The sequence below is a fragment of the Symsagittifera roscoffensis genome, chromosome 9, assembly GCF_963678635.1.
Source record: "Symsagittifera roscoffensis chromosome 9, txSymRosc1.1, whole genome shotgun sequence".
In the NCBI taxonomy this organism is placed as follows: Eukaryota; Metazoa; Xenacoelomorpha; order Acoela; family Convolutidae; genus Symsagittifera; species Symsagittifera roscoffensis.
This window is the reverse complement of record NC_087070.1, coordinates 44,253,606-44,325,694: the sequence shown is the minus strand read 5'-3', so window position 1 is coordinate 44,325,694 and position 72,089 is coordinate 44,253,606. Positions and strand designations below refer to the sequence as shown.

The window sequence follows — 72,089 nt, the reverse complement described above, 5'->3', positions numbered from 1 at the left end:
GAGACTATCAGCTATAGCAAAGGCCTTCTTGGATGTTCTTCCAAAGCGATCTTTTGTTGGAGCTAAATTGGACACTAAAAGTTGGATAAAAATTGCATCGAGAAGCTTTTATTCGACTCCAATTATGCGACATGGAGACTACGAATGGCATGACGCAGAATCGGAAAACCAAGTAGTTAACATCACTTATGTAAACAGAGATGGAACTGAAACAAAAATACGGGGAAAAATTGGAGACAACGTGATGTATCTAGCGCATCGACATGAAATTGACATCGAAGGTTAAATTATTTGTTCAGTTGGAAAGTAGTACTCATATTTTTGGAAATATTAGTACTTTTTTCGCGCATCAAGAAAGAAATGTTCAATTCTCAGAACACTTCGCTCAACTTCTTGTTCTTCTAACTTGACTTTTTTAAGTAGGAGACAAAGATGTGGAAAATTTGTTCAAAGGCAGTTCAGCCCGTCAAACCTGAAACAGCGAGGACAATCGTTGTCTTACATTCCACAACATAGCCTTTTTTCTTGTCCCTTCGTCTCATCACTTTTTTAAGCGGAAGTCACTGTCTAATAGTTCAAACATCTGGTCGGAATTCACAATCTGTTATAATCTACACCTACAAAACACGAGTCATTTTAAGCTATATTGGGATAAATATTTAAATTTTTTAGTCAGTGGAACCCTTTGCTCAATAACTTCACAGTTTTCATGTTAACCTAATTTATAAGTTGATGAATGTAGTGAAAACTCTTAGAAAAGTCTTGATGTTTTTTGTTTTTTTTTTTCTAAGGAAAGGGTCTTAGAATGCTCTAATAACTACCGATGTGCTTTTCTACATTTTATTATGTACACTTTTTGAGTTCAAATCAAATGCATTTTTCTACCAGGCGCGCAAAATTTGCTCTCCAAAATCAAAATAGGAAAAGGCAAAAAAAATGTGATCGGTTTCTAGCTTTGAAAAACTTTTTAGATTTCCTAGCAGAATAAAAACTTTACATTACGCTCAAGTTTTCTCATATTGAGTAAATTTTATCAAAAAAGTGCCATTCGTAATTTGTTCTTGAAATCTTTGAATCCTAGCGGATTTATAAGAGAGGCCGCCCCCCCCCCCCCCCCCCCCCACTTTCATCCGCTTAAAATATGCCCTATCTAACTTGAAATATGCCCTATCCAACTTGAATATGCCCTATCCAACCTATGCATGGACCGTCGCATGATGCAAGGGCCCATTTTATTTGACCTTTTTTTCAAGAATCAACCCCCTGACTACCCAAAGGGGGGTAAACGCCTTTTTGGCATATTGTTCCACACAATTTTGCCAAAACACTTCTTCTTTGTGATTTGGCAGAGCGTGGAAAATCTATTTGGTCCCCCTCTTCCCTCGACAAAAATCCTAGATCCGCCCCTGCTCAAGTTTTTTGAGGCAATTTGTTTTTTTATTTTGGATTCGAAAGTTTGTTTTATTTTTCTATGGCTATGTTTTTAGTTTATCATAATCGCTGTATCAGATTTAAACAAAATTAGGTTTTGAAGTTCATCGAGCTAAGAGGACATATAACCAGGGTGACCGCTTGGTCACTATTTTAGCGACCAGTCACTATTGGTAACTAATTGGTCACTATTTTTTCACTGGTCACTAAAAGTCACTATTTACAACGGTTTTTGGTGACGGACACTAAAATTTTTTCAAAAAGTGCCCAAAACTGACTTTTTCAGCCTGTTTATTCAAAATTATTCATAATGCAGAAATTTTTTGGCCAAAACAGGGACAATTTAGTGCTTTGGCAGAGCTTGAAAAATTAATTTGGCCGACCTACTAAAAAAAGGTCGACAAAAAATTCGAAAATTGTCATAGTCACTATTTTTCTCTCGAAAAAGTGGTCACCCTGCATATAACAAAGGAATAGATAGCAAAGGTGCACTTAGAACAATCTCATTTTGTATTTATTTAGACTTTCGAAGCAAGTGACGGTATAAGTTTTTTTGTTGTGGTATTTTGCAGCGTTTTGCCGTCTTTTTTCCGTACAATTTGAATACTACTGTTTGATAGAGTTTCAAACTGACTATCTTTATGTATTTCTTCCATTTTTAACCTCGATGCTGTTTTCTGAAAGAAGAACTCGTGTGCAGTTTGTCGTGGTTTCAGTTTGGCATTTTTCTAATTTTTTTCCTTTATTATAAGGAAGGGAAACGATAACCTCGAATAGCTAAAATGTAAACGGCAAGAAAAACGTGAGTAATTTCTAGTTTCATGAATTGACTTTAATTTTCTGAATTCCAAGCGAAACAAAAAATGCCTTTTGATCCAGTTTTCTGTAAAAAGGATATTTTTTAAAAATTCCAATCATAAACAAATTTAGAAATTCCAAAATTTATATATTTTTTGGAAATTTGAAAATTGAAAAACGTTCAAAAATTGTCGGTATCTTTTTAAATTTTTCCAACCATCATTTTGGCGGTTTTTTCGTTTTTTTCTATTAATCAGTGTTTTGTTTAATCTTGTTTTTTTAAATTCCAATCATGAACAAATCTTGAAATTCCAAAATTTATATTTTTTCTTGGAAATTTGAAAATTGAAAAACGTTCAAAAATTTTCGGTATCTTTTTCGATTTCCTTGTTCTTTACATTTTCCAACCATCAGTTTGGCGATTTTGGCTTCTTCGATTAATCAGTGTTTTGTTTAATCATGTTTTGTTTAAATTCCAATCATGAACAAATCTTGAAATTCCAAAATTTATATTTTTTCTTGGAAATTTGAAAATTAAAAAACGTTCAAAAATTTTCGGTATCTTTTTTCGATTTCCTTGTTTTTTTTACATTTTTCCAACCATCATTTTAGCGATTTTTGGTTTTTTCCATTAATCAGTGTTTTTTTTAATCATGTTTTGTTTAAATTCCAATCATGAACAAATCTTGAAATTCCAAAATTTATATTTTTTCTTGGAAATTTGAAAATTGAAAAACGTTCAAAAATGTTCGGTATCTTTTTCGATTTCCTTGTTCTTTACATTTTCCAACCATCAGTTTGACGATTTTGGTTTCTTCGATTAATCAGTGTTTTGTTTAATCATGTTTTGTTTAAATTCCAATCATGAACAAATCTTGAAATTCCAAATTTTATAATTTTTCTTGGAAATTTGAAAATTAAAAAACGTTCAAAAATTTTCGGTATCTTTTTTCGAGTTCCTTGTTTTTTTTACATTTTTCCAACCATCAGTTTGGCGATTTTTGTTTCTTCCATTAATTGGTGTTTTGTTTACAAATTTGCATCATTTTATTACGAAAAATCAATTGCTGCGCTCAGTGAATAAAAAGTAATTATAAAAAATATTTTTGGGTTTTTTGGTTATCGTTTTAATGATCGTCAGTTCAGAATTCGTTTTTGTTAATAATCGCTTCTGTAAGAAATTCAACTTGCTTTGTTATAGAACCTAAAATAGCAGTCTCCTTCCCATTTAGTCTAGAGGTAACGCGGTTGCCTTTGCATGCACTCTAAGGTTTGGGGTTCGGACCTGTTTTACTAACTCGGATTCTGAATAAGTTTTGGTTCCACAAAAAAAAAGGAAATTTTTTATATTTGAATTTTTTACGATGGTTTGTTTGGGCTCAAGTTTTATTGGCTTAGTCAATTTATTTCGTGTCCTTTGGAATGCTAAAATTAATTTTTGTTTCAAATAGAATTCAGGACTGGTTGATGAGTTTCAAGTTTAATCGCTAAGAAAAAAATTTTTGGCGATATGATACAATAGGTGGTAATTTTGAGTAATGTGCATGTATTAAATTTCAGAACTATAATGCATAATATAGTCATTTCATTTTCAATCAATTAATTTTTGTACTTCTACTAAGATAGTTTTTGTAATTACATTACTCTGCCAAAATGAAATGCTATTCAAAAATTCAAATCTTTGGCTGTTGAAATAATTTATAAATGATGTGCGAATTATAACAAAAAGCGATCCAGCTATTGAAATCGAACCTAACACTTTTTGTAATATATCACCCAATTTGGAAACTAGAAGGATGTTGCTTGTGTTTCTCGATTTTTTTCTGAAATTAAATATTTCATTTTGCCAAACAAAATTTTTTACGAATGTATTTTTTTCAACTGATTTCTGTCTTATTTTTGTTTACCATCTGGCAATTCTACGCTTGTTTTGTATCGCAAGTGGTGCGAAGCTCCGTTTCCCGTCTTTGTTTAGAACAATCTTTTAATGTGTAATGCTATTAATATCATTGAATATGAAATTACAATGTTTAAAGCCGATTTTGTGTGATGCTTTTAGGAGCTTGCGAAGCTTCACTTGCTTGTTCAACTTGTCACGTGATTGTTGAGCCAGCACAGTTCGACAAATTGCCTGAGCCCGTGGAAGAAGAGGAAGATATGTTGGACCTGGCGCCCGCTTTGACCCCAACTTCTCGTCTAGGCTGCCAAATTATATTAGACAAACATTTGGATGGAATTAGAGTGACTTTACCTCCCATAACTAGAAATTTTTACGTTGATGGACACAAGCCTCAACCGCACTAACAGTTGCTGTTTTTTTGAAGAACTCATTAATCATGATTGTATTGTTGTTTTTGCAAAGAGTGAAGTCAATCAAATTTGTCATAATTCACTAGATAAAACAGCTTGTTTTTCAAACAGAAGAAAAAAAGAGTAATTCAAGTTTTAATTGTTATCATTAATACACGCAAGCTCACATTGGTATCATATTTTCTTTAATGTCGGATGCCATGAGATTAAGTAAGTTAGTATATTCCTGTATCTTAGGCATATGTAATGCTATTCTACCCAAAATATTAACAACTAGATTTCCAGCCTAGAATTTTTATGGACAGCGAAATATGCTGCTCTACTGCTAAATGTTTTTCCACGAAAATAGTTTACCTGAAACATTCGAAAAAAGCCACGGAAAGCCGATGTTATGCGAATACTGGTTATGTAAGATTACGTCTCAAATAGCATAATTCCCAAATGGCATAAAAACGAAAAATTTCCCAAATGGCATAAGTTTCATGCAACAGTTGCATTGAAAAAATCGAGATCAATTTTGTTAGTGAACAAGGTGAGAAAAAAAGTCAAAATGTCATTTCAAATGCTGATTGACATTTTATCTTAAAAAAGTTGTAGAATTTTTTTTATCTAAAGCAAGAAGCATAAGCTTGCGGTTGGGGCCTAGGAAATTAGACGATAAGCAAATAAGACGGATGCTACAAAAGCGAAATTAGACGGAATTTATTTTTTACAGATCTGGCATTTTAGACGAAAAAGCTATGAAAAGGAAAGGGCCAACAAAATTTTTTCTTAAAAGTCAAGTTTCACAAATACAAAAAGAACATAAAATGTCAGTATCTATCAAAACAATAAGTTAATAAGTTTAAATGAACAAAAAATGTCAAATCCGAATATTTCAAGAGTTTTGAATTGAATAAATTATGCATGATTGACTTGTAAAATTTTTGGCTACCGAAATTTAACTGTTCTCTACAAACAATTATATTTTTCTCGCGCAATTTGTCTGCAAACAACTTTTATCTCTCACACTTTCGTCTATTTTATCACAATTGCAGTTTTGCAAAATCGTCTATATTCCTTTTAAGTACCTCCGTCTAATTTGCTTATCGTCTAATTTCTCAACCCCCCTTGCGGTTATTAATAAGCTTCTTGTAGCCATTTTTTTCGACAAATTTGTTGCGTAAATTAGTTTGAAGCAATTAATTCCAAATCTTGTTCACATACTTTCGTTACTGACAAAATGTTAGAATTAGAAATTGATAGAAAACGTTTAAATTACAATGAAAACTTGAAATTTATGCCATTTGGGAAAAGTTTCCATTTTTATGCCATTTGGGAAGTTACCGTTATGTAAAACTCAATTTTTATTGTTTCTGTTTTTTTATCACACTTCAATTTGTTCCCGTTTGTTGTCAAGTAGTAAGAGTGAAATGATTTTTTTTGTATATTGGCTTCCTTCGTCTCAATACGTTTCTGTGAATCCTGCCTGCTCAAAGTTTTGTGTATTCCGAGTAATGGATAAACTTAATGTAAACCTTTGATGGCTATGAGTGGGCGATATAATTGTAAAAACATTTGTCGAAAGTTTCAAGCCCTAAAACAGGTCAAGAGACAATGTTTTATGGCCTTTTACATTGTATTGGTTATCGATTATACACTGGGCATAGTTAGTTGCAGGAAAAACTAAAATTAAATGTTTATATGCGAGTTGAAGTTTTCGAAATTTTAGCTGAATAAGATTTCCAATGCTTGGGATTTCGGTTATAAATGATTATATTTTGCTAATCAGCACTTCGAATTGTCATGTGAAGTAAGAGTAACCGATTGCTGTGTAAGTGGTACAGAATGTTCTATGGGAAATTGTTAACACTTGCGATAGCACGTGAGCTGTAACCGGGTGCTATACCTTTTTTCCCGTAAATAACTTTGTTCACCGGGACTCATCTCTTGGTCCCTTCTGAAAATTTTGCAAAAGACATATTTTGAGCATGTTAGCATTTTAAATATCCATCCTATTGGAAATAAGCATTTTAAGTTGGTTCTAATTTTCAAACTTGCGATTTGCAAGGGTAATGCAACCAAGTACTAGACTTTTTCCGTAAATAACTTTGTTCTCAGAATTGGCCTTGTTTTTCTTGCTTTATTATAAATTCCAGTTCAGTCAAACATCCAGCGCATCTGGCAAATAAAAGTGTTCGCTTATTTGATGGCACTTTTGCTGTAATCACGATCTGTAGCATTGGAAATCACGATCTTTATAAAGGATCCATAGCTGAGTGGTTAATGCATGAGACTTAAAATCTCTAGGTTGCAGATCGAATCCGAGACTTAGCGGAATTTTTACTAAGTCGAAGCTTATTTCTACTTTTTCTTGTTGCACATTATAGAGCTGCTTTTTTGTCGTGTTCTCGCCAGTGTTTGCGAAGTGCAGCTCGCGTCTGCGTAAAAAGAAGGCAAACTCAACTATCGAACAGTGAAAGTGTAAAGGTCATGAAAAACGTGATCAACTTCTACTTTTGAAAACGGAATTTAATTACCAGATTTCCCAGCCAAATAAAATTTTTACCTATTGGTCCAGTTTTCTCAAATTGGCTTATTTTCATCAAAAATAAATTATTCTAAAATTTCAAAGAGCTTCAAGGTCATCTATTTTTTTCTGATTACTTTTGTATCCTTGTGATAAGCAACGGTATTACAATCGGGTATTACATTTTTTTCCCGTAAACAATTTTTCCAACAGTACCTATTGGACTTCTGATTTACCTTGCTTCATAGTGAATTCAAATTTTGTAGTGTTTCTTGCACACTTGGCCTGGTGGTAGGGAATACCCCTGGGACGGCAAAGGTCCTGAGTTCAAATCTTACCAGGACCGGTTTTTTCAAACGGTAAGTATTCCGGACCAAAAAAATTTCGGCCTAATATTTGTCTGCTTGTTTTATCGGCTTAGTTGCCACAACTAAGGATTGTTTATTTTAGCTGTAAACAATTTTCACTGCAGTTGCTTATCGCTTTTTAAAAACCCTGCCGACTTGAAGTTTGTTTTCCACATTGGTTATAATTTTACCAGCTCGATTTGTTGAATTTTATTTTTTTGTTTTTTTTTATCGGCGTAATAATTATTGGCTTAATTAATATCGACCTAGTGTTCATTTGTTGCGTCATTACCACTGAAAAAAGTTTTTATGCGCATGTGTGTGCTCTGAGGGGAAAAGGGACTTAACATTTGTATAAGTTAAGAATTTTTTTTGATTTTTTTCAGGCATGAAGGGTTTCTGCTCAGGTATTTTCGGCTTTGTTACCGTTTGGTAGTTTAAATTTAAATCCAATCCACCATATGGCGCATCTGCTGTAGAGGTCAAACTGCATTTTTAGATGGCAAAGCCTTGCGGTTTGAATCCAGCCTGGCCCTTTTTTGAGTTTTTGTTTTTTTCTGACTATCGTCCGTCTGTTTATTTTTGTCGGCTTGATTCCCGTAGCTCGTTGGTTCAGCTTTATGAAATGTGCTGTAACCCCATGCTTTAGACGACGAACCTTGGGAGTTTGGTTGCAGTTGAGACCTGTTTTTTTAATTAGAAAGTTTTGGCTAATTTAAATTATTGTCTGCCTGCTTTTTTTGCCTAGTTCCGCAGAAAGGATTTTTTTGAAAGCTTTCTTACTTTATAGCATTCCCAAAGCTTTTTCTTAGAGTTTCCTATAGTACAAGTAATTTTTTCCCGGATATTTTGGTCTTTTGTTGGAATTTTTTTTTGATAAAAACGACTTTTTGATGTTTTCTCTTTTTTTTCCGTTTGATTTTTATCGTAGTTATTCATATTTGTATCGCAAGTGCTGCGAAGCTCCGCTTCACCTCTGTGTGAGATATGGGTTTGATTCCAAGTTAAACAGTTTTTACTATATCTGCAAATCTTCATGACTTCATGATCTCTTACTCTTTTCTTCAATATTAAATGGAAAATACGATTATGACTGGTCTTTACATGTACGCTTCTCTGCTCCATCGACTGCCAGGAGTACTACTGCTGTTGCCTTTCATGTCAAGAATTACCGGTATACCAAATGCGAAAACAACTTCTGGAACAGGTGTTCACGATTAGCGAACTTTATTGACCCGATCGTCAACTTCCATCAGCCCGCTGGTCTGAAACAGCGCCTCACTCGACTGTACAAGAACTTCGCGACTGACGTCTATGACACAGACAACTTGTGCACTTGGAAGATGCTCTGTCGATGCTCAAATTGCCGAAACTCTCCCTCGCTTAGATTCCGACTGTTATCGGGTTGAAACATACCCTTGAGACTTTAGTCTCTAAATCCCATTATTATTATTATTATTATTATTATTATTATTATTATGTGTTAATTTACGAAGTCTGATTTAGAGTTTTTTTCATTTTCGTTTTTTATTTTTAAATATTTAAATAGTTTCAGTTTATATTATATTGACTTAGTCAACTTATATTGCGTAATTTCCAGAGCAAAATATATGCGTACGCGGTTATGTATTTCAGTTTAGATGGTTTGTAAAAATTTGAAACTTTAATTTTTAATGACAACAATTTTTTTTCGGCGTATCAGTTTTCGACCCAAAATTTTTCAGGATTTTTTAACTTCTGTCTTTTTTCCATTTACTATCTTGTATCGCAATGTGCTTTTGCATAGCAAGTTTTGCGAAGCTCCGCTTTGCCACTGTATGTATTTATGGACGCACTTAGGTATGTGTTCACTTTTTGAGTTCAGTTCAAGTCAATTTCCTAAAAGGCAGCTAAATGCGCTTTTTTTAGCTCGAAAGTTTAAATGGCGCGAAAAAGAGTAAAATACTTCTAGCTTCGAAACTGGAATTTAATTTAGATTTCCCAGCTGAATGAAAAAATATTCGTTTGATCCAGTTTTCTCAAATTGGGTTAATTTTATCAAAAGCGTGTCAAGTGTCAATCATAAGTTGATGCTGAACTTCAAAGAGCTTCGAGGCCTTGTATTTTTTTTTGAAATTTGAAAGTTGATGTTTTTTTTTGCGTTCCTTGACTCTTTTACAACTGACTGTTGGCCATCTTTGATTTTTTTCTGCATAAAAGGGCTCTCTGAGGTATTGCTTGATAATTTTTCTTGCGATGCTAATTTCTCATTCTATTGTCTTGGCATGTTTTTTTTAAATCACTGGTTTTATTCATTTTCCTTAATATAGCTTTTTCGTCCTTTTCGAAGTTTCAATTTTTTCGACTAATTGGATTTTTTTTCGTTTGTATTGCAAGTGGTGCAACGCTCCGCTTCGCTTCTGTCAATTAACGAAGTGAAAACTATTATTTAGGTCGTGCGTTTTTTCTCGTTTTTTAAAATAAAGATTTACAAATTGCCATTTATCAAGCTGAATTAGAGACTTTTTCAGGCTAACAATTTCGTCTAACATAATCACTGCATTGTTTGATAGCTTGATTTATAGTAATGTCAAATTCAGCGCCCGATTGTGAACGCTTGGCTTGGAGCTAACTTGGTTCATTCCTGCTCCAAAGGTCTAGGCTTGGTCCATTCCTGCAAGGTCTAGGATTCGAGTTCAGTCAGGACTGTTCTTATTGCCAATTGAAAATGTTCGTCTTCTAATTCCCTTCTCAGTCACAAGAGAACAATGACTGGAGCCTTTTCCTTAATTTGTGAACTTGCAATCATCAAATCGTTTGAAATCATGATTTATCTGATTGCAAAAGTTTGGGAAAATCTCAATTTTATTTTCTCTATTTAAATGTTTCCTTTGCATGGTTTGAGCTCATCAATTTTTTAATTTGATTCCTTGCAAAGATAGTAATGGGCTGGATTGTGCTGTGCCTATTTTTGAAATAATTTGAAAAAAAAATGACAACGTCGCAGTTTTTCTACTTTTTTTACGCCAGAACATTAGGAATATTTGCCCGCTGGCACATTTTGTATCGCAACTAAACTGAAGATCGGCTAAATAATTGTATATTTAGGTTAAACGAAAGCAAATTTTGTTCTCATTAATTCACGGAAAAAGTAAATAATGCAAAAAAAATTGATTGTCTTTTAATTTCAAAAATGGGATTGAATTATATTCTCAATTTGGGTTAGTACGAATAGGGCGTTTGTGGTCATTTATTGCTTTGTATTGCGTTTGAATTCGATGTTAGAAATATTAACTTCTATTACTCGTTTTATAGGCATAATGAGATAGAGGGTAGAAATGAATAATTTATTTTTTTGAAATTATTCTCCTAAATTTTAAGTTCTCCTAAATACTCTTTTAGGCTATTTTGAAAAGAATTATTTTTTTTTTAAACAAATTCGACCAGAAATTACTTTGTTTGCTATTTTTGAAGTTTTATGTTAGGGTTTGAACTTTTTTATATATATTTATGCGTTGTTAAAGTTTAAGAAATTTGAAAAAATGTTTCTGGAAACTTTCTGCTTTTCTGATAATTGCTCATCTTTAATAACAGTTATTGCCATCGATGCTTAATTTGTTCTTATTTTCTGGATGTTTTTCTATGCAACTTACGAGCTATATTATAAAATGTAAAAAAAACAAGATATATTGCAAAACTAAATTTATCGAATTAACTAACAAAATTCAAAATATACTAAACTAGGTCGAGATAAATTAACATAATGATAAATGGCTTATTTTTCATTGCAGATTTGATTGTCAGTGGCTCTCAACATTTTCGTGTTGAATTACAGTTGAATTACATCGGCAGATTTCCGTTTTCTCTTAGCTTTTCCAGCGGGTGCTTCTTGAGCGAAACTATTGAAGTAGAATGTTTCCAATGATATTTGTTGTCGGAAGTTTCTGCTCTTTCTTCTATCAAATTGACATGAAATGGTGTCCACTTTGACAACTTTAGTCCGTAGATTTCTCTGTCGTCTATCGTGGTTATGATGAAGTTTTTTGTTCCTACCAAATATTGAAAAAGTCTCAATCGTTGTCTTCAAACCGAATAGCTGAAATCGAATTCGCATGTTAAATTGATCGCAAGGTTTCGAAGAATTTTTTTTCTGTGCTAGATGCTCATAGTCTTCCTGGATACCCTTTGCAAGGATTCCCGGAAGCTCTTCGAGTTGGTACATTTCCAAGAAAGTGTTCATGCAGTGTATCCGCCCCCGATCGATGCCTGTTCCAGAAGAAGTCGCATGTAATCATCATCCATTTCTAGGAGCAGTTGGTAGCTTAATATAACAACCTAATTCAGTTCAAAATTGATGAACGTAATGTAATTGGAAACTGCTGGATTTTTTTTTGTGAGACTGTCTTAGAGAGAGTAATCTATAACTTGATGAAGTTAGATACTATTGTTAAATAATGACCAATAGTACTCTTTTAATAATAGTTAAGATCCGGATGTGTGAGAACTGTATTGTGCAAGAGTTGTCAATAACTTTTTTGTAAATTTGTAACCACAAAACAACCTTCTGAAAATCAAGAAGAATTATGAATGAATAACTTGACTGGTTGTTAGAGTTGTAACCAATCCCAGGCGGTGGTATCATCAAAAGCAAGTTGATCTTTTCGAAAGACATTTGGTGTCGTTTCATGTGGTTTGGCGTCTTGATCAGTCCCATTTTCGGAAAATGAGTACTAGAATTTGAAGATATAATAACTTTTAATAGACCGAAAAACGTCAGAACCTACGCAATACTTGAGAAACATTCTCTACTGTTGAATGTCACGGAAAGGTCACTTGGTTGGAATTCATTCAGTCACGCTTCCTAATCGATAAGATCTTGATATGGTTTCAGTCTACCAGGAATTAGGACATAATTGAGATCAAAAACTGGCTGGTAGAAGTTAGCGCTACTCTGACCGTAAATCCACTACAACTATACTGTTTCATTTCAGATCGGTTTACTTCAAAGTTCCCAGTAAATTAGGTGTAACAACAACACTGGTAATTATTATTAGGCCCACACCCATCGATGGATAAATAATTCTTGGATAAATAAGTCGCTGTCTAGGAGCCGACAACTTAACTTTCATATTGGGTTCGGTTAATCGGACTGGTTGAGACAGAACAGCTGCTTCTGTTTCTGACCACCAAATGTGAAAACGAACTGCGTATACAGGATACATGTGTCTTTTCCACGAAAAATCGACTACCCTGGTAAGACTGGTATGGTCGCGCGAGATCGAGTCATTTATCATATCGCAGAACTTTCCTACAAAGTTTTCTTTGCGTTGACAGGCCAAATAGGAGTCCGAGTTTTTAAACTGTTTTGAAGGGAGAGAGAACTGGTTCATCTCGGTCGGTAACGCGACAACTCGCAACAAAAGACGAAGCTTGAGAACATCGGCTCTAACGTTTGTATTAAGTCCTACCCTATTTTGGCAATCTCGGAACAGGTTGACGCGACTGCAGCTACGAGTAAATTCCAAGTTGTTCTTTAATGCGAGTTTTCATTAATTGCGAAATACATTTTGTTGCGAATTGTCATATTACGATATAGATTTTTTCTAAAATAAATTAAGTCTTCAAATTTTTTCACGCTCTTTTTTTGATTTCGAGATTGTTTCTGATTTTCGACTGAATTTCAAATTCATTTACGAAATAAGAGGCAAAATAGTGCGAAGAAAGTAATTGACTAGTAATTGCCCTATGCTAAACTGCCCTACACGACACATTGCCTTATGTCAATTTGTCTCACTTGCACTTTGCCGTTTTGGCCGATATTTACCGCTTCTGTTAATTTTTTGATGTTCGAATCCAGTACTTGTAACGACCAGCACAAGCTTGTGGTAGATTCAACTCGTTTTAAGATGACAAAAAGAACTGATCACTTTAGCGATCAGCGTAGTTTATTAGTGCGAACGTTCTTTTTTCTAACCTACTCGCAAATTAAAGAGTTCATTAAAAGTGTTCACTTATTTGGTGGCGCTTTTGCTATAATCACGATCTGTAGCAGTAGAAATTTCCTAGCATCTGTTCTCTGCTTTATTTCTGGCTAGTGTTTATGTTTTATTAAGCGTCCATGGCTGAGTGGTTAGTACGGGAGACTCATTATCACTAGGTCGCAGTAGGTCCCAGATCGAATTCGAGGTGTAGCTTGAATTTTACTAATTCGAAGCTTTTTTCTACTTTTTCTTATTGCTTTTTATAGAGCTGCTTTTTGTGTTCTCGCTAGTGTTTGCGAAGCACAGCTTCGCATTCTGTGATAACAATGTTTCAAATTGAGCTTAAAATATCCAAGCTATATTTTTTGGTCAAAAAACGCCAAATTTTGACAATAAACTACAAAAAGCGCCATTGAAACTACGAAACACAGTAAATTTTTTTAAGTTGTATTGTTCTTAATTTTAGTAATTAATTCAGCAAGATTTTCCGACTATTTCAAAATTTTTCGAGAAATGTTTGAAAAGCGAGTGTTGTAGGTAAGGCCTTACTAGCTGCCATAGGTGATAGGGCGTCATAAAAAATTCATCCTTCAAGGCATATTGTTAAGTTACTAAGACTAGCAATCAACGGATGTTTCGAGATATTATTGGGTATTTGTAGTGTGTGCTTTTCATGAGGCTCATTACGGCTCAGTACCAGTATTTTAGTAGATGCTCCTTTCCAGCTGTTTTTGTACCACATAGAAGACATCAATGCACTTAGTTCACATGTAAAAGGATATTTCCCCTGCGACATTTTTTTTGCGAATTTATGACGGTTAAATAATTAACAATACAGCCAATTTCGGTTTATCAATGCCTACCATGCTTACAATATGGGCGTTCAACAGTGCCGAAACTGAAAAAAAATGTTCACGAGTGCCAAAATTGATGATTTATGAGAGTTTTGGATTCCGTTTGTGAATTGTTGGCAGCATTGCGTGAAAACTGATTTGTTTTCAAAGGAAGTTCAAAACCTGTTCAGTCAACTGTTTTTCCATCGAAAATTATGACGCCGCGCTTGGCGAATTTTTGTTTATTTAACATGCGGTATCAACTAAAATTGGCATTTTTGTCGTTTCATCTCTCGGCAATTTAAGTTCAATTTCTTTTCAGTGACTAGTCCAGTCTAAAACAGAATGGTTTGAAAGCAGAATGGATGCAAGAGCAGAAAAACTGAAAAATATCATGTAAACTTACCGGTAAATTAAGTATAAAAATTGTCAATATTACCAAAGAAACGAATATTTTAGGCATATTTAATAAGTAATTCAATCGCGGTTTTTTTAATTTCATTTAAAAAACGTAATGAAATTATTCAATTCATGCATTATTATCCATTTAGCGTAGCGTAGTGTGATAGTACGATGCAACTTTTTTTAAAACCTAACTCTCAAATAAAAGTGCTACTTTTGGTGGCACTTTTCAAACGGTTGGCTGTAATAGCAGTATAATGCTAAGTGTTTTCAGAAAATTTCCAACTTGATTTACTTCGCGAGTTTTTGAAATGCATAATTTATTCGCAATTTGGTTTGATACATTATAATTTATTGCATGCAACGTTTGTGTGGTTGCCTTTAGTTTATTACATTCCAAATTATTACATGCAGGGTTTTTGTGTATTTTATAGCTCATGAATTTTTGCCGCTTTCTCGCTCGTGTTTGCGAAGCTGAAGGTTCGCCTCTGTCTAATAATTGTTTATCAATTAGCCCGTATAAGTATAAAAGTTAATATTTTCTGTTTTTCTGCTCTTGGACCCATTCTGCTCTTAGACCATTTGGCTTATTGCCTCGCCTCTGACTAAGGATGAGTGAAAACAATTGGACTGTAAGAAATAGCATTTAGATTTAAAAAAGCATAAAACTTTGCTAGCTTTATTTAGGCGTTTCCTCTTTCATTCTGTAATTATTCTGGAAAAACTGTTTTGCTTTGGATATTTAGTGGTTAATGCATGACTATTTATTGTTCCGACTTTCGATACGAAAGTAACGGAATATTTGTGCTCGGGGTGGGTTTTTTTTTTTCTTCAGACAAATTTCGACTTTTTAACTAGCCATTTTTGACGGAATTTTTTTATATCATTCAAAAGGTATTGTTGTCCTGAGCTTAAATTTGAAAAGCTATTTCACCTGTGATTATTTTTTCTAAAGTTATGAGGGTTTTAAGATTTCCATTTTGGCCATTTTGACCAATTTGGGACAATTAACGCGCAATATAATTCGCGCTGTTAACGCTTAAGCGGAGATTTAATCCGTCTTATAAATCGTTCCAAATTGGTTGAACGAAGCTTATTTGCCATAATTGATTTGTTACAAGGAACGAAATCTATCCTTTTGTACTTTGTATGGCGTGTGGGGGGATGATTTTCATAAAAAATTTCAAATTTTAGAAAAAAAAATTTTTCATTTCATTTTATTTCATTCAATTTTTTTTATGTATTACTGCTGCTCAATAAACCTTAAAAGGCAGTCGGAACATTCAGGGTTTCGCCCTGATACGAGCAGTCTTGTTCATTTTTACTACTATTTTACAACAAAAAGTTCATCAAAAGTCAAAACAATTCTGTTTTGTGCTAATTTACAATCATGTTTCTCATATCTAACAATGAGAGATTAGTATCGGGAAATCTGATTGGCTAATATGTAATTGCTATCGCTACGCCTCCATTAGTAGAAAGCATTACGTTTTTTTATTCAAAAAAGAGTGTTTTAAAGGGCCGTTTTTGCCAGCGTTTTGCGATCGCCAACTTTTGACAATTTGAGAGGCAAGTGGGAAATGGTTGTTATTGCAGTTGAAATTAACTGGCTTGAATTTTTTGAGCATAGACGCAGAAAACTGAGAGATATAGTTCTGAATGTTAAGAATTCATTTTATGCAACAATAAATTATGAATGTAAGTACAAATGCTTTCTGAAAATTTCTGTATAAATTAATTTAAAATCATCGAATTACTATCAAAAGTTGTAGAAGCAATTACTAAGCAGATAAATATTTAATGCAACATCTTAGACAAATATTTGACTATTTTTGGCAGCTGAAACCAATTCGGCTCCCATATTGCAACAATGATTTGACTGCGAAAATGGGCTGTTCATGATTGCTCCTGTTATTAGCTGAAAAGAATCCCTTCTTGTCCTGAAAAGACGGAAGAAACGTTGTTGTCATCGTAATGGAAGAATAAAAAGTCGTTTTCTTGAGCCGTGCTGATTCTTTTCCAGGCTCGTTAGATTCCTCCGACTGCTATTAGATGTCGAAAATAAAGGTGTCATTGTCAGCTCCAAAGATAAACTGACGTTGATTATAAATTAGATTACTGTCAGTTCTGAATATAAATTAAATAGTGTTGGTATCAAAGGCAAACCGGGCCCAAAAGCTTCCAAGAAAAGGTGTCTTTATGTTTTGATAGATGTCTTAAATTGCCGTGTATGGTTCCAGAGATTCTTGAGTCCGACTTTTGGATCCAGAATCCAAAGTTATCTTCCTGCAATATATTCTGGATTTTTAGACTCCAAAGCCACCTCCCACGGATCCCTGTTCTAGCAGCAGTCTCATCAGATCTTCGTCCATTGCGAGAATCTTAATTTGGCTTGATTTGAGTTATAGATCAATTGAGTTAAGTTCAAACTTGCACAGCTTAGGCAAGAACGTTTTCGAGATTGAATTTTTTAAATCAATCTACTGAAAAGAGGGTTTTTAATTTAAACTGAAGGTGTTGTTTTGAACGGAAGGTTGTGATTTTGATAATTTGAGATTGAGAGTGTTTTGTTGGTCAACTGAATCGACAGATGTGATTTTGATATAATGATCGATTTTAAAAGACTGATTGAATCCAGAATCAGAAATTCCAATGACCGAATAGTGACGTTTTTGTTTGTCTAGAAGTTTGTCTCGATTTGGTAAATCGCAAATCTTGATATGGTTGTTTTTTTCCTTATATTCAAAGTTGATTAAACTTTAAGAGCTTTGTGACGTAGAAAGGCGTGATATTCAATCAGAATTCGACAGTGATATTCAATCAGAATTCAATACTGTTTAATTACTAGATTTGGTGGTCATTTAAGTGACGTACTTAACTGTTTCAGCGATTATAGTTCATTATTTAATGTCTATTACCAGTGGTTTGACACAGATAAATAGTTTCTACCAAAAACACTAGTGAACAAAAGGTTAGCTGAGAAAGAAAGAGGAACTTAAGTCATTCCTTATGTTGATTACAGTTCAAAGTATCTTGATTGACCTCCTACTGCAATTGAAAAAAATGTTTATTAAATGAGGTCAAGTTCATCTGGATTCGATGCCCTTTTGACCTCTGGGTTAGCTTGTTCCCGAAACTACAAAAAACGCTGTTTTTAAGTGGAATTCAGAAAATTCAAGTCCATTTTTGAACTAGAAAAGGTTAACATTTTTCGTGATCTTTGCACTTTTGCGGTTCGAGAGTCAAATCAACCAGATTCAAGACTTCTGAAAAAAAATAAATGAAAAATCAGCAAGACAAATTGATTTTCACCAAATTGATTTTTACCAAATTTGTTCTTATTGATTTTCACCAAATTGACCAATAAGAACAAATTGATTTTCACTTACATAGGTCTTGATGGTTTTTTCAATTATTTTTTTAGAAGTCTTGAAGCTTGTTGATTTGACTATCGAACCGCAAAAGTGTAAAGGTCACTAAAAAGGTTAATCTTTTCTAGTTCCAAAAATGGACTTAAGTTTTCTGAATTCCCTGCGGAACAAAATTAACTCATTGATCGAGTTTTCTCTAAATGGGATTAAATTTGTGAAAAAATGCTACTCATGAACAGTATTTAAAGTTCAGAGAGCTTCAACGTGATAAATTTTTTACGGTTTCCTTGTTCTTCAGACTTTTCCAACCGTCTGCTGGCTATGTTTAACTTGTTTTTTCGTTTCTAATAAAAAAAATGTTGGCTTCGAATGCGTTAATGATAATACTGATACTTAACCGAGCTAAATTAGACTGTATGAATATCAATAAATAAATAAAATCATATAATGAGCGGAGTATAGTTAACCAGTATAGTTAATTTAAATTTTTATTGAAAAATGAATTAGTGTAAATTGATGGCAACAATTTTTATACGTTTTTTCAACAATTTAACTGAAATTTATACTCGTTTTAAAATATAGTCATCACTGGTTCTAACAGAGTCTTGATCTCTTCAAATACGGTCTGAACAATTTTTGATACTTCAAATATTTAAAAACAGTTTGTCAAGAGTTTCTATCTACCTGAAGGCAAGAGTGTCCAGGTAGGTATCAATCAATAGCGTTTTGATTGATTCAACAAAACAAATGTTGCCTCCTTGTTCCTTCTGCAATTTTAAACTTCTCCAGTTTACCACCATAATGAATCATTTCTTCTTGCATAATTTATTTTCATTGGTACCTTCTCTTAAACGAATGCTGATGAAACTCATTAAATATTATAGATATTTCAATAATGCAATGCATTTTAGGCCTAATTTCTTTTTTGTTTTGATCATTTCACGAACATCGCTGAATTGTCAAAGTCATCCTTCACTAAAATTCGATACAAATTGGACTGAAAAAGTAAAAGTCAATTGCCTAACGAAGAACCTACATTCTCAATATAAATAAAAAAGTGAAGCTACTACCAAGTCAAATTAACGGAATAAAGCTTATGAACTTCTGAAAATTTCAAACTGGGAATTTAAATTTTCTCGGAAACTCTTCATGCATCTATTATTGCGATATATAGTTTTTTTGCAAGAATTACTTAAAGTTTCGTGATTACAATGAAAGAAAAAGTTAGAGAACAAAAGCCCAGTTAATGATGTTTATTGAGTGACCAAATTCGTTTTTGCAGAGCTCAATAAAAATCGAAGCGGCTGGCCTTAAAAAAAAGTTGTGGTAACTATTCTTGGTTTTCAGAGTTTTGGTTTCATGGGATATGGTTACTTGTGCCTGTCTGCTTTACTGAGTACTTCTATCATTAAATATGAACGCGATCTCTTTCAACAAGATTCTAAACGTCGTCGCCAAGGTCAATCCTTTTCTGGTAAGTCAATAATAATCCATAATTAATTATCCGAGGGATAATATTCGTTTGGCTCGGCTTCGCTTGAAGAGATCCCTAGCAATTTTTTTGAGACAATTGGTTTTTAAGTGCCAAATAACGAAGTCAAAGCAATTATTTAGATCGTGTGGCTTTGCTCGTTTTTAGTTAGTAAAAGTCTCACAAGTTCTTCATTTCGTGAAGTTTTTATTTCGCGGTTTAACTTAGATTTCTTTACAGGTTCAGTTAAAGCTCATTCGCCAAGATGAAGGCAAGTTAGTCAACCTGCGTGCGTTCATAAGCAGTTCATGAAAAAATCAGTACGTGAAATTTGTTGCATGAACAAAACTAATTAATCTGCCGCGTGCGTTCAATCGTCGTGAAAAAATTGGCTAAAGCGTTTTTTAGTCTTGGGAGACGGGGGCTCTCATAGTGAATTATTTCCCTCATGCGTGAAAAAGCAGTTGCGAAACTACTTTTTTTAGTTTTTTTAGTCTGAAACACTGGTGTTGTTTTACGATTTTTTCTTTTTTCCAAGCTATCTAGCATAAGTTATACTCAGCAAAAGCAGAAAAATTTGTTTCACTCAAAATGGGCATGAAAAAAGTTTTTTAGATTGTACAAAGTTTAGCAAATTGATGTTTTTTAGTTCACAAATCGTATGATAATGCATTGCAGGAAGTTGAGTGTGGATAAGCTAAAGGTTATGGAAACTCACTTGGAGCGTACCCTGGTGACAAACGAGTTTAAAGAACCTGCTATCATTAGTTTTGACACTTATAACGGGAAAAAACTATATAAAAAAAAACAAAAACAAAAAATTATTATTTTTCTGATAATTCATCTGCTAGAAAAAGTGTACCTGTAAACTCGCGTGAAGTTTGGGCAGCACAAAGCCCTTTTTTAGACATTTTTTCACCAAATTTCTGAAATATGTCTTTGTTCTATTGATGCAATATGAAGCCACCCATCGCTGTCTTCCCATACTCAAGACTCGCGGGAATAGTATAAAACTATGTTGTCTGAAGACAACGCCTGGTCTTCTGAAAGAATACAGTTCGAGCAACCATACCCCACACCAGAATATAGTCATGTTTATTAGATCGCAAATATAGTTCTCATAAGTATCAGGTTGCAAATATAAATCGAATAAGTTCAGTATTTTCGAATTAAAGACTTTCTTTAATCTATGAACAAAATTATTCAATTTCTCTTTTTTGAAACTTAAAAAAATGTAGACTTTAAATTATTGTCGCTTAAAAAATTCAAAAGTTTGCATCTTCTGAGCCCTAATGATTCATGCTTTAATTTTTATTGGCAGCAAAGGATCTCGAAATGAAATTAGTTTGACTTTCTAGTTTTATAAACTGAAGTCTTGAAAGAAAAAAAAACTGCTATGATAGGTAGTCGATATTAGATATATTTTAGATCTGAAACAAAGTTTGAGTAGATCGTACACAAATAGCTCATGGACTTAAAATTCTGTAATTATTAAAATGTTCGCTGCTACGACTTTAGTGTTTTCTTCTGTAAAATATCACCTTGATTATGTTATGCCAATGAAAAATAGGGTTGATATTCGTAAAACCTGTTCCTCCATATACCAAATGCCTGTTTTTCATGATGTGCTTGATCTGATGAGATGAGCGCTTCGATTGGTACCAGTTTCCTCCTTCGCGCAATAGCTCCACGATATCTTAGTTAGTTTCATTTGTTCTATATACGTACAAAAAAGACAATTTGTAATCCACAAAAACAACGAGGTAGTTGCAAAAAGTTTAGAAGTTACAGTATGTTCATTAAAACAAGCTGAAGACTGGAAGCAGTGTTGTTATTCGAAAAGTGTCATTTTGTTTCTTTTCAGCCAGCCACACATGCTGTTAACTTCTCTAGTGAAAATTTCGAAGGACTCAATCTCGCATGCGGCGTTTCTCTCATCAACAAATAAGTAAAATTTAGAGTTTTGACGCAATGGGACGTATCGTTTATTTATACCAGGAACACTAGTAGACCAAATACAGACCCTTGGGGAATTCATTGTCATATTTTAACCAAATTTGTAAAAAAAAAACACATAGCCGCCGATCACATAAATAGCTCTGAAACCAGTCATTACATACCCCTCTTATCCCATAGTTTTCTCATTTTAGTAAAAGTAGCTTTTGATCTTATGTATCAAAAGCTTTTTTGAGTTCCAAGAACTTGCTACACTTCATTTCGTGTTTTCCAAATCGGGTTTAGTCTAATAATTCGACTAAGGCGTCGATCGTATTGTATTTTTTGTGAATCTAAGGTTTTTTCATATAAAATGCTGAATCGGTCCAAATAATTGTTAAGACGGGAATTCATTGCTTTTTGGAAAACTTTACTTCAGCAGTTTAGCAAAGAAATCGGCCTATTATTAGTTATTTTAATGTGTTTTACTACCCTCTTTGTAGAACAGTAAAAATATAGGTATGGTTTTTTGACGTTAGATATGGTGCAATTACGCGCAAAATTCTTTTAAAGATTTTGCTGCTTATTTCGTCGATTCCTGTTGATTGCTTGGTATTTAGATCGTCAATCACCTCGAACTGTTGATTTGAACAGTTGCATTGAAAGTGGTTCGTTATTCATCAAAAAGGTATTTACATTTGGATTAGCGTTTAGTAACGATGCAAGGAGTTTATTTGATTATGTTAGAAAAAAGATAATTTAATAGATTTTCCACATCCTAATTGTTAAGCGTTTCATATTGTTCCGATTTCAGAAGAGGTACATTGCTACTTTCTTAGAGCATTTTCCAGATATTCCATTTAGTGTTTTAAAAGCTTGTCTCGAGTGTCCAATACAATTATTAAACCTATCAAAATATTTTTTTTTGCTTTTTTAACTGCTCAGCTCTTTTCTCGTCTCAGTTATAAGTTTTTCAAGTTTAATTTTGTTCATTGTCACGTTTCCATGTTTTATAGAATCGGTTCTTTGTGATTATTGCTTTTTAAACGTCTTTTCTAAACTATCCGGAAGTAGTTTACTTTTGCAGAGCTTAAATGTTTAGGTCCAATCAGTGCTATTACTTTATGAAACGAATTTTGGAATAATTCTATTGATGAACCAACATTTTCGTTGGAAAAAGAGGATTCTTCTAGTTCAATGGCCAGGGACTTTTGGAATTTGATGACTTCTTTTCTTTATTAATTTTCATTTATCTAAAAGTTTTCACAGTGGTATCTTTCCGTGATGTATGATATGTAAGTATTATCGGGCAATGATCTGCAAACTAATTCTCTCTCCAAAACTTCTACTTCAAATTCTGCAATGTTTTTAACGTTGAAATCATCAATTTATGTACTTGATTCTGAAGTGAGTTGGCTCATCACTGGTGACATCGAAGCCGTTTGCTGCTTTAATTTTGAGGCAGCCATTAACAAGATTGTTTTTCTTTGAAGTATTGATATGAAAGACAACGCCAATTTTGACGGGACTTTTATGCTTACATATTTCCGCGAGAATTTCATCGAATTTTTGAATTCAAAAAAATTTGTCCGTGCGCAGTTTTTTTTATATAAAAAATAGCTAATAAAATCCGAAGGTTGGCATGTTTTACCAAAACAGCTGTTGTTTCTGGCCGGCCATTCTCAAGCTCTTGATTAAAACCTCAATCAGAATCAAGCTGAATCAGCGAGCCACGACCTCTCTTTTTTGTATCAAGTTCTCAGTGTTATCTTTTTAAGTTATTCAAGTTTCTGTAGTAAGTATATCTTTTGGAAACGCGAGACATTAAATTGCTTTGATTTCTCCGCCTTGATATTTTAAAGACCGTACATAAAAAAATAAGACTGAAAAATCAAATAAAGCATCAGATACTAAATATTCAGCAATATTGGGTTCCAGAGGAACAGGGGTGCTTCTCCAAAACAACATTTTTGTTCATAAAACAACTCATCACTCACTTTGTTGTGTGATTCAGCTACAACGCCCATTCATGAACACTACTAATTCTGCATACTTTTATATTTTTTTTCCTTGATAAAATACATTTCCTTCTCTGGTCCAAACTGCCTGGATTCGTACATCTTGTTTCATCAATCGCATAAAGTTAAACCTCCCACTAGTGATATCTTGAGCAGTATGCTCACTGTTTTTTAACGCCTTCAGCAATCCGTGAGCTATAAATATACGGAGGGAAACTTGCGCACCAATGTTTGTAGATAGTTGTATGAGGGGAGGGTTCTCATGCTTGAAGAACCGAATGCCTGAAAAATTTCAGCCACTCAAAATCACTAAGCCTTCCTATTGGCTAATGCCTTTCTCATAAAATCGAAGTCAATATTAACAGAAACTGTTTTAAATTAGTAGAAATTAATCAAAAATATTAAAAATTGCGGGTTACAACAGCAAAACTATTCAGATAAACATCAATGGTTATGAGTTCAATTTTATAAGAATTTTTAATTCTTGAAAACTCATCTGCTTATTATCTAATCGGTCAGTATTAACACTATTGGCCTGGATTTATTTTCTTCGAGATTTTCACGATTTACTTTGAGATTTTGAATACTCAATTCTGATTGGCTGAAAGTGAGCTAAAATAAATTTCAAGCAATCGGTCCTTCAATCATGAGGGACGTCACCGTTGTATGACATAGCTGATGGTCTGCTCATATTTTTTGAGTAAGCTGTTTCCACTTGCATCTCGTCTTACTTGTTCTGGATATCCCAATATCTCTAAATTATCTCTGCTGTTATACTTTTCTAGTAGTTCGTCCTCACATATGGCTTTTGCAATAATTCCTATTTCTTTAAGCTTCAGTTCAATTCAAACTTGCCCATAAATTTGTGTTTTTATAGCAGTTAAAAATTCATTCACCACTTGTCTAATTGTTACTTGAGATCCTCCATCAACACTCTCTCATTATCAGGAATTTTGTTCTCAATGGCCTTTTCGATGATTTCCTCCAACTTGTTAATGATGAGCTCTTCTTCAGCATGACTGAGTACCACGCACGATCTCATATTTTCTTGTGTCGCAATAGGTGTCTGGTCTTGAAAACTTAAAGTAGGTGGATGATGAGTTTCGGCATCATTTTGAACCTGAGATTCTCCCTTTCCAGTCTCTGAAACTGTTTAATAAGTTTATCACAACAATAAGGCTTTTGTTCAATTTCAGTAGTTGTTGTCTGCTGATATGTTTTTTCCGCATGTGAATTATCCGCTTTATTGGTGGCTGTTGTTGTAAAGACAGCAACGAAAGTTTTCGAGAAATTAGTCATTCCTTCTAATTGGTTTTCATTTGCTAAGACAAAGTTAAATTACGCTCTCCAGTTAAAAAAAATTGAAATGGGGCAAAAATTGTATTTGAATTTTAAGTTCAAATGTCAATTTCCCAACGGAATAAAAGAATTACCTAATAATTTAGTTTTCTCGACATTTTTGAAGTGTAAAGCTTTGATTTAACAAAATATATTTTTTTAAAACTCTTTAAACTTGAAAATATCGTTCATTGACACTTTCTTCCATTAACTTTCTATTGGCTATGGTTTTTGGTCCAAGCACGTTATAGCACGAATTTTTACGGCTGGTTTTTACGCATAACTATATATCAGAAAGGCTCCTCGTATTAGATCAAGTCATCACTCGATAAGCCAGTGTTGCAATCGATTACTATTTTTTCGTTATAAATTGTGTGCTCATGGTGGTCATGTTCAAGGACGTTAAATATGTGAACGGCTGCGTCTACATAATAGGTTCCCAATTATTCATTTTTGTCCAAGTAAATTCTCGGCGGATTTGATTGACCAAACTATATTTGGTGTTCAATCGAGGCTCATGGCTGAGTTTAAAGCGTGAAGCTGTTAAATTTGAATTCTATGTTTCGCATCACGTGCTGTGTAATTGACTTGACCGATTTTGCGCTTTTTTCTCTCAGGGGTCATTTTCGTATTTCATTTCATTGAGTTTTGCAGCTCTTTTTACAGTTTTTGGTGCTAGTGTTTGCGAAGCTCAACTTTTCCTCTGTTTTAGAAGAAAGCAACTGGAAATATTTCTACTGAAAACATTTTTTGCTTTAAATGTGGTAAGCGTTCATTTTCTTTAAAAAAACACCCTGATTTTTACACGTTTATGGAAATTTGTTTATCGACCTTGACTTTTTACACTTGACTCGAACGGTTTTTTACAAATCCGAAACAAAGTGTATTTGTACGAACTTTCTTTTCTTTCCACTCTAAGTCGCAAATAAAACTGCTACTTTTGGTGGCACTTTTGAATCGGTGGGCTGCGGTAGCAGTGTAATATTATATGTGGTTTGACATTTGCTTAGTAAAAAGTTAACACAGCTGATGCATTTTTTTAAATTCATCAAATGAACCGATGAAGTTATTTGTTTAAAACAGCAGTAAAATGATCGATTTCAGAAATTTTCCAACTCAATTTATCTCGCAATTTTTTTTTGAAATGCATAATTTAGCTTTGTTTTCCAATTTATTACCTGCAAAATTGTGTCTTTTTGTGTTTGGTGCCCCTTTTACGGTATTCAATTGGCAATTTATTTGCATATGTAGCTTGGTTATTAGTGGTTAGTTTTTGGGGATTTTCAGCATCCGTGGCTGAGTGGCTAGTGCGTGAGACTCGAAGTTGCCAGGTCGCAGATTCGAATCCGACACGTAGCCAAGTTTGTGCTAATTCGATGCTTCTTTCTACTTTTTCTTATTTCAATTGATAGATCTGCCTTTTCTCGTGTTCTCGTTAGTGTTTGCGAAGCGCAGATTCGCCTTTGTTGGAAATTTGTTTCTACACTAGCAAGCTTGCGAGCATTAGTGTATCAGTACGAACCTTCTTTCTTTTCTAACCTAACTCGCAAATAAAAGTCATGGCACTCTTGCATAGCATGTGCTCTCAGCTTTTTTTATGGCTAGTGTTTGTGATTTATTAACCGTTCGTGCTGGCTGAGTGGTGAGCGCGTGAGACTCATAATCTCTAGGTCGCAGATTGAATCCACCACTTATCCGAGTTTTTACTAATTCGAAGACTATGTCTACTGTTTTTCTATTGCAGTTTGTAGAGCTTGGTAGTGTTTGCGAAGCGCAGCTTCGCCTAGGTGGTGAATCTTAGTTTCAGTTTTTCATGAGAAAATGAAGCGAGAAAACGAAAAAAAAGTGCGATGTGTGTTTGAATTGATTTTTTTTCGCAACTGGATTGATGATAGAAAATTTTGTGCTTCTTTCCAGATGAATCATAGTTTTTTCCTCCTAAGTGGTTGCTAAATATCTTATTGCTAAAGAAAGAAATCAGTATTAGAGTATTATAAATGAAGCCAATTAATTGGTAATTGTAAACTTGCGAAGCATTTTGCGTTCTAAAATCTTAGCTAATTGAAAAATCCTCTTGGTTTGATTCCGCAAGATCTTGCTAGGGAATAAAATATCTGATTCGCTTTTCTTTTAATTAGTTTTTTCTTCATTTTTCTCTTTAGGTTCGTAGTGTTTCAAATGTACCGAAGACTGTTCGTGGAAATATTAGCGATCAACAAAATGCTGACGAGACTTTGAGCAATAGAGTATTCTCGTTAAGCAAAGAGAACCAATCGGTGATGAAGGACAAGTTCGGCAGAGTTCATGACTACTTGCGGATATCCCTCACCGAGAAGTGCAACCTCAGATGTAAGTTTGTAGGAGTGACGTCATAGAGTAGACACGTTGTAGGCCAATCAGAATCGAGATAAGAAAACAAACTTACTAAATAAATACTTATTTATTATTCTTGCGTATGTTAACTTTCTTTTCTCGATTCTGCTACGGCTACCTGTCGTTTTATTTCCAAAAATTTGTCATTTCATTGGGTAGCCAAATTTTGAAAATTTCAGAACTGCTCAAAATTATTTTCTTGAAGTCACTTAACCGATGTATTTTTTCACAGATTTGAACATTTTCATCACATTTAAGCCCCTTTTCAAACCTATCTAAAATATATGTTTTGGGCCGTATAACGGAAAAGACCCCGAAAGCGCAAATGGCGCGAAAAAGCGTGATTGACGTTCAGTTTCATATGTGGATTTTAGTTTTTAGATTTCACAGAGCTCTAATATGTTTTTTTTTCCAGGTCAGTACTGCATGCCGTCGGAAGGCGTAACCTTGACCCCCAAGGTAGACCTCCTGACCCCGGATGAGATTATAATGCTGGCCAGGTTGTTCGTGTGCAAACTGGGCGTGACCAAAATCAGACTGACGGGAGGCGAACCACTTCTGCAGCCTGAGCTGAACAAAATCATCGGTACAATCATTGTATAGTTTTTTTTGAAAAAAAAACCGTATTTAATTGCTGGTTTCTTTAATTGCTGGTAAAAACTAAAATTAAAACCTTTTTAATATTCAAAGTATCTTTTTTTGAAAAAAAACCGTATTTAAAAAAAAGATACTTTGAATATTAAAAAGGTTTTAATTTTAGTTTTTAAGAGTCGATGAACTTAGTTCAGACTCTTATAAAGGACGTGATTGGTTTTTTTGTCTTTTTTTTCAGGAAAAATTTTAAAATTTGTTGTTGCGGTTTGACTTATTATTTTTTTTAAGTTCAGTTCCTTTTCTTTGTTAATCTATTATTGTAAATCAGGCCATCTATTTTTTTGGGAATTCTTATTTTTTTCAAATGCTAGTTTTTTTGTTTACTTGCGTTACGTTGACTCTTTTCCAACTGTCTGTTGGCTATATTTATTGGTTAAAACCAACTGATTGAATTTTTGGAGGTTGGAGAAATAAAAAACGGGCGCAATATTACGCCTTGAGCCAAAAGTGCATGGAGCAGTACATTTAAAGGGCGAGAATTACGTGAAGTAGATTTCTTGTTTTGCCGACATAGTTACGCGGTTCTATTCTCAGCGGGAACATTCGCAAAATAGCTTTTTGTCGGAGTTTTTTCGCGTACACGGTCTTGAGTTTATATCTGCTTTTTTTCTATCTAGTTTTTATTCTTCAACTGCTCAATCTAAGAGTAAACGCCATTTCGTTTTGTACATGCATAAATACTGAGTGTAATTACTTTTTACACTCGAGAAGTCTTCATTCAAAAGTTTTTTGGCGATTTGTCTCTCAGTTGATATTTATTTCATTTTAGACAGCAATCTTTTTTCCCAAATGCTAATCTAACCAGAGCATAGCACTTTTTATTTGGTGTAAATGATTGTGACATACCAATTGTTAATTGAAAATAGGTTTTAGCCGACCCATTTCAGCTGTATTTTTTGATGAAATTCAGTTCGATGTTGGTCGCAGTGGTTGCATTTTCCCAAGCTTAAATTTAAACCTCTAGGTAGTTTTTTATAGTTGTATGACTAGAAAGTTGTTTTTGGTGTTTTTTGGGCTTGTATCCGCTCTTCAATCATGGAATATTTTGCTCATGAATGTTTCTATTTTCTCATTTGTTTCAATTTTCTCAGTTCTCATTTTCTTTCTTGGATATTTTTGACCTTCATCATACAAATTATGGTCAACTTTTTGCCAATATCAATTATTTTTTGCTCTTTGAGTTTTAAAAAAATGAAAAACCAATAATTTCCAAAAAATCACTTATGAAAATGGTTTTTAGATAGCTAGTTTTTTTTTCTATTTCTGTTTTTTGTTGAGTTTTATGCAAGAATTTAATTTCATTCTGTATTTTTACTGTGCAATATTTTACCCTTATTTACACAAGCGCGCTTGCAAGCGTTGTTTTAACTTGCGAGCTCATTTTTCAATCCAACCCGCATAAAATAGTGCTGATTTTTTGGCATTTTAGTTTCAGCAGATATAGTTTATTAGCGGATATGGTTTCCAATCCTTGAGCTTTAGAAGCACAGTTGCGTTAGGCTTGTGACTTGTATGCTCGAAGCCTGTAGTTGAATTGAAAATGGGCCTTTGTTCAAAACTCATAGTTTTTTTCTTGCCTTTTTTGTTTTTTAAATCTTCAAAGCTATGATATAATCTCTCAGGACACTAGTTTTCATGACAAAATCCCACCGGTTAAAGTTCCCAATAGGACTGATTCTCAGTACAAAGTCAGTAATTTTAATTACTTTCGAAGACTAAAACTATATTTTTAATGGATTATGATTTGATTTATCAATTGACCTAATTTCGATTTTACTTGCACTTGAACAAATCGCAAGCACCGCCTTTTCGTCTTGGCATTTGATTTTTGAAAAACTCTAATCATCCAGCCTTTTATAAGAATAAGCTTAGTTTGCGAAAATTAAAAAGCCACATGGAACAGTCGGTGAGTCAAGTGAATGGAAGATAAGTGTAACCATTGAGCTTGAGCTCTAATTGCAAATATGATTTATTATTCAGATTATTCTTTAAGAAAAACTCGCTTTTTTTTAAAAAAATTTTGGGTTGCGGGTAAGTGTTAAAGAAAGAAAACCATCCATTTTTCGTGTCGAGATTAAACGCCTCTTAAGCACCGGATCGTGCTTCGAAGTTTCCTGTTGTTCCCAACATTAGAAGCTGAATCAGATTATTTAGCCCTGAAAGCAGATGCAACCAATCTATAGAAGCTTAAGTTATTCCAGGAGGTGAAATGCAGCATCAGATTTTTGCCATGAACAAAATGTTCATGTCCTCGACGGTTTGGGTGTCTTGTTCATCAATAGAACTTTTAGAAGCTGCCCAGAAACTTTTAACATAGTCTACGCAGTTTGTTGCTTTGCTGACGGCACAGAATTGCCCTGTATATACGCACTTCTTCCGGACAAGTGACAGGACCCATACTTTTGCTTTTTGGTGGAATCTAAAATCAGGTGTGAAAGCGCCTATTTTTGATAATGATGATCTTCGAATTGGTATCCATGAATTCTGTAGGAACAACTTCGAACAAGCCAAGCTAAAGGGATGCCTTCTTCAATTTTAGCAGGCCATCTACAGAAAGATCATTGAGTTTTGTTTTGCGATTCAATATTGGGAAGACAGAGAGTTCAATCTGTCCATCCGTCTCTTGTCTACGTTGTGCCGCCATTGCATGTAGAGCAAGGGTGCAAAAATGTCACCGGAGATGCCAGATCCCTGACAGCCTTAATGCGTACTTGATGAAAATTTCGTGGAAAAGTAAAAGCGAAAAGAGTTTTAAGATGGAAGGGCAGGTTTGACAGATATGAAGAATATGTCTGTTTTGGAACAGTTGATGACGTGCCTATTTTTAACAATGCTGCCAAAGGATTTCACTGTGAATCTGAATCGATGCTGCAGATGTCGAACCCAGATATCGATAAGTTTTTTGAAGCTACCCAAAGACAACAATACTTGCATAAATTTGGTTAATCGCAGTTGCAGTTCAGGAAAGAAGCTACACGCTATGAAGTAGGATAATACTTGGCGCGTAAAACGTATATTATGTCTAGCGGTGAATTAAAAACAGATTGACTATTTAAAAGCTATCGCAGTTAATCTGTCGTTTTTAATCACACCCCATATATTTTTTCTATATGGCTTGCCTTTTTTTGCTCTTTTTTCATGCTAGTTCTATTTATGGTTTTGAAACTTAACTAAGTTTTTTGAGTTGCTCTTTTGCGTTTTGCTAATGTGAGGGAGATTCAAACAAATACTGGATGATTTTTGATCTTTGAGGGTTTAGTCCTACTGGGGATTAAATCCAGGCGATAATAGCCCGGTGGGGGTTGGATTTGATCCTGGGGGATTTCGTCCGCGAGCGAGTGGTTGTTACTTTATCCTAGGTGGACTGAATGACCTTCGTGCTAGTGGCTTGCAGAGTATAGGCATGACTAGTAATGGCATCTCTCTCAAACCCAGACTGGCTCAGTTGCAACAGAGTGGACTGGACAGGTTAAATATAAGTCTGGACACTCTGCGTGAGGAGAAGTACTCTTTCATCACCAGACGGAAAGGTGAGATAATATCGAGCAAAAGGAGGTAATTTTCTGGTTGTTTTCATCTCAAACCAGAGATAGGATGTTCGAGGCCGGCTATGGTCGAATAGCTTGCGATAGCTCAAACTGATTCGTACGTAAGGAAAATTAAGAAGCGAGCAACTATCAATCCCAATTTTTTAAGCGACTGTATTGTTTGATAGACTGGGTAAATTTAATCCCAAATTTTTTTTATAAATAATGATATCAAATTATTGCTCTTTGCATTTACGAGACCAGAAACACATTAAGGAGAAGGCCTTAATTGATTTCTCAACGAAGGTTCTCCGCGAAGAGCTGAAAAACTCGTATTGTGGTGAAGTTCATCTTTTTAGGAGGGTTACTTTGGAGTTTTAGCAATTAAGTGAGGTAAGATTTTTTTAGATGTCAGAACTTGATGATAAAATAGTAATAATCTTAATCATATTTGTTTACATTTTATAAGGTATCTTTTGAGGGAACAAAATTCTGATAATTTGTGAATAACAGCGAGACTTAAGTTTGACTAATATACCCGTTAAGGGTTTTAAGTAGCTGATATCATCGGAGAAAATTAAACAATGCGATACATTCAAACTGTCATAATTTGTTTCTGATTATTGCAGGAATCAAAATGGTCTGGAGTTCAATTCACGAGGCCATCAGGCTAAAGATGTTCCCACTCAAGGTTAGTCAAACAACATGTATGACTTCCAAATAAATCTTATTTTGGGAGTTTCTTTAAAAAAGGATTGATTTTTGTTTTAAAAATGGTCTTAAGTTCTTAAATAATAAAGGTTGATAGCTTATTTTGATACCGCTTCATCCGAATGTGTTTTTTCTATATGTAGTTTTGAGCATACGTTAGATTAGTTGAGACCAAAAAATGAGTGTCTCTTATTGTGTTCGAGAGGTGTTCACACATTTCGCCCCCACACATTTCGCCCCTCAAATCGTCAACCAAGAAAGCGGCGATTAATTAAGTGTGTAAGAAGTTAGGGGCGAGACGTGTGTGGGGCGAAACGTGCCACATTCTTTTCTAGGCTATTTTTCTTGCTGTTGGATCCAGGGTGTGGTGTACCCAGATGAATTTTGGTGGCTCACTTTTCAGAAAACTGCAAATTGTGTTGTATTATAAGAGAACTCTCTGCGCAAAAGAACTCGAGCCTCATTGTTGTAATGGTTGATGTCTAGTCTTTGGTTATTGATTCAAAGATGATTTCGGATGCCAATTTTTGAAATTTTCAAACGCATTTTTATATCCGAAGGTTTTCCTCGCATTTTCCTCACAAGTCAATTGTTGTATTTCACACCTGTATGTGAATTGAAACTTCGCGTTTCTGTGATAATTTCCGATTCATTGCTTAAGCGCGAAGAACACTGTGTTTTTTCCTACAAATCTATAGTTTTTGGTTTTTAAAAAATCATATACTTGGAGACGGAGTTCAATATTATGACTGCCAAAATGTTGGGAGTTTCGCTTCAAACGGAGTGCTTAAAACGGATAATCGAGCAGAGCAATGTATATAATATTACATTCAGGTGTCACACTGATTTAAATTTACTCATAATTACACAAGGGAAGCGTAGTGTTTTGTTACGAAGATTTTTCTTCTAACCTAAGTCGCAAATAAAAGTTCTCATTTGGTGGCACTTATGGTATATTTCAATTTAATCATATTTAAGCTTTAAAAAGTTAATGGAATATGTTGCTGCTTTATTTTTGGCTAATTTAGTTTAGGTCCGGGTTGAAAAAAAAACATGTATTATAAAAATGTATGGGATTTGTTGTTTTTCGTTTTTTTGCGATGCTTTGGACAATTTTTACACTTTTCGCAGAAATTTCAATTTTTCCCAATTTACTGTACCGATTTTCAAAAACAAATGATACCAATAGAAAAACCGCCTGCTTTGCTATTTGCTTGCATATTTCGCTATTCTATTATCATTTTTTTTTAAACATTCTACGTCCTTCGAAAGTTTCAGTAGGGGGATTTTTGACCTATTTGTTTTGAATTTTTCTTTTTTTTTCAAATCTTTATTTCACAAATCTGAGACAGGTTTCAATCAAAAGTCAAAATTACGGGGTTCTCCCCCTCTCAAACGGCTATTCTCTTGACTTGGTAGAAAAATATATGGCCTCAAACAAGCCGTTTTTTTGACATTTTGGCTTAAAAAAACTTTTTGACTTTTCTCAAAAACTACCCTGCCAAATTGGAATTAAAGGGTTTAAGCAAAATAAAATAATCAGTTATACGACTCTTACCTGCGCAAGTGGCTACCCTGCATTTTGAACGAAATATATGGCCGTAGAAAATGTCCAATTTATGAAATTTTGACCGTTTTATGGAAAGTTATTAAGAGTAATGAACGTAGTGAAGACTCTTAAATAGGTCTTACTGATTTTTTCGTTTTTTTTTAGGATAAAGTCTAAAAACATTTACGCAAGTAAGTAGATATGCACTTTTTTAGTTCAATTGAAATCCATTGCCTGAAATTGACGTGAATAGCACTCTCCAAATGCGAACTTGGAAATGGCGCAAAAAAAAACGTGAACGATTTCTAGTTCCGAAAGTGGAATTTAATTTTTAGATTCCAGCGGAATAAAAACTTTACCTGTTGATCGAGTTTTCCGAAGCTGCAGTAATGTTATCAAAAAAGCCCCAATCATAAATTGCTCTAGAAATTCAAGGAGCATAAAGGGCATCTGTTTTTTTCTTTGAAATTCGAAAGTTGAGATGTTTTCAAACAAAATCAGTGTTTTTTTAATGTTTACTTGCGTTCATTACTCTTTTCTAATCTCCGATTGACTACGTTTCAGTTTTTCAAAAACTAACCTGCTGATTTGTTGATTGATCATTCATTAAAACTAACATGGTGCTTAGGTTTTCCCTTCGTAATCTGTTTTACCATGTTTTTGTAGAAAAGCTGATATGGGCTTCGGAATTTTTTTTTAATTTTCAACGTTTTTTTTTAGAAAGTTCGTTATTTTTCTCGAAAACTATTAGCTAAATTTGATATTAAGGCTTCAATCTAAAAAATCATGGTGCGAAAATCCTCAATCTAAATATCAGGTGTGAAAAGCAGAGGCTATTCCCATGCTTTAGTAAAGAAAACTTTATGGATTTAGGGAAAGTTTTGTTTTTGATCGATTTTTTAATCTTTTCTTTTCAAAAACTACCCTGCGAAATCTGAGATATAAATTTCAATTAAAAGAGCGAGTAGTAGTTTTCTGTAACTAAGCGGTTAACCCACTACTTTTTTTTTGAAAATTACGCATTTCCGTATCAGTACAATATATGATTAAAAATATTAGAACATGTGGATCCAGCATTCGCTAGGCTACTAGCTTACTTCCAAGCGACCGTGGCGCAGATGCGAGGATGTGAGACTCCCAATCAACAGGTCTGATATTCAAATCCGGGACAAATTTTTTTTGTGGTCAAGTTTTTGCTGCATAATATTGATAATTTTATAGAAACTGTAGCTGCTTTGTTTTATGGCTACTGTTACAAAAATTACAAGCGGCCTTGGAGCAGATGTAAGAACATGTTACTCCTAATTTCAACTAAATCTTTTTTCAAGATGCATAATTTATGTTTTCCCTATTTCACTTTAGTTTGCGTGTTTAGAGCTCTTTTTTGCATTTCCTTTTTGTTTTTGCGAAGTGCAGCTTCGCCTTTGTTTTAGATGATCGAATGCGCATGTTTTTGAGTGGAACATTTGTTAGTATACGGTGACGGAACGTTTCATTGGCGGCAATTTGGGGCTGACTGTATTTCTTTGGCCCTGAGCTAATTTTAGATGAAAGGATTATCCGGTGGCCATGTCTGAACAGGGAGTTGCTAGCTCTGCGAAGTTCGTGTTTTCTGTGCTCTGTTCATAGGAAGTGTTGCTGACGATTTTCAAGGCTTTGTTTCAGGCGGTTTGAAGTTTTTCTCCAAGTGCTAATGTGCGAAGTTAATTGTTCTGACCACTAGAAGTGGGGAGGAACTTTGTCTTTGGGTCTGTTTTTAGTTCCTTTTTTTATATTTTTTTCCACGCAGAATCAGCTCCATAATTATCGGAACGGATCCAATGGTATATCATATAACAGCCCTTTTTTTCGTGGTTCAAAAAAATTTTGTGTCGAGAAAACCTGTTTTCAAATGTTTTTTTTTTCTACGTCTAATTTCGAGCAAGTGAAGCGAGCGAGCAGGCTTATAATAAGGCGATAAGTTCTTTTGAGCCGTGAAAATTTACTCCAGTAATTGTTTTTAGAAGTTCCGAGCCCATTTATGGGAATTAAGTTTTTTTAAAGCAAAGAAAGATCCTGCAAAAAGTTTGAAATATATTTTGATTTCTTAATTTTTAATTTGGATGTTTATTTCTTTTTTTTTAGAAATTTAGTTTTGATTTTTATTCGCTTCTATTCATTTTTCATAAATTTTTGGTAAGTTAGTTGAAACTTTTTCGCTGAAGGAAAAACAAATAAAAGTTTTGAAAATGGCGCTAAAGAAGAATGTGATTGGTTTTTAGTTTCGAACGTGGTTTTGAATTTTTAGATAATATTTTTTGATAACAGGCCTGGGTGCAGAAGGGCAATCACTGCTGGAATTAGGCTGACACGTGTTGTGAGCATGCAATGTCACTGGCAGGGTTTTTTGTTGGGGGGTGGAAATTGGTCTATGGGTTTTGAAGTTTTTTTATTTGGTTTTCCGCACAAAATCAGGAAAAATTATCAAAATTAGTCATAAGATATATCATATTGAGGCCTGTCAGTCCTACTGCGATTGGTTTTAAATGGCTTTAAATCCGAAAACCGATTTGATTTTTTTGTTTTTGTCTAGTTTCGATTAAGTTAAGCGAGCGAGTAAGGTTTGCAACGTGAAGATCTGTTCTTTAACCTATGAGTACTTCAGTTTTTAATTTAGTCATTCAATTTTTTTTTAAATGCCTACCTGGCTTTTCAACATTGAAAAACGCAAAAAAATTGTGTAGAAAATTTCTATAATTTCTAGAAAATTTGTTAACTTTTTTCGATTTTTTCAAATTCATTTTTAAATTCATCTGTAACCAATTAAGGTCAATGCTAGTGTTCAAAATGTTCTGTTAGATCCTCTCCCCATGCCGCACAGAAAAAAAAACGTCTAAATTTGAAAAAAGGAAAATTTGAGTTTTCCTGTTTTCTTTTAATTTATCTGTGGTCGGAGCATTGTGCTACTAAACAACCGATCATTCTGTTAATTATGTCTGCATTTTTTCGCGTATTAATTTTCGTTGTTTTTTATCCAAGGTATCTTCGGCATAAATAGTTTTGGCAGACGGTTCTCTTTAATTGGTCATTTGTTGTTTAAAGGTCCGAAAGTTTTTCAAAGTTTGTTTTTGCTCCGGATGGGCGTAAATTTGAGTTTCAAAAATTTGATAGCTCACTTTTGTGGCTTAATGGTTTGCGATTCAAGTGTTATCTGATTCGATACCGATTGATATGATTCGTTTTCATTACTTTTTCACCACTAGCAATTGTATTTCTCAGCATTGTTCCTCAAATTGAACCGCATTCAAGACAAATGTTAAAAACTATTCGATTTTTTTCGAAACTTCCGCGCTTGGAGCATTCTTAGTGGTTCTACTTAGTGATCCATCTTCTTTTGCTACTTATTGTTCGACTTGCGACTAGCAAGCGATTTAAAGTCGGATTTTTTTGAGGTAAACCACTTGTCTCAGAATCAAAAACCATTTGTCAGGTGGATTTCTAATAAAAAAGCTCAACTTGTTGAACTGCGAATTCGGAGCAGGGGTAAAGTTCGTGCTTGGTACGACAAATATCATTTGGTTTGTTCTTGGTTGAGGTCATTACTGTTTTTGCTTTGATTGCACATGCGAGCGTAGTGTTATACAGTCAGTCCTCTATTTTTTTGCAACGCATGTCACACATTTAGTAAATTTTTGCGCTGTTTAATCTAAAATTTATGTTTTTGAGGGTCTTTTCTACACCTTCGATTATATCGACAAAATGCGTCGAATTGTAAAAAAAAAATCAACGTGCAATCATTTTCGTAAAATTTTTGAGGTTGGAAAATTGTCAATTTGTCTATTTTGTGGAACTAAATTATGCACAACCCCTGACTTAATCCAAAAACCGACGCTTTTGAATAATTTTATCAATTGGGGTTGAGGAAGACAATTTGTGCTACTCATTCTCTTATAGAGTCAAATCATGTTTTTTAGTCTTTGATACTTTATACACGCGCGTACTGTAGTGCGATAGTACGAGGCAGTTTTTTTTGAACCTAAATCTCAAAATAACAGCAACTTTTAGGTAGCACATTTGAATCCCTAGGTTTCATTAGCACTATAATATTATGTGCTTTGACATTTGAATAATAATAATTTAAAACAGTTGATTTTCTCTTAATTCGTCAATTGAACCGAAGATAGCTATTTGTTTAATACAACAGCATAATAGTTAAATTGTCATTTCAGAAATTTTCCTACTAGATATAGGCTGCGATATTTTTGAAATGCATAATTTATACGCAATTTGTTTTGATGTGTTTTAATTTTTCGCCTGCAAAAATTTTGTTACCTTTAGTTTGTTACATTCCAAATTATTACATGCAATATTTGGGTATTATGCATTTTAAAACTCCCGAATCTTTACCGATTTCAACTCCGCATTTGTGTTAAAATTGAAGTCTTTCAAGGTTTTTTTGTTTTTTGTAGTTTTTGTTCCAACCATTGATGTTAAGGTGTGTTTTAGGTCATTTTTTTTGTTTTCCACGCAAATTCAGATATCACAAATGATTACAGGAATGATTCGTCAAGTGATAAATCATATTAACGTCTCTCAAGTAAGTAGCAAACGTTTTTCGAGTGACATTTAAAAATTTCCAAAGTTTTTTTTGTTGAGAAAAACCGGTTTGAATTTTATATTTTTCGTCTAATTTGAAGCGAATAAAGCGCTCGAGCGGGGTTGTAAAAGGCGTATAATACTTAGTTATAATTTTTAAACAATAACTACTACTTAGTTTTACTCATGTGAAATTAGTTAACAAGAATTATTTCAGCGCTTTCGTGGAAATAAAACTTTTAAGAACGAACCAAAAAAAGTTGGAAAAAATGTATTCCACATTTTTTTATTTTAAAAAATTAATAATTATTGTATGTGAAAAATTGCTGTCAAATGTTCCGAACTTTTTCTTTCTAACAAATTTATAGGCTTTTGTTTACTTTCTCTAATCACATTAAAAATAAAAGACGATACAATTTAAAAAAATAAAATTTTTTTTTTCAAGTTTTTTAAAAAACAATGGTCGGATTATTATGTGCTACTTTACAACAACCGGCTATCCTTGTCTTCAGTTTCTCTTATAAGAGTTTTTTTTTCGCAGCTTGACCTCTGTGTTAAGTATTGATATAATTTTGCACTTAATTCAAAATTCCGAATATTTTCAGTAAAGTTTTCTGTTCTCGAGCATTGATAGTCTCTAATTAAATGCAGTTGTTGAATAAACTTTCATTAAAATGCTGGAATTTAATTGGTAGTTTTAAGAAATCGAGCTGATTCAGATCAACTGTGTAGTGATGCGTGGCTTGAATGATGAGGAAGTGGTGGACTTTGTTGAACTCACTCGCTACTACCCTGTCGATGTCCGATTCATAGAGTACATGCCCTTCTCAGGTGAACACCCTAAAAAGCTCTAATCCACGTTTGTACTCACTTGAATCATACATAATTCGGACTCTTTTCCAATTGCCTATCCTCTCTTATTACCTTTGTAAGTTGACAGTATAAATTTGTCAACAATTTATTAATACCCGAATTTGAGCATGAATAAACAATTTTTTCTAAATTGTTCCATCTGGCATGCTAAGTGTTATTTAATCGAGTGGGTTATTTTCGGATGCGCTTCCCGCTTTTTTCTTCAATCTAGGAGTGTTTGAATAATCTGTTTTTTGCTTTCTTATGTCGTTAAAAATTAAGTTGATTCAATCAGTTTCAGTCGTTCGTTAGGGCCAGTTTCATTCGATAACAATTAATGACTTTTTCAGGCAATAAGTGGAAGTATGGTAAACTGGTGCCGATGGCAGAAAGTCTGGATACCATTCAGGCTCATTTCAGAAATGTGTCCAGAGTAGAGAACCACGCGACCGATACCGCTAAAGTAAGTATCCAGGTATTCAGACTATTTTAAGAGTCAATACACTAATTGATTTTACACTTTTCTAAGTCATATTTTTTCTTTGGGGAAGTATTCCAATTTGATTAGGCTCATTTTTTTTTGTTTTGGATGTTTGACTTGGATTTTTGAAGGTGGTAATCTAATAATTTCAATTAAAAACATTCAAATAAAGTTACAAGTCAAACTTCCACAGCAGAAAAATAGAACTTCTAACTCGTTGAACAAGTCGAGCGCAAAATTAGCAGATTTATGTGTTCTTTTGTGGTGTACAATTTCTCTTTTGACATGCATGGGTCTATATCTTCTTAAAAAATTGTATTCAACCCTGCATATTTTTGGGATGCGTTGGCATAATGGCCTAAGTTTAAGCCTCTCAACCAAAAACGATGGTTTTTGTAGGCCCATGCTCATTAAATGCGGACGTAAAATAACTGAAAAAATGCCGAAAACATGCGTTTAATTTTTAATCAGGGGCGCAACAGTATGCTAGTTTTTTCTTTTGTGAACAAATGAGTCCAATATAACATCTCTTCAAAAGTTATTTGGAGGGGAGGATATAAGCTAGGTTTTCTCTTAAATTTTTCAGCGAATCAGAATCGAGCATGTTATATGCAGCGCTACGCGAAGTTAATTCGAGGATGAAGATCTGAACTTGGACAATTTGGGGAGGGGGGGGGGGCTTATTTGATGTACAAACATACATGTTGACGGAGTGTTCGGTGGGGAGTCGTAGTCAGGAGGACTGCGGTGCGCTTCTTTTGTTTTCCAAGTTTTCTTTTCGAGGGCTATTTTCATATTTTCTTGAGTTTTTAGAACACCTGCCGTTTTTGAGTGTCGATGAACGTAGTGACGACACTTCTATACTTCTATAGGTCGTGTTGGCATTTCCTTTGTGTTTTTTATGGAAGTTGCAGACTCAATTTTGATTTTTAAGTTTTATTTTCAAGTTCAATTAGATTTCATCTGCCAACAAGAAGACTTATTATCCTCTCCAATAACTGAAGTGCATAAGTGCATATTGCGCGACTGAACATGATAGGTTTTTACAGTTCTGATTTAATTTATCCGGACAAAATGAACTATATTTGGAAACTTAAATTGGGTTGAACTCAAATTGGGTTGACATTTGACAAAAGTGACAAGTCATAGTCATTAGGGATCTTGTTAACTTTTTCCCCCTTTTTCGATTTTCAGAAATTCAACTTTGGCGGCCACATTTTCAGTAGCTTAAAACAGTTTTCAGAAAATATGTTGTTAAAAGTTTCTACGTGGGTACTATATAAATAGTGAGTAATACAAATACGAACGCGCGAAAATGAAAACCCATTTAATTGTTGACATTTTTGAAAGGCATATTTTATACAGTAATTGTTGTCAAAAATAATACATACATAGGGGGGAAATAGTTAACAAAGTCCAAAGGGGGGGGGAATAGTTAAAAATATCCGTCATTAGAGATAAAATGTGAATTTTATATCAATGTGAGAGTAGTAGAAGGGTGAGCTGATCAGGGGGGGGGGGGGGGGGATGGGTGGAGACCCCCATGTATTAAGATAGGGAATAGAGTATCCGGTCTCCAAGCTATGTATTAAGATTGGGTATAGAGTCTACAATGTATTAAGATAGGGAATAGGTTTCCCAATGTATTAAGATGGTAAGGTTTCATATGGTAAGGTTTCAGATGGTAAGTTTTTTTCGGCGCCCGAATTTCCCATGTATAGATTTCGCTATGTATAAGAAATTCATTGTAGGTAATTAAGAACTCATTAGCGAATAGGATTCCTAATGTATTACGATGATAGGTTTCCCAATGTATTACGATGGTAGGTTTCAGCTGGTATGATGGTAAGTTTCAAGAAAATTTTGGCGCCCGAATTTTTTGAGCTCGATTTTGCCAATATTTGCGTTTCTTAGTCAATTTCTACGGTTTAGATGTTTTGATTATTATTTTAAAAGGTTTGATTCAACGAGAAAACTATCTAAAGCTATACTGAAACCTAACGAAACTTCGAGAAAAAAATCATGTTTTTAGAAGAAAAAAATTTATATTCAAAAGATGAAGTATATAAATCACTGCTTCGTATAATCTTTTAACCAAGTTTACAAGTTTACAGTTACTTAATCAATACTGAATTGAATGCTATTACACCATCAGTTCAAAGGTTTTGTGTGTATTCCGTCGTCCTGAACTTGTCGTTAAGGGTAAAAGTAGCTCAAACCCTTCTTTGTTTGCTCGTATGTAGCAACCATATGATTAATGGTTCTAAATCCTCTGTTTGTTGAAGTCAAGTTGATTGCTTCGTCGAGTACTTTCCTGTATTTTTCTATAGGTCCATCACTGGATTCCTCTAGAATTCTTTTATTCAATCCTTTGCTGCTAAACTTCATTTTGTCTGATTTGTTGTCATAGCAACAATAAGTCTTGCTGCATAAACATAGCATCTCCGTACACCTAAATTCTTCTTTGAACAGACCAGGCTCTCGTTTATCGTGCTTCTTGTGAACGCTACAACATGTTCGTGGAAAAAAGTTTGTTTTTGAATCTGCTCTGAATGAATCTATGCAATCTTTTTCTCTCAATTTTTCCCAGTCACCTTTTTTCTCCGGACGAATACAATTATACAAATTTTCCTCAGCAAGAGCTAAATACAGCGAGTCCATGTCCATTTCTAATTCCTCGAACTTATTTACATCACAAAATTTGTCAAAAAAATTGTAGTAAAGCTCAAGCATTCTCAGCTTTGCATAGAATGAAAAATCCGACTATTATGGGTTCTTTGTGCTCAATTTTTGACTTTAGTAACTCAATCTCGCACAAGTCTTTCTGAACAGTGTTCAATCGTTTGAAGAGAGGTTCATTAATTGCTTTGTGTGTTTTCTCATCATTCAATTACTGCGATCGTATGTCTCGATCTGTCCATTATCTTGTAACCGTAGGATGAATTACCTAAAAGCTTCATAGTCTCTGCAACAACACCGGATAAAGGGTTCTCATCTCCTTCCCTTCTAGCATCAACAAACGACTGAAAAAACTTGTTGAAGCGTTTTTGAGGGAGATACTGTACAAAGCGGTAAAATTTTTTACACTGTAAGCCAAGTTTCATGTAGAAATTGAAAAGAGGAGTAATGATGGAACCATTTTCTGGTTTGAAACTAGATATTAGCATACGCTAGGGATGCTTCAGAAGATCATTTTCAATGGCATAATTTTGCATATATTCCCCAATGTCATTTCTTCCAACATCAGTGTTTTTAAAAATTGGAGGAAAATTAGAAAATTTTGCTTTCAGTTCGTCTGGAACAACTAAGTCGCACTGAATATAGCCATAAAGAGATCCATCTCTTATTTTTTCCAATAAAGAATCAGTAGAGAGAGGTCTTTTGTAGGGAAAATTGGATCGGATATGATTCTTTATTTTTTCGTTCGTTTTGAAGTTTTGCCACCACTCACATTCCCACATCTTCGATTTTGTATCCTTTTTCGCGAATATACTCACGTCTCAAGTCATCCATCTCTCTCCTTTTGTTTCCTCTTTCATATCTTCATCGCTAAGTGAGGGACGAGTCTCCTGGCAAGGACAAAAATGGTATAAGCATCCCATTGCTTCAAACACTGTTTTGCAGTGATTGCAATATCCATCAACATTGAAACAGTCAATTTTCTTTTGATTTCCAGATGTGTGGAAGCTCTCAATTCTACATTCTGGTCTGGTTTCTTGGTAGTAAGACATGACCATGTTCTCAAAATTGCGAGATCGGTTATGTCTAGCTTTGAATTTTTGCATATCGGAATCAAACTCCCATCTTGTGTTTAATCCTGCTGGCATGTTTTGACACATTCAATAGGGATAGAACTGGCTCGCATCAATTCCACCAATTGATTTGCAGACATTTGATGAATCCCGGATAAAGGTTTCATCCTCAACAGCTTTTCGAGTAAACACAATTGATGGTCCACCCGTCATATCCTCTCTAATTTTCTCGCACAAATCTCTATCACTTTCGCAAAAAGGGTAGAATTTTTCATTGGTTGATTTGTGAAGAAAAATATTTGCCAGATTTGGAAGAGTACATCCAAGTTTTAACATATCAGTTTCTTTCTGATGATAAAACTGAACCATTTTTTGCATTGCTTGAAGGGTTGGATTCTCTTTAAGAGATGTTGCTCCACCCAAAAATTTCATGATATCGAGAAACTGTATATCTCCAAACTTGAAGGATATGAAATCGTTAGCCTTTTTGATAGCCATAGGTTCAGCTTCTTTATCATTGATTAAGTAGGGAATCAGATAGCTCTTGATCAAGTTCAGATCATATCTTCCACTGTTAAACCCAAATACAGGTAACGTGTTAACATACCTCTCCAGATTTTGTTTCAAATCAATCAGGTGATTTTTCTGCATTCTCAAAAACTGAGTTGACATATCAGTTTCCTCTGTATCTTCTATACATTCATCTTTCAAAGTTTTCAGTTGGAAGATTTCGACATCTTTCATTCAACTCTTGGAAAATTTTCGACATCCGCTCATTCACTACTCTTTCAACATCTTGAAATTTAGTTCTCATTTCGAGCTTAATTTTCTCAGCCGAAAGTTCGAGTTTGATTACAAAATCGATAATAAGCTTTTGCGGATCCTTGTTATAAAGAAAAATTGGTTCATCTATCAGGTTCGAGGATATTGATACAGAAATTGGAACGTGTTTTCCAATCCAAGTTGTTGTTTGGGTAGCTTTCAGTTCATCTGATGGAACACATATCGACTCAAAATCGAAAATGGCTAGGTTGTTGAATAGTGTGTTATCTTTCGAAACTGGGATATTGAAACCTTCCAACCTTTCTTTGGATAAATATGTCGCACTCGATCTTTACAAGTTAGAAAATGTCGGTTGAAATTCTTTGATCTGTTGAAGAAACAGTCACAGCTAGGACATCGAAAACACTTGAAGAAGGAATCAATATCATTCGTGTGAATGATATAGTTGTTGAATCTCAGCATTTTCTCGGTTTTTTCAAATTTTTCAATACTTCGCCTCGCTAATTCTCCAACTTATTCTCCTTCTTGAATGTCAAAATCGTAAATGAATATGTTTCGTTCAACTATTTCCTCTACAAGAGGTAAATCATCAATGGCAACTCCGAGAAAGTTCTTCGGATCGTATCCAGATTTTGATATAAACTCTGTAAATAGTTGAGATGTATGAGCATCATGGTTAAAATGACCATGCAAATACATTATTAATGCACGGAAAAGACAAAGATGATCTCTGTTTGGTTGTTTATCTTTATCCGATAAAAGACAGTTTACTGAATGGTTTTTCAGTAAAGGTTCAGGCAACACAGAGTCTGGACATCCCATTGGAACGTTTTTCAGAAGTGCAGCAAAAATAGTAACTTTTGTGATCAACTTGAACCTCCACTTTGTGTTCTGACGTTCTTGGGTGCATTGCTCCACGATATCAAACTTTTCAACTTTTCCTTGGATTGTAATCAAATCCGCTTTAGTACACAGTAAATGCGATTTTTCGAACAAAATATTGTGTTCGTGTGCATAAAAATACCGATTTTCTCCCGTTTCGACATTACGGAGAACAAATCCAAGAGCAATATCGATTTTTGCAGCGGAATCTAGCTTGTTGAAGACTTCTTCAAGCTTCTCGTTGATAATCTTGGTATCTAACTTTGACATTTGAAAGTTAAATACCTTATGCCTCCCATTCTCCATCTCAGTGTCCACCAAGAAATGCTGACAAGCACTCAACTCCTCTTTGAGTTTCACTCCATCTTCCCCTTCTCTCTCCAGAATCTTGTTCAAGTCTGCCACCGTATCACTTGGTTTCCGTTGTTTCGCCCCATGTTCTTTTCTCCGATGTTGTTGGAGAGAGTAGTAACTCGGAAACTCCTGCTCACAAGACGAGCAAACCGTTGATTGCTTGGAAGTTGATGGAGCATGTTTTTTGGCCACGTGATAATTCCTTTCTTGTTTATTGTAAGTGAAATACTTACAATCAGGACAAGAAATAATCCCTGCTTGACAGCTTTTGGGGTGACGAACATATATGTTTCCACAATCCCCACACTGCACTTTCTCGTTTCTATTCAGCGACGGCATCTAAAAATGAGAGAATTTTAGGTATTAATGTAAAGCTGTTAGTACTTGGTACATATCAAATTGGGAGATTTAAAATGTTCCAAAAAATTTAGTAAAAATAATTTTTACTTACTTTGAATTGTTAAAAATATTTGAAATTTTTTTCAAGTAGTTAATCAAAGTATAGAGCAGTTGCTTTTAACGTAATGAGTAAAATCAGAATGAAAGAAGATTTTTTTGCTTTTTATTAGAGAAAATCAACTAATCAGAATTGAGTATTTTTTAGTAACACTGTTTGTTGGAAATCAACCAATCAGAATTCAGCATTTTCTATCATTAGTCATTAGTCATTATCATTAGTCATTAGTCATTAAAACCTTAGTCATTATTTGAAAAATGCCTATCAAAAAACAATTGAGCTTCCTCGAGTTACTTTATAAGAAAAAAGAAAAAATTTCAATTGATTTTCTTATTGATGAAATAGATGTTGACTCTTACTTTTTTCATAATTTTTTGGATGTCTTTATTGTACAAAATAGAGTTATCCGACTAAGTAAAGGTCTCTTCAGAGAAACTTACTCAATCAAAGAGTTTACTTTTGATTCACATATTGCGTATCAAAGTTTTAAACTTACGGCTGAATTACACCTCACAAGAAAAGAAAATTTGTTTATTCTCGAGAATTTGAAGTTGATCAAGAAATCGTACGATAATATATCAAAAACTCTTTTTATCCCGTATCCAAAACCCAAATTTGTAAAAACACCTCAGCAAAGTTCTTTATTCCTTCATTTCTTTAAAGATTTTCAAAGTTCAAAATCCTGCTTGATTCGGTTTGGAATCAGATTTCCAGAAGTCTGCTTTGAAAAATTCGTCAACTTTGAGTCATCTTCCCAAATTTACATCAAAATCAAAGAACTTGACTATCTACTCAAAAATCAGCAATTTCTCAGTGATTACATACAAAAAATTCAATTAACTTGATGAAAAAATTGCAGAGATGTTACTTTTATTAATTTTCTTTCTTTTGTTACTTATATCAGCAATATTTCTTATTTTTACTGCAAACAACTTTTGGTCATTTATTTTTGCAATTGCTTTTGTGTATATTTTTACTTATTTGGAAGGTTTAAGTCCTTAAAAGCGTCTTCTGATTGGATACGACAACTAGAACAAAAATGATCAATTTTGTGATTGGAAACGACAATACCCAAAATGGAGCTTTGTTTCCGATTGGACACGACTTTTATCCAAGAATCCCATAAAAGGAAGCTGAAATCTGATTAGACACGACTACAATCCAAATAAGGAAAATCACTTCTGATTGGTTAAACGCACACATTCGAGTTGAAGGTACCCCTAACTAAAAATCATTTTATTTTCAACTTAACTACCGTCAACTACCTGCTCTCTCAGCTCTAAATATCTTATTTTCAACTTATCTTCCGTCAACTACCTCTCTCTCAACTCTTTCTTATTTTTACTCTTGTACTCAATTTATTGCTCAAAATGATCTTCTCAGTGCAAAATAGCAACCTCATGTACTCTGTAGAATTTTCGCTCGATCTAGTACAAATTCAAGTGCGAGAAACAGTGTCTGGAGTTTTTCTGGCACGAATGGATATCCCAATCCAAGTCTGGAGTCTGGAACATGGTGGAAGTGATGCGAAGGGATTTCAACGAACATCATATGATGCAAGTTCCCATCACAGAGAACCAACTTGGAACAGTGCAAATTATGGGGAAGTTTCTGATCATGTGGGAATGAACTATCCCGAAATTCCGGACTCAAGATTTGTGGCTCAACCAGTCGACGACTTCCTCTTTCCTTTGGAGGAGGAAGGATCAGTCGAAAACCCCATCACATTAGATGAAGATGAGGGATTCTCAGAAACAATGACGCCTCCAGTTACACAACAACCACCAGCAATGGAACCTCGTCCAGCTCTGCGTTCTATAGAGAACCTCCAGAACTCTTCTGCTGCTCGACAGCTCTTTGATTAAATGTTTTTGTAATTAAAGGTTGTTTGGTTTTGACTTCGTTTTCTGTAATTATTTTCTTCAATTTCACTTGAATTATGAGAATAGATGAGAGGTTCAAGGTAACCCATTGAAAAACAATTAGAACTTAGTTAAGTGCTTCGAACTCGCACACATGTTAAAAAATTTGATTAATTTTCGCACAAAAATTCAGAAAAACACTAGAAAAACTGTACACAAGTAAAAAGATAGCTAATCGATATTGCATCTTGTACACACTTTTAGCCTTTTGTAGAAAAAGTTGAAACACTTTTCGCATCTTGTTAAAAAAAGTAAAACACTTTTCGCATCTTCTCAAAAAAGATGAAACACTTTTCGCATTATGTCAAAAAAAAATTTGTTAAAAAAATTGAAATGTTTTTTGCAACTTTTTGAAAATCAAAAAAAATATTACATCTTTCTTACATGTTTGAAAATTTTTTGTGCAAAGGTTTTTGACAACGGTGATTTTTTTTTCGGTAATTAATGGTAATTTTGTAAACATATGAGAGAAAATAGATGGAATATCAGAAGTTTTTTTATTGAAAAATTGATATGATCTTCATTTACAAAACCATAACCATCAATAAAACAGTCAATTATTTTTAACAAATCATGTTCATATTTTGAGTTTTGTACTTTACGAACTCTTTCTAGAAAAGCTGAACCAATAGTTTGTGTGGAAGCTAGTTTCTGGTTAGAACATAAGTTGTGACGTTTGAATTTTTTGCGTAACAGTCTTTTCTTTGCAACACTTGGCATTTTTTCTGCTCCTTTCCATTTCAAATTGTGATGAACAGCGCGGTCAAGTTGATTGAAAACTTCGCCAGTTGATGAAATAACATTCGAATAAAATCAGTATTTGTACAGAGTGTAAAGACAATCGATAATTTGGTACGTGAAATGAAAATTACCCAATCGTTGTAAAATTTGATCGAAAGATGAATCAATCAGAAGTATGTGGAACTTACAATTTTCCAAAGAACAGTAAGAATTGTGGGTAGAGACACAAAAATTATTGGTTACTATATATTTTTCGTAAAAATCACTGGAAACGGAAATAAATAGCGATTTTTGACAATACTCTGAATAAAAGCTGGGAAGAGCTTGACACATAGCTGCAGCCATCTGGAACAATGATTTTTGCTGAAAATTGTGGATTTAAATAGGAACACTAACACCTACACAATTCCATATTTGGAAATTTCCCTCAAAAATTCCAATTATAGTTCTATTTCTGTTTATAGTTCAGTGAATGACTCATATTGTTTACTTTCAATTTCGTTTAATCTCAAATTCATTTCTCTTCATCTGATCAGTCTGTTCTTCAAAAATGTACTCAAGAAAAGACACAAGTCCCAATTACATTGAATTCTCAAAAAATCAAACAAGAATTGGGAGATTTGCTTGGTCCGAAAAATCCTACTAAGGGAAAATTTATTTTGAACCCTAATTACAACTATTCAAGAAAAAAGATTTGGGACAACTCGAAAAAAGACAGCAAGTCTATCTTGGTGAAAAAGAAGGAGAAGCAACCTCAGCAATTAGAAATACTGTTATTCACGATGCTGAAAACCTTGGACTCGTTCCTATATTGGAACTCACTTCTGACAAAGAGTCAACTATGGATCAGGAGCTTGCCAACTGCAACAAAGTGTATGACATAGCAACATACAATAGAAGACAAGTTTGTGTCACGATCAAGAAGTACAATATTAACAAACCTCCCTACATTCAGATTCGACTGTTAACCGCAAAAGAGAATGAAGCAATGAAACAAGTTGCCTATGTCAACCAGACTTTGAACGAATTCAAAGAACTGACCCAAATTTTGGGAGACTTTATGTTTGTTGAGAACTGTAATGTACAATAATTTGTGTTGTTTATGTTTTTGTCTTGTAATTTAACTATTTATCCTCAAAATCATTTTTCATTTAGCATTGGTGTTGAACAGTATGAGTTGGAATATTGGTTTTTCAAGAAATTTACTCTTAAAACTTTACAATAAATTGGGACTTTTTCATATTGTTCTAGAAGAAAAGTCCCAAAAAATTTCACTAACAATTATAGAATCACAAAACTTACCGAACTTGCAGAATTTGGACGTAGACTCCCAAATATCTCATTTTGAGTGGATTCTGCATAATGGTAGAAGAAAAATTCACATAGGATACAGATCAGATACCAAAAAAATAGAACTTGTACAATATCGTAGAAATGGAAATCAATGGAAAAATAATCAATCTTTACAACTACAAAGAGAAAAATATGATAAATTAATTGATATGCTTCCTTCATTACTAGGTTATGTAGAGACCTTCAAAAAATCTTGTATCATTATTGACGAATGCACTATAGAAATTGAACGTACAGAAATTGAATGAAATTCTAAGAGTTTTTGAGATTATTAGGCAAGATTTCTCATTAAATACAAAAAGAAAAATTTATTTCTTTGTACCTGTATTTTTTTGGACCCGGACATAAATTTAAAAGAATTGGACCAAAAATTTCCTTTTGGAGGACTAATTGGATACGGAAATTCCTGTATGAATTACTTTTTTGCAAACTCCAAAATTTTTAGACTACATGCAATTCTATATCACTCTGCTGGATCTGTGAAATCTACTAAAAAAAAAAGGTCCTGGATATTGTTATGTTGCACCTTGTCTCCCCAGTTCATGCTTTCTTGGTCACGTGACTGGATGAATTTTCTGTTTATATGTTAAAATATTTGCTTCATCAGTATATGCATTGTTTGATTGTTAATCATTTTTAACAAAAAAATTCCAGAGAAATCAGTTAACAGAATGAGTCTAGTTGTTTTGGATATTGAATGCTATCGAAAGCAATATAGTGAAAGAATTAGGAGTTTATAAGGATGGACAAACAGAAGGATATTCCTTTCTTCCTCCCAAAAAATTCAAACCAACATCCCAATCTTTTTGGTGTACACAGCATCTTCATGGAATCAATTGGAGCAGTGGTTACGAAAAATATACTGAACTTGAAAAAATATTGAAAAATCTAGAAGCCACAGACACGGAATTTTTGCAAAAAGTTATGAAAAATGTAAGATTCTATCAGAATTTTTGGAAACAAAGATTATTAATTTGGATGACTATGCTTGCCCTAAAGTTCAGTTTTTGATATTCAAAGATGAAGAATATGATTGGAGGTGTAGCAACTACCCATTTCGTCATGCAAAAACTCTTCACTGTGCAGAAAGAAAAGCGTTTGCATACGGAACATGGACTCCATGTTTTTTTAACAAATTGTAAATTATATTATTCTTAATGTACTACCATTTTCAAACTTTAATTAAATTTCATTGTCAACTTTTTCTTTTTAGAGTTAAGATGGTCGATCAATGTGACAAGCCCGAAAATTTAAGAAATTTTGTTTTTGATGAAGAAAATCATGAACGAAAATCATGGAAATTGTTTGGACGTACATGTAATAGATCTCTTTTAGTTTTTTTGTGCCAATTTTTTGTTATAGTTTTGATGCTAGTATGTGCAATCGTTCGAATTATGTTATCCACAACATATGAAGAAACAACAGTTTGGGTAGCTATTTTATCAAGTACAGTCGGTTATATTCTACCTTCTCCAAAGCTATGAATAAAATAATATCTACCAAAGAACGCATTTTTATTTCCCTTGTTGGACCAAGTGGATCTGGAAAATCGCATCTTATTTTTGATTGGTTGAAAATTGGTACTTTTCAACCAGCATTCGACAAAATTTTTTATTTTTATCAACATTATCAACCTCTTTATAGTCAAATGCAAAAAAAAACCTTAAATTTATCCGAGGAGTAGATTTTGACTTGATTGAAAATCTCCCCAATAATGGAACTAAGTATTTGCTTATATTTGATGATTCTTGTGAAGAAATTTCAAACTCCAAACAATTTGTAAAAATTGCTACTGCGGGTAGACACAGGGGTTTGAATACAATATACATCAAACACAATTTATTTCATCAAAGCAAATTAGGACGAGATGTAGAGTTACAAAATACACACATAGTCTTGTTCAAGTCGCCGAGGGATGTTTTACAAATCAATACATCAAGTCAACAACTAGGTCTAGGATCTCAATTGAAAGAGTGGTATCAAGATGCAACATTCGTTCCTTATGGTCATTTACTTATTGATTTAACCCCAAAAACAGTTGATTCACTTAGGTATTGCACTAATAGTGGCTCAGTTCCAACAAAATTTTACTTACCAGCTGGAATAGAGACAAATTGTTTGGACGATGAGTACACAATACGTCTTTATTCTCCCAATATTTCAAAAATTTTCCCTAAGGCTTCGAAAACAATTCATTCTCAATTGCCCAAAAGATTTCATTCAGTTTCTGAGCGAGTGTTTAGTAAACCTATTAAGAGGAGAGCTTCGAGATCTTCGGAAAAAAGACGTAGTAAAATATCGAAAAGAAATTTCAGAACTAACACAAAAAAGAACTCCTCTACACAAAAGAAGAATTCTTTTAAGTTCAACTAAAGGGTTACAATTGATATCTATCATCACCCCTTTTGTCATTGAACGATTGACATAGTATGGAACAGTTTGTTTTAATTCCGTACTCAGTTTATCAATCACAAAGTACACTTCCAAGAAAACAAAACTTGGAACAAAAGCAAGTAAAAGAGGAGATTGTACCCAAAAAATTTTGATTCTGTTTACAGTGCTGTAAATGCGAGGTTGAAAACGAGCAACAATAAGCATATTTTTGATTTAATTTTGAATTCTCCTAGAATTCAAATCAGCCAGTCAGACAATTTTATATTGGATAATCGAGATACAAAAGAATCTATTGTAGACTTTGTGTGTGCACTAAAGCGAAAAAATACCGATTTTCCAGATATTTACTTTACTATTTTGGAAGCAACACATATTCCTCCTAAACTTGTTATTAACAAGAATGCCAAAGCAAAAGATAGAGGAACTTGGATCCCTTTCAAAATCTGAAAAGGTAAAACTAAACAGATTGTATTCTAGGGGCAGAGCTGCGTACGGTTCTATTCAAAACTTGAGTAAAGCGAGTGGTTTATCAAAAAAGAAAGTAGAAAAGTTTTTACAAACCAAGACATCGTATACAAAATTTGGTCCACCAATCAGGCCTTTCCGAAGACTTCAAGCGTTTTCTAAATATATCAATGAAATCTGGTGTATGGACTTGGCTTTTGTAGACAAGTTAGCTAGTCAAAACAATGGAGTCAAGTATTTATTAGCTGCTGTAGATATTTTTTCGAGATTTGTCAGAGTTCAAACAATGAAAACAAAGTGTGCCAAAGACACTTTACAAGCTTTTAGAAAAATGATTTCTCGAAAAAACACTCCTGAAAAACTTTGGGTTGATAAAGGAACAGAATATGGGGGAACTTTTAAAAAGTTTTGCAAGGAGAAAGACATTGAAGTTTACTCAAAAATGAGTGAAACCAAAGCTGCATTTGCAGAGAGAGAGCAATTCAATCCTTAAAACATATAATATATCGTTACATTGAAGATCATGGCGAAAAATTTATCCCCAAATTGCAGCAATTTCTTTCTACATTGAACTGCCGCAAAAATCGATCAATTGGAAAATCTCCCAGAGATGTGAAAAACAGTGATTTTTTATCAATATTGTATAACAAATCATTCAAGAAATATACTAAACCAAAATTCAAAATTGGTGATAGAGTTAGAATTTCGAAAAATGATATTCCGTTCCGGAAAGGATACAGGCCACAGTTTACAGATTTTTGAAATTTCGGCAATATCTACAAAAAAACCTCGAACATACATCATCAAAGATCTCGAAAAAGAAGAAATTCTGGGAAAATTTTATGAAAAAGAGCTGAGAAAATGTTCAGATTAGTGGTAAGTCAAATTTTTTAAATTGAGCTTCTAGCGATCAGTTGTCATGGATTTTTTTACTATTGAGCTAGTTTCTAATGCTTCTTTTAATTGTTATTCGAATAACAGTCTTAGTTCCTTTACAAATTTTCTACCGGAACAAATACATCTAAAAGGAGAATGCGAGGTTGCTATTTCAGAATTATCGTACCCTTCTTTGTACCAAAACGTTACAGAGGGAAAGTTTACTTTCGTAGATGGACGAGAAAGTCCTGAGGAAAAAAGAAAAATTCAACCGATGCATGTTGAACCTGGATTGTATCCAAGTATTGTTGATATAGTTGTAGCCATGAATGACAAAGTTCGAAAACGTATAGGCGCACAAAAATATGAATATAACGGAATTTATGTATCAGTAGATAAGATTGCACAAAAAGTTGCCATTCATTTACCTGAGGATCAATCAGTGTTTATAATTCAAAGTGCTGATTTGAGTCACATTTTTGGTTGTGATTTAGAACAAAATCAGACAGGTGTTATAATGAAAGGAAAAGGACCACATTATCCTCAGTATTGTTACGACATTATAAGAATACATTCCTTAATGATTTATAGTGATATTATAGAATATAATATAGTAGGCAATACAATAACTCCATTACTACGTTGTATTCCTTTCATTTCCAAATTAAAAAATGGAGACATAATATCTACAGGACAGTACATGAACTATCAATCCTTCACAAATCTACAACTTAAAAAACTAATAAAAAACTCTTTCCACAGCATAAAAATAGAACTAAGGGATACTACAGGTGAAAAAATTCCTTTTGTGTCCGTAGGAATTACACGAGTTGTCCTCTTGTTTCGCAAGATTTCGGATAATCATTTTTGATTTATACTTCATACGAAATGGTTGCTCAAAGTTCAGCTAATTTTCCTATTTTTCGTGGACATGCAAGGCAGCGTGGAAGAGGTTTTGGTGCTCTTGCACAAACCTTTGGGATAACTGCAATTCCTTTCATTAAAAAATATATAGTCCCAGCTGCAAAAAGAATCGGAGCAGATTTATTTGAAATTGCCGCTCCAGAGATTGGAGAAATTGTCAGTGGACGAAAAAAACTCAAAACGTTTGCAAAAGATGTTGGAACAAAAACAGTTCGAAAACAGCTGGGAGTTGGAAAAAAGAAATCCAATCGTAGAACAAGAAGAACCATTTCTCGAAAGAGTAGTTCAAAAATCAGTCGCTCTCGCAAAGACATTTTTGACAAGATAAAATGAGTGTAAATCAAAGTAGTCATTTTCGGTACGGAGCGTTTACAAATTCCTCTTTGGAGATTTTTGATAAACTCGCAGTTTTGGAAACAATTATGTCATCTTACACACAAGAAGTATTCCCCAGTACTTCTCTGGATGAAAGCAGTATTGAGTTTGAATTTGAAACGGATCGTAATCTCTACTTGGATATGGGTGATACCCATCTTAGCTTAAAGCTTCAACTTTTCAAAGGAAGATTGTTTGATGCTTTCAAAAAAGAAAAAGCAGAACATAAAGCAAAATCGGAGGAAGATTCAGATGAGGAACCACAAACTTACTTAACTTATGTAAACAATCTACTACATTCTCTATTCTCCAACTGTGAAGTTTATTTTAACAATACAATGGTTTACAATGCCAATGGATTATATCCTCATAAGGCACAGATATCGAACGAATTCAACTCGTCAGCAGTGAGTAATAAAGGAATTCTTGCTTGTCATGGATACAGTTTTGAAGAAAATCCTGATGCATTTGATATGTATTCATTCACTGATAGATCAAATTCCTTGGGAACAGGGATAACTTTTTCACTCTATGGGAGGCTCGTCATTGATTTGTTTACTTGCGAAAAACTGTTGCTACCAAATACCAAAGTTCGAATTAAACTTATTCGAGCTAGACCTAATTTTTACATGTTATCTGATAATCCAAATGTCAGTCTGAAAATAGTTGATTGTTCACTGTTTACAAGAAGAATTTTAGTAGCTGAACCTAATCATCAATATTTGCAATGGAATCTGGAAAGGGAACCTGCTCATTACAATTACATGGAAACTATAGCAAGAACCTTTATCATTCCATCTCGTCAAAACCAGTTTATTCAGGAAAACGTTTTCAATAATGCCCCAATCAGAAGGATAGCTGTTGCAATGAATACAAATTCGGCTGTTACGGGATCTTTTTATGAAAATCCTTTCAATTATCAACAATTTCATTTGAGAGAGCTTAGAATTATTCGGGGTGGAAGAGCAATTATTTCATTAGAAACAATTTCTCCTTGTCGACCCTATGTTACAACAATGAAAGCAATGCAGTTTAACGAAGATTTTCCAGCTCTTCCTATGGAAGATTTTCAAAATCACTATATTCTAGTTTTCGACTTGACTTCACTACAGGATGCCGCTGAACACTTGCATTATCCAGAACTTAGTGGAGAAAGCTTGAGATTAGAAATGTTTTTCCAATTTCCCTTGGAGCAAGTAACGGAAGTGATAGTCTTGGGAGAAAGTCTATCAAATATTCAAATTGACAAATTCGGAACAGTCGCTAAAAATGTTTAATTTTTTTGAGTTTTCAGGTTCCTATAAAAATATTGTAACTTTTTTGGGACTTTTCTTTGTTATTATCTCTGTACTATCTATTTTGTTTTTCTTCAGACCTAAAGCTCGAGAAAAATAGAGAAGGAATGCTGTTTAGTTGAAAACCCGAGACACTTCTTCAACCTAGACTGTAAAACAGTATTCAATAAACTTTGCCCACTATATAAAGCTTGTGTATGGGACTTTGTTGATTCAATTCCTAAATGTGTGTAAGTCATTATTCTTCCTCTTTTTTAAACCTAAAGTACACTATCAAACTATCAATTTCATTTTTAGCTGTAAATCAGCCTACAATTGCAAAGATGGATAACATTTCAATTTTGCAAATTATTGAAAGAATTCCAGAGCTCAGGTTCAAGTACATGGGATCATACCCTTCTGATACAGTACCTCAACTAACAAAATACTCTTTTGCAATTATTAACTCAGCCCCAAGCAATGATAGAGGAGAACACTGGATTATGATTGCTCGAATGAATAAAAGCTACTACTTTGCAGATTCTTTGGGAAGGAAGAGATCAAATTACCCCTTTTTGACGAAAAAGTTTCGACGAATGGTTCTTCGAAAGCTACAAAAGACTGAAAATTTGTGTGGTTTTTATGCAATTTATTCAGCGTTTCTCCTTTTAAATTCTTCCAAAAGAACTTGAATAATGTTCATGATGTGTATGTTTTGAACTTTATCAGTAATTTTATGTAAAAGTGCATTTTTTTTGTAAGTGTAAATTTTTGCAGTAATTTTACTATACGATGTAGTGAATTGTTTGATTATTTATGTAATTTAACTTTTTAAATTCCTTAGATTTTTTACGAAAAGCATCTTAGCAACTAACCCTTTGATGAAATACGGAGAATGATGATGGAATATGGATGTTGTAGTCCCCCAATTGAAAGATTTAATGATGGAGTAGATAAATTTACGAAAATTGTAACCAATTTCTAGTAAATTGTATAATTTTCTTAAAAGTTTACTCTGAGAAAGATGGAAAAATTATTACACAAAATTATCAGAACCAAAAAAAAATATGATACTATGTTTTTCTCAGTGTAAACTTTTACCGTGGCAGAGAAATTGATAAATTTGGATGATAATTTTTTTTTGGAAAATTTGGAAATTTCAAAGAATTTTTTAAAGATTAAAGACAAAGTGATAAAAGAGAACTGAAATGAATCGTAGCAAGCAATATGACAGAATAAATAAACCAATTGAGGTAAAAATAAGTGAGATAATTATGTGAAAAAAAGATAAAATAAGTCATAAAATTAACAAGTGTAATGAACCTGTCATCCGTTCTCCAGATAACCTGCGGAAAAAAGATTAAGTAGGATATAAAAGTAATCAACCATGAGGAGCTGTCAAGATTCCCCTGATATCCCGTGGAGCGGAATAACTAACCTGTCAAAGATAATCCCCTCTTGACAATTTTCCCCAGATAACCTGAGGGAAAATAAATAACATGAAATAAGAATTTAAGATTCTTTCGAGAAAAAAAATATTCCGTGATATATTAGTTTATGATCCCATACTCTTAAATCGAAACTTAATTTTCGTCGAAACTTACCATCTGAAACTTACCATCCAAAAAAAAATTTTCAATTTTTAATAAAAAAATTGTTTTTTCAAGATAAAAATGTATTTGCAAGTAAAACTTAAAAAAAATTTAAAAAATTTTTCTGAAACTTACCATACCGAATTTTTGTAAGACATGATAGTCCTTACATATCACAAATCGTAGAAGTTAGCTAAGAAACGCAAGTATCGGCAAAATCGAGCTCAAAAAATTCGGGCGCCAAAAATTTTTCTGAAACTTACCATCTTACCATCTCAAACCTACCATCGTAATACATTGGGAAAGCTATCATCGTAATACATTAGGAATCATATTCGCTAATGAGTTCTTAATTACCTACAATGAATTTCCTATACATAGCGAAATCTATACATGGGAAATTCGGGCGCCGAAAAATAATTACCATCTGAAACCTTACCATATGAAACCTTACGATCTTAATACATTGGGAAACCTATTCCCTATCTTAATACATTGTAGACTCTATACCCAATCTTAATACATAGCTTGGAGACCGGATACTCTATTCCCTATCTTAATACATGGGGGTCTCCAACCACCCCCCCCCCCCCCTGATCAGCTCACCCTTCTACTACTAGTGAGTCTAGTTTTTATATCAAAGTGAGTCTAGTCTAGAAGTGCCATCCTACCATAGAAACCTTTATTTTTGTAAATAAACTTTGCGTAAACTTTTAGAGCTTATACCTTTGCTAATACTTGTTGTGCTACATAAGAGGCTAATTTAGATATAATTTCCTGAATTTCACAAATTAGTTTGCATTATTTTAATTTTTGTATCATTGCAATTGTTCTTGATTTTTTGTCGTCTATTGTCAACCCAATATGACAAAATGGCATTCAAATTTTCCAATTTGTTTCCAAGTTGTGGTAGATGTGCAGTATCATGTGCTGTAACATTTGATCATTAAAAAGTTAACACAGTGATGCATTTTTACTTCATCAAATGGACCGAAAAAAGTTAATTGTTTCAAACAGCAGTACACTGATAAGAAGCTCAATTTCAGAAATTTTCCAACGCAATGTATCTCGTGTTTTTTTTTGAAATGCTTAATTTATACATAATTCGGCTTTATGCTTTCCAATTTATTACGTGCAAAATTGTATCTTTTTGTGTTTGGTGCCCCTTTTACGGTATCAAATTGGCAATTTATTTGCATATGTACCTTGATTGTTTGCGTGGCTAGTTTTTGAGTAATTTAAGCATCCGTGGCTGAGTGGTTAGTGCGTGAGACTCAAAGTTGCAAGGCCGTAGAGTCGAATTGTACACGTAGCCGAGTTTTTGCTAATTCAGCTTATTTCTACTTTTCTTATTCCACTTGAAAGAATGATTTTTGGTTGTGTTCTCGCAAGTGTTTGCGAATCCCAGCATGGCCTCTGTAAAAATTATTTCCTATCTAGTGCAGTTTTATTTAAAACAAACAAAAAGAAGCAAAATTATTGACTGACAAAAGATTGAGAGGAAGCCGTTAGATCTGAAGTTCTGTTTTTCGAAACTGATTGTATTTTTTGTAGAAATAGTCTTGAAATGAGCATATGGTCATTTTTTTTTCTTTCAGTGACGGTTGAAAGGACTTTTTATATGGTATCACCTTCACACTGCGAGTTTTCTTGAGGTAGCCAAAATGCTTTGGAAAAACACCCTACACTATAATTTTTTCCTTATTCTCTTAGGGTTCGCTCGGTTGGGGGTGAATAGGAATCCATCATTTAAGTGAAGAATCAAATCATCAAAGAAGTGAATAGTTTTTGAGCGAAAGATATTAACTGGATTTTAGTCGTACAAAGTGGACGGGTTCTGCGGTTCATTTGGGTTCATTTCATCTATGACTAATCACTTCTGCGGTGGTTGCAACAGACTCAGACTCACTGCAGACGGACACCTCAAGGTAAGCGTCTTCCCAGGTTCTACACATTCCCCTGTAAAGCCACCCGTCAGTGTGTATGTACAAGCAATGCTTGTTTGTATAAGATCAATTTCTACTCCCCTCACTTTTTCGCAAATTTTTGTGTTCTTTTCGTTTTTTTTTCCAGGAAAAGTTATAAATTTTGTTCACGCTAACTTTTGAGTTTTTCGCGGTTTGACTTTGATGCTTTTTTAAGTTCGGTGCGTTTCCATTGTTAAAAGTAAGGCAAACTCCACTATTGAACAGCGAAAGTGTAAAGGTCTCGAAAGACGTGATCGAATTCAGTTTTGGAACTGGAGTTTTATTTTCAGATTTTCCAGCCAAAATAACAAATTTATTTACCGATCTAGTTTTCATACTTTTCTTCATTTCTAAAATTCTTTTTGTTTGTCGATTTAGTAATTCATGAAATTTTTTCTTGAGATTCTTTGTTTACACTAGCGTCAGCTTAGTGTGTTATTTAAGAACCTTTTTTTCTAACCTAACTCGGCAAAAAAAGTGTTCACTTATTTGGAAATTTCACTGTAGCATTGGAAATTGCATAGCATCTGTTCTCTGTTTTATTTGCGGCTCTTCTTTAGTCTTCTATCTTAGAGCTACAATTAAGCTTCCGTGACTGAGTGAAAGGTGTGTGTGACTCTTAACTGCAAGGTGGCAGGTTCGAATTTCAGACGTAGCCGATTTTTTTTTGTTAATTCGAGGCTTATTTCTATTTTTCATTTTGAACTTTATCAAGCTGCTTTTTGTTGTCTTCTCGAAAGTGTTTGCGAAGCGAAAGTCCGCCTCTGTGTTGAAGTTTATTTTGTTTGTCTAGTTTGCTAATAGTGCTGATTTTGGTATGATGTTAATCATTTGTAGTTGAATTATCTGTGTGGCGAGATTGAGGTTTTTCCTGAGTGTGATCACGATTAAAAGGGAATGTACTATCAGCATTTTAGTCAGCATTTTAGTCAGGTGGCGGATTTTCAAAAATGTTTCGAAAATTTTGTCGACCTTTTTTTTAGATCGACCGAAATTGGCCAAATTTTCTGCACCGCAGGCAAAATTTTGAAAAAAAAAAACAATCCAAAAAAGGCGTTTTTAGGCACTTTTTGGAAAATTTTGACCAAAAAATCACATTTTTTCGGCGCGCGCTCCCCCCTCAAAATTAGTATAAATTGGCGCCCAAGGCGCCTTTAGAAAAATTTTATGGTCGGTCGGCCAAAAAAGGATTTTTTAAAAAGTACCAAAGGGGGGACCCTTTGGGTCGGCAGGGGGTCGAATCCCTGATTGTTTCTGAAATTTGTCTTATGCTTCTTTAATTGTTTTTGAAGTTTGTCTTACGTTTCATGTGTCTAATATTGTTCTTAGGTCTGCCTTTTCGATACAAACGAAGTGTCCATTCGTGACGTCATTAGAAATACGCAACTAAGGGGTCAAATCTCACGATCAAAAGAAATCGAGAAGACAATATCACGAGATTTGGAGAGTAGTGTCGGGCTAAAGGACGGGTTGATTGAAAAGAAGGTGGAAGAGGTGGTGACGGAAGCTCTAGGGAAGAAATTCTTCAGTCATGGAGGTTCGGTTATGACTAGTTATACCTATTCATTGAATCTCGAAGATATTTTAAACTATATTTCACGAACTCGACGATATCAGTTTTGTACAGATTGTTTTTCTAAGTTCAGAAAAATTTATTCACAGCAAAACGAAATTTTAAGTGTAAGAGAATAAAGTGATTGTCACTTATAAATGTGGCGATAATCTTTTTCCACTTTAAAGTCTTTTGACCACGCTCAATTTGCTCAATTTTGATGAGTTTTTTTGGTTTGACTTTTAATTTTCTTTACAGCATAAATGTAAAGGTCACCAAAAACGTGAATGATTTCTTACTTCAAAAAATGTGTTTAATTTTCCTAATTCCCAGCGGAAATTGCGCCAATTATAAAAGAGCCAAAAAGTGCTTATCATAAACAGTTCTTGACGGGGCGGATAATGGGGGGGGGGGCTTTGGGCGGACGCACCCCTCCCCCCTCAGGGATTCGACCCCCTGCCGACCCAAAGGGTCCCCCTTTGTACTATTTTGAGATATCTATATTTGCTGACGGACCCTAAAAATCCGATCTATACTAACTTTGAGGGGGGAGCGCAGGCCGAAAAAACGCGATTTTTTGGTCGAAATTTTCTAAAAAGTGCCTAAAAACGCCTTTTTTTGCCTTTTTTCAAAAATTTGTCTGCGGCGCAGAAATTTTGTTCAGATTAGTGTCTGTTTAATGCTTTGAGAGAGCTCGGAAAATCATTTTGGTCGACCTAAAAAAAAGGTCGACAAAATTTTCAAACTTTTTTTAAAATCCGATCCCCCCCTATTGAGAAAATCCTAGATCCGCCGATTAGTTGTTGACTTTCAAATTAGGGATAGATCAAAAAATTTTTCGAAAAAGTAGGCGAGCGATTTCAATTTTAGGAATTATTGGAAGTTTTTGACCGAAAATATTGTTTTTTCGGCGCGGACCAAATGGGTACCAGGGTGATCAGTGGGTCGAATTTCACCATGATTGATTTTTTTTCTACAAAATTCGAAAAAAAAAATTCAAAAGTTCCATTCGTTTTTTTTTCAGTTTCCTTGAGTTCTTTTACACTTCTGTTGGCTAGGTTTTAAAATTTTGCGCAAAAAAATGAACAGTTCTTCGATGATGGTTATAATTGCAGCTAAGGTCATTTATTTTGTTTTAGGACGAACTGAAGAAATAGCGCAAGGAAAACTGGCTCAGGGAAACCGCTCCATGATTTTGATAGGAGGATGATGTATCCAATCGTTAGATAGCTGATTTGCCAATAAAAAAACTCTATAAACTAGTTTTACTATTCTATTAACGAGTTTTTGTTTCAAGTTTTCATCTTTATCAGGTGGAACACGCAACTCAGTTAAGTGCGCTTCCTCGAAAGGCTAATTTTCGAAAAGGAATTCTTAAAGTACAATTCATTGTCATAATCGTAATTTGAAAACCGCTCACGTGTTTCCACAAAAACTTCATGCTCTTTCATATGTGCAAGTCCCATGAAAAAACGACCACGGAAGCAGCATAGGTGCATTTTTTACTTTATTTCAGGGGTAGCTTTTCGCGCCAAGTTAACTATCTTCAAACTAGTTACGTAACAGTATTGAGACAACCGCGTATTCATACTCGTCAGAAAGCAGACAAATATTATATTAACCAATCAGGATCGAGATAGGGGCAAACTTGCGAAATTAGTTATTGATTATTTCGTAAGTTTTCTTTCTCATCTCAATTCTGATTGGTTAGTATAGTTTTTGTCTTCTCACTGACGAGCATGAAAAAGCGGTTGTCTGAATACAGACCGCACTCCCTCCAACCTTAATAAAAAAAAGGTGGGATAAATATTTTAGTAATATATTTTGAGATACTGAAACTTTCTGATAATCTGACTGTGTGGGTGATCTGACTGTGTGGGTGATGAGGCACTACTAATAAGACACTGACTCGTCTGACGGCGGCATTTGCACTAAAACGCAGTTTTCTAATAAACTAGTCATAAAATAATTTAGTAATATATTTTGAGATTTTGAAACTTACTGATAATCTGACTGTGTGGGTGATCTGACTGTGTGGGTTATGAGGCACTAGTAATAAAACACTGACTCGTCTGAATGCGGCATTTACACTAAAAAACAGTTTTCCTAAAAACTATTCTTAAAATTTCTAGTAATCTTTTATATTAAATGTAACTCCGAATGCGCTATGGAAGCAATGTTTAACTGAACGCCATGTTTTAGCTTTGCCGAAATCAACATTTCAAAAATTCTTAAGGCTTAACGTTTAAAAGAAGGCCTAGAATGTTCCAGAACTTTCAAATTTCCTTAAGTCTAGAATATTCTAGAATTGTTACGTAACAGTATTTAGCCAACCGCGTATTCATACTCGTCAGTAAGCAGACAAACTTTATATTAACCAATCAGGATCGAGATAGGGGCAAACTTGCGAATTTAGTTACTGATTATTTCCTAAGTTTGCTTTCTCATCTCAATTCTGATTGGTTAGTATAGTTTTTGTCTACTCACTGACGAGTATGAATACGCGGTTGTCTGAATACAGACCGCACTCCCTCCAACCTTAATCAAAAAAGGTGGGATAAATATTTTAGTATTATATTTGAGATTTGAGATACTGAAATTTACTGATGATCTGAATGTGTGGGTGATCTGACTGTGTGGGTGATCTGACTGTGTGGGTGATGAGGCACTACTAATAAGACACTGACTCGTCTGACGGCGGCATTTGCACTAAAACGCAGTTTTCTAATAAACTAGTCATAAAATAATTTAGTAATATATTTTGAGATTTTGAAACTTACTGATAATCTGACTGTGTGGGTGATCTGACTGTGTGGGTTATGAGGCACTAGTAATAAAACACTGACTCGTCTGAATGCGGCATTTACACTAAAAAACAGTTTTCCTAAAAACTATTCTTAAAATTTTTAGTAATCTTTTATATTAAATGTAACTCCGAATGCGCTATGGAAGCAATGTTTAACTGAACGCCATGTTTTAGCTTTGCCGAAATCAACATTTCAAAAATTCTTAAGGCTTAACGTTTAAAAGAAGGCCTAGAATGTTCCAGAACTTTCAAATTTCCTTAAGTCTAGAATATTCTAGAATTGTTACGTAACAGTATTTAGCCAACCGCGTATTCATACTCGTCAGTAAGCAGACAAACTTTATATTAACCAATCAGGATCGAGATAGGGGCAAACTTGCGAATTTAGTTACTGATTATTTCCTAAGTTTGCTTTCTCATCTCAATTCTGATTGGTTAGTATAGTTTTTGTCTACTCACTGACGAGTATGAATACGCGGTTGTCTGAATACAGACCGCACTCCCTCCAACCTTAATCAAAAAAGGTGGGATAAATATTTTAGTATTATATTTGAGATTTGAGATACTGAAATTTACTGATGATCTGAATGTGTGGGTGATCTGACTGTGTGGGTGATCTGACTCTGTGGCTGATGAGGCACTAGTAGTAAAACACTGACTCGTCTGACGGCGGCATTTGGACTAAAACACAGTTTTCTGATAAAGTAGTCATAAAATAATTTAGTACTATATTTTGAGATTTTGAAACTTACTGATAATCTAACTGTGTGGGTGATCTGTTTGTGTGGTTTATGAGGCACTAGTAATAAAACTCTGACTCGTCTGACGGCGGCATTTATACTAAAAATTAGTTTTCTCAAAACCTATTCTAAAATTTTTTAGTAATCTTTTATATTAAATGTAACTCCGAATGCGCTATGGAAGCAAAGTTTAACTGAACGCCATGTTTTAGCTTTGCCGAATGCAACGTTTAAAAAATTCCTAAAGCCGAACGTTTAAGAGAAGGCCTAGAATGTTCTACAACTTTCAAATTTTCTTAAGTCTGGAATTTTCTTGAATAGTTTTTTTGCCAAAGTTCAATTCTGTAGACAAGATGGTCTCAATTCATTTTTACGGCTAGACAGTGCCTGACCATTTCTTTCAGAATTTTGCGTTCTTAGATTGATTTCATTCTGAAACGAATCAACTAAAAACAACAACCTCCTTGATAGAAAAACTAGCTGTTTGCAAACCGATTTGCACTATGAATTGCTTTGAATTTTTTCGAAGTTTCATCGCTTGCATAGCTTGCTTAGAAAAACATTTACTTTTCTCCAATCGATTTTCTCTGTAAAAATTTGAGATAATTTAAAGTTTTATTGCCTCAATAGCTTGCTTAGAAAAACTTTGCGCGAACCGATTTGCTCCTTGAAATAACTTGAAAAATTCAAAAGTTTCATCGCATGCATCGTGTGCTCAGAAAAACGTTGAAGTATTTCAAGTTGTCCCATAGACCGAATCGTTTTGCGAAAAACTCAATTTTTTAAAGCGAAGCTTTTGCAAACATTTTGCAAGCAAGCTTTTTGCAAAGTAACTTAAAATATTTAAAGTTTTCAAAGCTTTAATAGCTCGCTGAGATAAACTTAAGTTTTTCGCAAAACGATATCAGTCTATGAAACAACCTGAAATAATTCCATATTTCATTGCTTTAAAGGCTTGCTTTGAAAAATTTCAACTTCCTGAGCCTATTAAGTCTGTAAATTAACTTGAAATAGTTCAGATTTTTATAGCCCTAAAAGGTTGCTGCTAAGAAACACTTAATTTTTCGCGAACCGATTCGATCAACCAAATTTTTTCGAAAATTCTAAGTTACATAGGTTGAATAAGCTGCTTAGAAGACTGTAAGCCTGCTATATTTTTTGCTAGCCCTTTTTTCCATTTCAACTTCTCGAAATAACTTGAAGTATTTTGAAGTTTCATAACTTAATTAGCTTGCTTAGAATCATTTAAATTTGTTGCCAACAGATTGGCTTCAGGCAATTATCTGAAATTTTGAAAATGTTTTTTTTTGCCTGAATAATATATAATTTTTTTTTGTAAAAGATTCGATCTAATGAACGATATGAAATACTTCAAAGTTTCTTGAAATGCTTGTTTAGAACGACCTGCTAGAACGACTTGAACATTTCGCGAACTGATTCGGCCCATAAAATAACTTGAAATAATTCAAACTTTCATAACCTTTAATAGCTTTTTCAAGAAAAACTGGCTTTTCGTGAACCGATTTGGTCTAAGAGATAAGTTGACGCGTATCAAAGCTTAGGCCAACTAGCTAGCATACCAAAACTTGTTTTTATTTTGCTAATCACTTTGATCTGTCAAATATCTTGAAATAGTTAGAAATACCATCGCGTGATTGGCTCCAGTAGAAAAACTTGAAATAGTTAGAAATTCCATCGCGTGATTGGCTCCAGTAGAAAAAAAATTGAAATAGTTCTTATCCGGTTAAGTTTATGAACTGATATCAAAAAACCAAAGTTCCATTGATTTTTAACGGCTTCGAAATAAATTTTATTTTTCGCTTTCCGATTCGCTGTGGTTGGTTTCAAAGGTGTATAGCTTGAGAGGCTTGCTTAAGAAAAACTATAGCTTTCCGTGAACCAATTCGTTCTAAAATGTTTCAAAGCATAATATTAATAGCCAACATTCATTCTATGAAAAACTTTGAAATAATTCCAAGTTTCATAGCTCTAACAGTTTGATTAGAAAAACTTAAAACTTTTGCAAATCAGTTCGCTGTGTGAAGTAACATGAAATATTATAAAAAGTAATCGCTTGATTAGCTTACTAAGAAAATTTTTTACTGTTCGCCAACTGATTCGCTCTATTGAACAACGTGAATTTTTTCAAAATTTCCGTGCTTCATTAGCTTGCCTTGAAAATTTCACTTTTTTCGCGAATTTATTCGCTCTATGAAACAAATTTAAATAAGTCAATGTTTTTCGCTTGAAAAACCTAAAGTTTCGCCTTCCGACTTGCTTCATGAAACATTTTGAATTATTTTAAAAATTCAGCTTGAATAGCTTGCTTAGAAAACTTCAATTTTTCGAGAACCGACGATTCGTTCTACGAAACCTTATGTTTTTCAAACCGATTTACGATATGGCTCAAATTGAAATAATTCAAAGTTTCATAGCTTTGATAGCTTGATGAAAACACTTTGCTGCGAGCCAATCGGTTAAAATCGTTTCAAAACAATTCAGCTAAATGTGCAGGAAACTGCGGACTGACAAATTATGAGTCGATGAAAACATTTCAGATGAAAACAGACTTTTATTATAGTTCATGATTATTTTTTTCGGTTTTTTTTTCAGATGCCTGAAAATTTGTTCTAACTCAAGGTTACTTTTTCATTGTTTAACTTTTGGCTTTTTTCGAATTCAGTTCATTTTTTGATAAAAGGCAAAAAATCCACTATCGAGATGGGATTTTTTGACTCTGTTTCTGACTCGTCTGACGGCGGCATTTGCACTAAAAAACAAGTTTTCTTAAGTCATAAAATATTTTAGTAATACATTTTGAGGTTTTGAAATTTACTGATTATCTGACTGTGTGGGTGACCTGACTGTGAGAATGATGAATCATAAAATGTTTTGGTAATGTATTTTGAGATTTAAGATATTGAAACTTACTGATATTCTGCCTGTGTGGTTGATCTGACTGCGTGGGTGATGAGGCGCTACTAATAAAATACTGGCTCTGACGGCGGCATTTGCACTAAAAACAGTTTTCTATTAAACTAGCCATAAAATGTTTGAGTAATATTTTTAGAGTTTTTGAACCTTTATGAGGAGGGGCCGACCCCAGGCTCGGTTGACCCAGCGGTTCTTGTTCCTCGACCGCAGACTCGAGTCCGGCCTGGTAGGTTAGCAGTCCCGGCAACTGACGGCGCTGCTCGTCCGCGACTCCGCCCGCGTGTCCACTTATAGGGCAGAGTGTCATCGTCATTGATCGAGGAGCCGATATGGCCGTGTCAGACCATAGCGCGACTTCGCACGTGTACGAACTCAAGAGCGGCCAAGGAAGTGCTCTCCTCCTCGTCACTGCTGGAGAACATATCCAAGTCGAGGACACTCCTCAGCTGCTCTTGCTCCGAGTCCCGGAAGGGCAGCACGGTCTCAGCCTCTATCTCGTCTGACACATTTGCTTCCTCATCCTCATCTGCCGTGTCATTGTCAATGGAACTAGACAAAAGTAAAACATGATTGATACGGAGGACGGGTTGGATGTTCTTTTGTGGTTTACACTGGAAAGGTTCATGTTAGTGGTCAAAGTTGGAAAGGAGGGTTTATTCACATGGCACCAGTTTTAGTTAGTGTAACAATAAACAAGGTCAAAAGCAATAGTTACGAGTGTAAGAACCGACTAAACGGCTCAAAGTCCTGCCGACAGAAGTGGCACTTTGAATGAAACTCATCCGCCACCTTTCGGCAGCAAGCGAAGCACAAGTATGTGCCACCTCCCCCTCGTGGATAATGGTTCTGATATAAGAGTCTCCCCTCTTCACAAGAGATCGGGCACTTAATTTCTTCCGACTCGGCGCATGCAGTTTCACTCTGAGACGAAGATGATTCCATAATTTTTTCTGAAGTTCAGTAACTCAGTTAGTTTCTCAGACTGCATCATGAAAATTAGGATCACAAATTACATTTGATTGAAAAAACTGTTTCGAAATGTAAATTAATAAATCTAGAGGTTTTGTACACATTCGTTGAAAAAACGGTCCACAGAAAATCAGAAAGTCTTCAGGTCCTTTTGACTGATATTGGGGCGGGCAATGCTCCCACTGGCAATGCTCCGCATGGCCCACGATGGTGTTGGAAGAGACTGTCCATCTCTTCTTTACTCGCCAGTCTTTCCTTAGTTGTTGGCTTGAAACACAAAATTATCAAAGTTTAGCATGAGAGGTTAAACTGATTGTTTTAAAAAATAGTTTTCCAATAAACTAGTCATGAACTGCTTTAGTAATTTATTTTGAGATTTTGAAGTTTACGAGAAGGGTCCGACCCCAGGCTGGGGTGATTCAACGAATCCGGTTTCTCGACCGCGGCTTCGAGTCCGTCCTGGCAGATTAGCAGTCCAGGAGACTGATGCCGCTGCTCGTCCGCGACTCCGCCCCCATCCGCTTAGCCAATTATAGGGCAGAGTGTGATCGTCATCGCTCGAGGAGTCAATATGGCCAACCCAGACTATAGCGCGACCGCGCCCTCGCACGTGTGCGAACGCAAGAGCGGCCAAGGAAGTGCTCTCCTCCTCGTCACTGCTCGAGAACATATCCAAGTCAGAGACACTCCTCAGCTGCTCCGAGTCTGAGTCTCGGAAGGGCACCACGGTCTCAACCTCTATCTCATTCGGGACATTTGCCTCCTCGTCCTTGTCTGCCGTGTCATCATCAGAGGAACTAAACAAAGGTAAAGCATGATTGATATGGAGGGAGGGTTGGATGTTCTTTTGTGGGTTAATTTGGAAAAGTTCAAGTTGGTGGTCAAAGGTGGAAAGGAGAGGTTGTTCACAGACAATAAGGTTGTTCAGACAACAATAAACAAGGTCAAAAGCAATAGTTACGAGTGGATGAACCGACTGAGCTACTCCAAGTCCTGCCGACCGAAAGGGCACTTTGAATGAAGCTCATCCGCCACTTTTAGCCAGCAAGCGAAGCACAGCTTATGTGCCTCCTCCTCCTCGTGGATCATGGATCTCTTATAAGAGTCTCCCCTCTTCATACCAGATCGGGCACATAGTTTCTTGAGTCTCGGAGCATGCAATTTCGCTCAGAGACGAAGATTATTCCATAGTGTTTCCTGACGTTCACTTATTCAGTTAGTTACTCAGACTGCATGATAAAAATTAGGATCACAAATTACAACTGATAGAAAAAACTGTTTCAAATTTTCAATTAAAAATCTAAACTTGTTAACACATTCGTTGAAAAAACTGTACACAAAAAATCAGAAAGTCTTCAGGTCTTTTTGACTGATATTGGGGCAGGTAATACTCCCACTGGCAATGCTCCGCATGGACCACGATGGTGTAGGAGATTGTTCATCTCTTCTTTTTTCGCCTGCCTTTGCTTGGTTGTTGGCCTAAAACACAAAATTATCAAGGTTTAGCATGAGAGGTTAAACTGAGTGTTTTAAAAAACAGTTTTCTAATAAACTAGTCATAAACTGTTTAAGTAATTTATTTTGAGATTTTTAAATTTTACGGGAAGTGCCCGACCCGAGGCTGGGATGACCCAGCAGTTCGGGTTCCTCGACCGCGTTCTCGAGTCCGGCCTGGCAGATAAGCAGTCCCGGCGACTGACGGCGCTGCTCGTCCGCCCCCGCTCGCTTGCCCAATTATTGGGCAGAGTGTCATCGTCATTGCTCGAGGAGTCGATATGGCCATCCCAGACCATAGCGTGCCCGCGCCCTCGCACGTATGCGAACGCAAGAGCGGCCAAGGAAGTGCTCTCCGCCTCGTCACTGCTCGAGAACAGATCGAAGTCAGAGACGTTCCTCAGCTGCTCCGAGTCCCGAAGGGGAGCACGGTCTCAACATCTATCTCGTCCGAGATAATTGCCTCCTCATCATCGCCTGCAGTGTCAACGTCAGGAACTAGACAAGGGTAAGGCTTGGTTGATATGGAGGAAGGGTTGCATGTTCTTTTGTGGTTTACTTTGGGAAGGTTTACGTTAGTGGTCAAAGGTGGAAAGGAGGAGTTGTTCACATGGCACTAGTCTTAGTTAGTTTAACAAAAAACGAGGTCAAAAGCAATAGTTACGAGTGTAAGAACCGACTGAGTGGCGCCAAGTCCTGCCGACAGAAAGGGCACTTTGGATGAAACTCATCCGCCACCTTTCGGCAGCAAGCGAAGCACAATTATGTGCCACCTCCCCCTCGTGGATAATGGTTCTGATATAAGAGTCTCCCTTCTTCACAACAGATCGAGCTCATGATTTCTTGAGACTCGGAGCATGCAATTTTGCTCAAAGACGAAGTTGATTCCATATTGTTTTCTGAAGCTCAGTAGTTTAGTTTGTTACTCAGACTGCATGATAAAAACTAGGATCTAAAATTACAATTGATTGAAAAATTTGTTTCAAAATTTCAATTAATAATCCTAGAGTTTTTGTACACATTCGCTGAAAAAACGGTACACAAAAAAATCAGAAAGTCTTCATGTCCTTTCGACTGATATAGGGGCAGGCAAAACTCCCGCTGGCAATGCTCCGCATGGCGCACCATGGTGTTGGAAAAGAGACTGTCCATCTCGTCTTTATTCGCCAGCCTTTCCTTATTTGTTGGCTTAAAATACTAATTCATCAAAATTTAGCATGAGAGATTAAACTGAGTGTTTAAAAAAAACCGTTTTCTAATAAACTAGTCATAAACTGTTTTAGTAAATTAATTTGAGATTTAGAAACTATTCGACAAGGGTCTGACCCCAGGCTGGGATGACCCAGCGGTGCTGGTTCCTCGACCGCGGCCTCGAGTCCGTCCTGGCAGATTAGCAGTCCCGGCGACTGACGGCACTGCTCGACCGCTTGCCCAATTACAGGGCAGAGTGTCATCGTCGTCGCCCGAGGCATCGATATGGCCTTGCTCGACCATAGCGTGCTCGCGACCGCGCCCTTGCTTGTGTTCGAACGCAAGAGCGGCCAAGGATGTGCTGCTCCGGGTTCCGGAAGGGCAGCACGGTTTCAACCTCTATCTCGTCTGAGACATTTGCCTCCTCATCCTCGTCTGCCGTATCATCGTCAGAGGAACTAAACAAAGGTGAAACATTTCTGATATAGAGTAAGGGTTGGATGTCCTCTTTACATTGGGAAGGTTCAAGTTAGTGGTCAAAGGTGGAAAGGAGGGGTTGTTCACATGGCGCCAGTCTTAGTTAGTCTAACGGTAAACAAGGTCAAAAGCATTAGTAACGAGTGTAAGAACCGGCTGAGCGGCCCTAAGTCCTGCCGACAAAAGTAGCACTTTGGATGAAACTCATCCGCCACCTTCATTTCAATCATTCAATCGCTCCTCAGTTCAGTCATATTAGAGTCTTTGATCTGTCATCATGCTAAGTAGAACATTTCGCTTGAAAGAAAGAGTACAAGTCCTCGATGCTGTCCCTTACATCTAGAAAAGTGCTCTTTTTTATCATTAATCA

At 34.7% G+C, this 72,089-nt stretch overlaps 1 protein-coding gene across 1 annotated transcript; it reads left to right on the top strand.

The window, feature by feature from the left end:
• The first annotated feature begins 16,244 nt into the window (after positions 1-16,244).
• Positions 16,245-62,490, top strand: LOC134854226 (uncharacterized). Its single transcript, XM_063870395.1, has 11 exons — positions 16,245-17,561; positions 19,309-19,435; positions 26,886-27,072; positions 27,512-27,682; positions 31,110-31,280; positions 31,907-31,968; positions 38,832-38,943; positions 39,315-39,427; positions 59,407-59,517; positions 60,886-61,093; positions 62,248-62,490. The coding sequence occupies exons 2-11, from the start codon at positions 19,376-19,378 to the stop codon at positions 62,316-62,318; spliced, it is 1,266 nt and encodes a 421-aa protein (XP_063726465.1). The 5' UTR covers positions 16,245-17,561; positions 19,309-19,375; the 3' UTR covers positions 62,319-62,490.
• Positions 62,491-72,089: the final 9,599 nt, after the last annotated feature.

Coding starts and splice junctions, on each gene's coding strand:
- LOC134854226 (XM_063870395.1), top strand. CDS start 19,376: ATGAACGCGATCTCTTTCAACAAGATTCTAAACGTCGTCGCCAAGGTC. Junction 27,073..27,511: donor CGAGAAGTGCAACCTCAGAT/GTAAGTTTGTAG, acceptor TTTTTTTTCCAG/GTCAGTACTGCATGCCGTCG. Junction 27,683..31,109: donor TGAGCTGAACAAAATCATCG/GTACAATCATTG, acceptor ACTTTATCCTAG/GTGGACTGAATGACCTTCGT.